The following is a 72,089-nucleotide window of genomic DNA, read 5'->3' as shown; positions in this document are numbered from 1 at the left end:
GTTCCAGCAGCCTGTAAACAAGACAGTTTGCAATATGTCTCTAAAGACTATTCTACCTATTAAGAACCATTACAGCACAGTAAGGAGTGAGTACCAATCCACAAGGGAAAGGTTTTATAACAGTCTCAGTCGAATCTGAGACTTCATAATTTAATGAAGCTGAATTTCCAAATGCCTTTTATAATATATATACTAATTGTTTCAATTAAAAAGATTCTTTTACACGGTCTTTATAGAAGTACATTTTTTTTAAAGTGGTTAGAAAATAGAATTATTGTTTGCAGTCAGCTGATAACTTCAGCAAACACCAGTATTTTCCATGAAAGAATCCTGAATTAGAAGGGAAACAGGCATACTGGTCTAACAGGATTTCATTTCTGTGTATCATAGAACACTGCAGGAATCTCTTAGCTGATCTTTGTAAAACCACTGCTAAACACAAATGCTTCTATTGTAATACTACAGCTATTTTAATTATAGCAACTAACAAAGCTTTGTGTCTTCTGTGCAACCACCCAGTTCATATTTTCAGCAGAAGACATTTTAGTTGTGGAAAAGATAGTTTGATGTCAGGATTTTCAAAAATGTTCTGAAGTTATGAAGATTCCCTGTGATTTCTGTACATTTACATATTTTATTTAGATATTCTGTGGCTTTATAGTTGTTAAAGCTAACAGTATTTGAACATTTGCTCTCAAAATTATAAATACCTCTTAAGACAATCTCAAAAGCTTCTTTTTAATAATTAGTACATAATGTTTTCTTCTGGGTGGGTATGAAGTTGTGTCATCTTTTCTCTTTTGTTAGTTTGTAATGGCCAGTTGACTGATATCATAATCTATATTAAGTGTTCTAATTTAAGAAGACATATATTTGAAATGTCAGAAAACATAGAAACTTTTAAATTCAAAGTGATGAATGAAAGACCAGTGGGATCTATAGAGTGCTTAGAGAAAAGGAGAGAGAAGACATGTAACTAGACGTCTGAAAAGAATTTAGGAGACTAATTTAGAGCACTCCTAGGTTTGTATTGTAGACCCCTCTTTTTTAAAGAAAGTTTGCATCCACAACCATAACAAAATACAGTCATATGTTACCTGAACATTCAGGCTTACATGAAGAATATATTTTAAAAAATTCTATTTTAGAAATGTCTTTTCTTCCTAACCTGCATTCAGTGTTGTCAAGTAATACTTATTACTTTTTTAAGCTTGTTGTTGTTGATTGAGTGACTTCTTTCAAACATTTCCACCAGCCACTGCATTTCTAAGGCCTTAGGAAGGTCTTTAATCTTCTTAAAGAACCATCACAGGGTATTGTGAAGACTTACCTACCTAGAAGACTGAACTAGACCAAGGCACTTGTGCATGTAGTATAATAAACCTCAAGCAAATAGATTCCAGCTCTGTTTTACATAATAAATTTTCTCTTAATGGGTAGGAGTTATTTTAGGTATGTGTTATTCTGAACCTAGGGACTTATAAATCCAAATATCTTAACACCGTAATGATAGAAAAAGCACTGAAATATCTTTCCTCTATAAAGAGTAAACACAAAACACATTTCTAACCCTGCAGCTTCCCAAGAGAGATTTTCATCATTAGCACTGATATTACTTTTCCAGCAGCTGTGGTAGGATAGGTAAAATGCACATTTGTCTCCAAAATCTCATTACTGCAGCTCTAGTAAAGCATTCTCTGATGGCCACAATTTTGAACTTCTACTAAATGATCAGTCATGACAAGAAGCCCTTTAATCAGAAGCAAATTACAACGATACTACTTAGCTCTTGTGTGTCCTTTCTGCCCCTTTCACCTCTTCCCCCAGCCACTAATGTTCCCATGGTTTCTTTGGCACATTCCATAGATATTTCATTATTTCCCGTTCTTCATTCCCCTATAGACTTTGGGAAAAGCTCTCATTTACATTGCATGGGTATAAAACAAACCACCATCAGACAGGCAGTTATTGTCCGCAACCACTTGCATCTATAGATTTAAATTTACACTTCTGTCTGAATTGTGCAATGGTTTAAAGTCAAAAAGGTATTCCTTTGGTCATTGCTACTGCCAAGGAAAAGTTTGTATTCTAACGTCTCAGAGCATTTTTCAGTGAATTACAGAAAAGTTCTTCCATTAGATAAACTTGAAGTTTCTACAGTCTTTTTTTTTTTAATTCAAAAGTTTTGTGCAACAAATAAATAAATGAGCATTTAGAAGGAAAAAAAAAAAAAAAAAGTGAAAATTTTCTGTTTCTCTCAAGCCTACTCATTCAATATAAACTAGGGATTTCACAACAGAGAGAGAGAAAAAATATCCACCAGCCATGGACCATACAGGCAAACAACATATCCATCTAACGTAATTCTGCAATTTCACTTGCCTGTACCAGATTCCTGGGGACAAGGTATAGGAACTAGTTATACCTAAAATAATCTTGGTATAGACTCCCATTTTCCAACTGCCAACAAGTTACAGACTTTTTGAGCAAGAGGCAGCATCCTGACTACAGTGTTAACCAGGCACCAGTGAGCCCACCCTACATGAGTTCATCTTACCCTTCAGCTACTTGATCTACAAGCTGGGCACAGAAGAGAAGACAGAGGATGGCAAAAGGGAAGATGAATGTAGTACAGAACTGCTTCCCAGAGAGACAGATAAAGCTGACAGGAGCTTTGGAGAGACATGGGAGCACTACACTGATGTGAAAATTGGGAGCTACGAAAGGTCTTCTTAGCTTTCAATCTCTGCTCTCTGTCAGCTTGACTTCGAAACTGTTTTATCTCCTGCATGTGCAGGGTGGATGGCAGACAGAGAGGAGGTACCAAAGGCCACTGAATCAAAGATTGTGCTGATACAAACACAAAACCAGCAGGATTTAGGGCTCTCTGCTGAGGTGCACATGAGACAGATGGAAACACACAGGAAATAAAATCCTGAAGGAAGAGGATGCTGGCGCTAGTTAGTCACCAACTCCTCACGTTGTATTTTACCATCATATTCTGACCCATTACTTACCACTTTTAGGACTGTAGCATCTTGTGAGACAGTCTCACTTTCATCCCCCTAAAAGTATAAAAATTTAGACCTTTAGGCTGTCTCAAGCAAGTCCAGTCAGTAGACAGCGGTAGTGCTGTAATCTGAGTCAACTAGTCTAATTATTTCTTATGGCTTAGCAGGGATTTCAGACATTCACAACTGCTTACACAAGACATCACCGTTTTAGCACAAAAAAAACATAGTGCTAAAATTCCACGTGATTATTTCAGCTCAGGCTGGTATGCTGCTGTTTTAAGACTGGTCACATATTTGCAATTCACCTTACCCTTCTGTGTCCCTGTCCTCCTCATCCTAATCAGTGCTTTTATAACTCATGTTGCTATTTTCCCCAAAACTCAAAACACACCCGACTATATGGTCAGTATGTCTGTCAGCTGGAATTCAGATATAAGCACCTCAGAAAAGATTTGCAACTACCTTTTGTAACAGCCACACTGTCCTTCAAATGCAGTTCAGCCTTGCTGTTCTCTCTGGTTTAGGATTTTTTTTTCACATCTTATTAACGTAATTCTTTTCTTACTATCTATGTAGATAAAACCCTTACAAAACTCCTCTTTTCTGCAAATAACTGATGTTTAAAATTCATAATTTTTATAAATATATTGGCCTACTTCTTTTCTACTTGGTAACATTATTTTCTGTTGGTGCTTGTTAGTCTTAGATTTTTGTGCATTTTCCTTTGGCTTCATGGTTGTTTTCATTGCTTCCAATCAGCATTTACATTTTAATTAATTAAAGGTTTTTTGATATTTTAATTTAGATCAACCATTACAAAATCCATTACATTTGAGAATTAACATTAAGTTACTGAATAGGAACATCTGGGAAGAATATAAAGCACATATAAATTATCCCCTCATTTGTCTTTCTGTTTTCCAAAGGGTAAAACTGCAGAAAGGATTCTGAAAACAAGGACTTTTAAGAACAGGATTACACTTTGCTTTCAAAGTATTAGCTCTGGATTTGTTCTTGAGATAATTAGTATTGGAGCAAAAAGTCCCAAAAGATTAAACAATACAATTATCAGTCTTTTCCTCTGCCCTAATAGCAACTAATGAGCAATTTTCTGGGATAATAGCAACTCTTATTCTAAACCCACAGCATAAAGTGGGAGTGAATGTTCCTGGTGAGCAGTTAAAAGGACAATTAGATTCAGAAAATAAATAATATTAAAAAAATATCCTTGGGAGAATTTCTCCATTTAAGTATTGGGAGGAAATATGGAGTAGAGTAGAAGAATGGTATAGATTCGTATTTATTTATAGTTTCCCATGGCTGAAAAGGACACTCAGAGATTGGGAACTGACACTGAGATGGAAGCAAATAGATGGAGGAAACATTACAAAGCTAAAATTTATTACCAACTCAGCATCCAACCATTTGCAATACGAAAATTAATCTCTGCTGAAATAAGCATGTTGTGAATAATTGTCACTGAAAGCACTTATAAGTGTTGACACACTTCTGTTCATTAGAAAACAACACATAACCTGATTACCCCAGCAGAATATGTCATGCCTTTCTGTATGCATAGAGGTGGAAAAGAAAAAGTTAAAACCCAGCATTTGGCCTTACCTGTGTGAGAAAGCTTTCCCAGTATATATTATGATATGACTTTATGTCAATAATTAAGGCAGGAAAACTATGTGGCTTGTGGCATGAACTGCCATATTTTGTTTTGGCTTACCCTGTGTCATTTCAAGAGGAGTTTTAGTATGCACAGCTGTGTACCTTGGCTCCAGTGGTAATTATGCTAGTGTAACTGACAAACTTTTACTTGTGGGCAAAACCTTGGTTTTTCTAGATCTAATTTACTGGGAATATCTATGATTTCATGCTGAAACAGTCATCCCAATAGATCTTGCCTAAACAACATTTTAAACTATCTGCTGGGACACGTTAATGTACAACTTGAATGTACCATTGTGAACATTCCAACCAAATCACAATAAAGTAATTTGGTAAATAGTGTTGGTGTGATGCCCTTCCAGTACTGCAGTCCTACTCTTCCTGTGAGCCTCAGCAGATTTGTGCCTGCTTGGATGAGCAGTGAGATTCCACATGAGGGGGTGATACCTTGGTATTAACAAGTCCCAGTTTCCTCACGAAGAGGAAAAAAAAAAAACTCTCAACATTTCTCTGGCAATTAAATGCCACTGCATATTTTTCTTATGCATTCATTATCCATCCTTCAACTTTTCCAGGCTTTCCAATATATTATACGTGTTTCACTAGATCAGCCTCTGCTCTCTTGCTTTTAACTTTTCACATAAAGAAAACGTCAGTTGCCAGCCTTAACCTTCCTGTATTTTTTTCTTCTCTGTGAGCAAGTCATTACAGTATGTCTGATTATTAGGAACAAGGAACAAACATTTCCCCTCTGTGAAGAACAGGAAACAATGTTTGGAGAACAATCAAGTCAGTTCTCCATGGAAAAAAAAATGTAGCAACAGGGGAGAGGCTTGACCTATTTCCAATTAAAAAAAAAAAATAAGTTTAATATGAAGAAGAGGAAATCAGCTTATATATTCACCCAGCCTGACCTCTTTTTTGAAGATGTATTTAATTATAAAGTATATTTAAATACCAAGTATATCAATGAAAGGAAACTAAAACACTAGGAGTTTTAGACCAAGTATCTTGCTTTCATCTTGTGAAATCCTTGTTTACATCTGTCTGCCATTGTAAATTAAGTTTTCAGCTGAACATGAAAAAATGTACAAGATGCTGAGAGAGGCCATTCCCCTTCACAGAGCACACAGGAGCATGCACTGCCACCTGCTCACAGCTGTAGCTTGCATGGGGGAGTTAGCCTGAGAAATAACATCAGCAAAAGCAAAGTGACTGCTCTGACCGCAGCCCAGCTGTGATCTTGTAAACATCAACAGTTCTCTTCTCTGGTTATTTTTTTTTTTTCTGTTTTTTTTTTTTTTTTTTTTTTTTTAATATTAAAAATCAGAGGAAAAAAAGGGGAGAGAGGAGACAGGGAAGAGAGGAAACGTGCACATTGCACTGGCACATGTTCTGGCATATTCACTGATTTTCTTAATCTGACACAGTTTGTGGTCACACATGTATGTATGCCTCATGTCTCATCCTGTCGCATGTCATACTCCTGATTTTTGTTGTATCACATAGTTCTTCCATTTAGACACATAACTGGTTCTTCAGTGTGGGGCACTATGCAATTTTGTTGTCCCAGCAGCTCGGAAGACAGAAGATTGTTCCCATTTTGGCCCAAAGGGAGGAAGTAATAGATGCCAATTTTTAACTGATGAACAATACTTCCCTGTGTGTCAGCTCAGACATGTGGTTTGTGCATCTGGGAGCTAAGCACAAGGTTTGAATGTTCCCACTCGTACCCCACACACCAGAAATTTGATGGAAATTTTTCTCTGCTCTGTGCTGTACAACAGCTGCACTGACCCGCTCAATACTGCCATTAAAATCCCTGGGTCAGCTCAGCACGCCCTCCCTGGCCCCAGAACAAGTGCCATGAGGACACCATAGTCTCATAACATCACGTTTCAAAAGAAAATGCAAGTTTACCAGTATATGCAGCAATGATTTTGGCAGAGCTAATAGTTTTAGTATCAGTTTTGCCATTTTTTGTTTATTTCCCAACTCATTGAGCAAGAATAGTAACCAGAGGAAGGGATCATTCCCTTCTGTTTTATGTTTTTAAAGCATATTCCTAGGTCTTTTGGCTAGGAAAAGTGGAGATTGAAAAAATGAATCAACCACATTTGTTGGAGCACAGAAACAAGGGCCCATGGGAAAGAAGCTTATGTTTGTCTGTCATGTTTTTGAATTCACCATTTTTCACCTGAACTCATGATTTCCATGGACAAAGCCATGAGTTTTAGAAAATGGCAAGTGCTCCTTGCAGTCCATCTGCACAATTAAAGCTGACACATTTCCAATGTTGAGGTTCCAGACCCCAGGCTTGCTTGACAGAAGCAACATAGCTGTTCTGACCTTGCCATGTCCAAACCCAAGACACTAAGAAAGGGCAGCAGGGATTATGAAAGACGAGAACTGTTCATTCTAAGGAGAGAATTGTACCTGGCAAAGGCATATGCAATGAGTAGTGCCTGTCAGGTACAAATCCCTGCTCAGAACTCACAAAAGACTGAGGAAATGATGTTCTATAAAAGGCTGCACACTTAAAAATTGCCATGAACTGATAACCCATGAAACGCATTGCTACAGAGGTTATAACACCTCAAGAAAAAAATTAGATGCATATGGGTGAATTCAAACATTGGCATGCACAAGGACGCAAAGAAGGTGGGTAGAATTTAACCTGGCAAGCAGTAGGGGATGAAGCAGTACCTGCAGTATGCAACAGTTATAGTTTTTCACACAGAAAATAATGCTTCATTGGTGCTTGCCAAAGGCACTCAGCCACCATCTGACATCTGGCTGAGAGCTCATTGATTAATATGTGTAGAATAACCTTTCTGGCACATTTCTTTAAAATTACTGGTTGCATTGTAGCTGTTTCAGATTTTACTCCCTTTAGAACCAGACAGTCTGTCAAATGAGTTCAGCAAATAATATGTTTACTGAATTTCATGATGTATTAGAAAGACATTATTCAAAGGAATATTCTCAATGGTTCATTCAGCTCTGGTCAAGGCTCTGCCATATGGGCTGTTGTTCACTGAATTTGCAAATCCTCCTACACATGCAGCAAAATACCAAGGCATCACAAGAACAAGTTAACTTTATAAATCTCACCACCTTTTCCCTTTCCTTGAAACACTGCTGCTATTGTCTTATTTGCAAAATTCCTCTTGGCATATAGTGATATTTAGTCCCAGCATACCACTGTGGTACCACAGAGATCTTAACTTTTTCAGTTTGTTTGCAAAATTAACATATATATAGCAATTAAGCTTACGAGTTACTTCTCAAAATGTTTTTGTCTCAGAAATCTGGTGTCTGGGGACTAACTTACACAATGCAAGGATCAAGTTCTGTCAGTAGTTGTCTCACTGTTGAACAAAAGACTGAAAAGACTGAAAACCTTATCTTACGGATTTAGCTATACATTTATCATGAACTGTGGGAATAGTCTAGAAAGCTATAATTAGCATTCATTAATCATGGAAATGGCTTAATTTCTCTTTACACATTCCATCCATCTATGCATATTACAGACTGGATTCCATGTACTTTGTGGGTCTTTTCTGCTTTAACTCATTCCATTTGTACAATTGGAGTTAAAAAATAAAAAAATAAAACAACACACAAGTAGGCAATTGTACATTCCTTCATAACTCTGTAGAAGTACTAAAGAAAGTACATATTACCCAAAAGGCTGACTTTCCACTGGCTGTGGAAAAGTATTTCTAAATTAACCTTGGGGCAAAAAGTCGTCATTCTGTTTTATACTGTGAAGATTCACCGTTGGATGTGCAACCCTTTCAGACCAGTAAATACTGAATCCACTGACCAAAGCTATTTTTACAATAATGAGCCTTGTTTGTTCTGTACCTTCGGCCAAGCATCAAATATATCTTGCCTCTTTGTACGGTACAGCATTAGGGCTATCTATTGACCTGTGTAAGAGGTAACCCGTAGTGAAAACAATATCAAAATAATAGTGACACAAATGCTGTCACTGATTCTAGTCTGGCAGTGTTTCCAGTCAGAGCCTGTTGATTTTGGCACTAACACATGATAGAATTTGTCACAGAAATACTCCTTAAAAGGTCCTGATAGGGAAGACAGTGTTTGCATTTGGTGTGTTAGGGAATTACTAGTGAGATCCAGAGAGCGCTGCTATGGCCATAACTTGTGCTAGCAGTGTTATTAGTGCTTGCAACATTACAATTAGCTGGCACACTCCAGAGAAAAGGGTGTATCAGGACTTAGGACCTGATATGAGACTTGTAGAAAACACTTAGCTGTTGGTGGAGAAGAGAAGGCTGTATCCTAAAGATGCTGAATGGAAGAATTTCAAAGGTAAATTTGACAGTGGAGTGGCAAGCTTGAGTGACAAGCTGCCTATTGATATTTTCCACAGTGACAGACAAGTTGTCTCTGAGGATTCGAAAAAAAAAAAAAAAAGATAAAGATCTTCATTGAACTTTAACTGCTGGCAAGAAATCCATGAGATGGTATCAGAGAGAGGCCAGTCAAAACAAACTACAGGCTTGGTGTTTCAGGACAGTTTAGAAAATGCAGACAATAAAGAACTGTTTGAAACAATGGTGAACTTTCAGATTCTTTTTTATAGTTTGTCTTGATTTTTTTTCCCAGAAGAGCAGCATGAGATCTTGGTGTGAAAAGTGGCACACAGAAGTGAAAAATTCCTACATTTATGCATGTTCAAAGAACACAAAAGGGAAATGAATTCATATGTATTTGGTGCTAACTTCTAAGCAATCTCTCTGAACCATCTCTAGAAGGAGTTATATTAAACACGTTATGATTTCCTTTAGCCTTCTGTTGGATTCCTTCAGACACGTAGTGTATCTAAATCATTATGCTTTTTATCCTTTACTCACTATCATAACTGAAGATCCTTCTATAGCAAGAACATGACTTCACCTTAGAAGCCTTTTGATTACAGCTGTTTCCAATATTTTTCTTGTTTTCCCTGCCTTTCCCCATCTTAGGTTTGACTTCAGTCCCATATCCTCATTTTGCAGTGCCAGGATATGTGAGGAAAAACATTTTATATAGGGCAGCTGGAGCAGAAGAGGAGATAGAGACAATAAAACTCAGCTGAAAGGCTGGGAGGGAAAACAAGGCTTTATCTCCTAAATTCTTTTGCCTTAAAAAATTGCACCTCGAATTTGCCTTAAAGGAACTGCATCTCCAATTCCACTGGCGAGCATGACTGCCAAACTCAAGATACTGTATCCCCTCTTGCCTCACACCCTTGAGCCTCCTGTCCACTCCACCACAATGAACCCTAGTATCCTCCCATTTCACTGCCTTCTCCCAGCAAAAACAGACTTCCATATTCTCCCTACCTAAACACGCTTCCACTGGAGAAGAATTGACTTGCCTGAGCTACACTGTACATATGCTATATTGTGTCCACGCTGTGCTTGGCCTTGCTCTGGCCTGGTGATTATGTGGACTTGCCTGGTGGTCACTGTGCTGCTGGCTGAACCTGCTATTACTGGACCTGCTATCACTGGACCTGCTATCCCTCCTGGCTATGGATGAGGGACAGCACTCTACTCAGTGGCCACCTTCAGCTCATGGCTTGAGCTGAAGGTGGCCACTTTCACAGATCCCTTACAAATAACTAGGATGGTCTAATCTTCCAGTGTTCCTCCTCATTGCTTTCCTTGTTCTTAGCAAATCAATTATTTTTCTCTAGCAGGTATTGGGGACCTGCCCTTCAACACAATGTATTCAACTGAGTTGTGTCAATACCCTTAATCTTGCTCTTTATGTTTTCTACTTGGTTCTATTTTTATGTTAACTCTATGTAAGCAGCCCAGCCTAAATAAACAACCCCATACATAATCCTTATCCTAAAAAAAGATAATTGTTTCCCAGTTCCTGTGTGGCTGTATGGTTACACAGATGGTGTAAATATCCTTCTGTATGTAGATTTTGGCTCTGGCACTGTTTGTCACAACTGAACACTCCTGTCCCACTATGTCTCCTTCATTTACATGAAATTGTTCACTGGAATTACAAGGTCACAAATTCAGTGTCTCCTTCCTTTTCCAGAAGAGCAAGAGACTCAAGAAGCATTACTGATCACTTCTGCTTAAGTGAGGGTGTTTTCAAGGAGTTGCTTTATGGTGTTCATTTTCCAGTTGCTGACTTGACTCACCATGCTCCATTAAGACAGTCTTGTGTCCTAAGCAAGCCTCAGAAATGGAAAATTGTGTCTTACAGTAATTTAGACTCCCCCCAAAAGAGAAGATTAATTCCTATAGGATATATGCTGGCACAGTTCCAAGCAGCTGGGCTTGCACAAAGCAGCCTTTTTTTCTTTGATAGATTCTGGCCAAGTTTTGTCCTTGTCCATAAAAATTGCATGTATTATCCTGAAAATAAAAGCTCGGGAATTGAGCCTTCCCTGACCTGATCTGGAGGAAACATTAAAAAGTTCATTTTGTTAAGAAACCTAATTAATTTATGCTCTCAAAGGTCATCACAAAAACTTTGTTGAAAAGCATTTGAAAAAGGAAAGGAGGCCTCAAAAGTGCTGTTACTCACTGTCCACTGCATGGCTATTGCCTATTATGATTCTTTAGAAGTACTGTGCAAATCTGCTATGTGCAACAGTTGCACAAGAGTACTCAGATACAGGATTTCCTAATATTCTCCAGCTTCATTCTGGAGAACTACTAAAAAAAACTGTTCCTGTGGTTTTCCAGGATACAAAGCTAGGTTTGTAGCATCATCACATTGCCTTTGGAAATGCTGGAACAGAAGCCAGGCTGCCCTGTGTCCTAAACAGAGATGCTCATCCGGCATTAGAAATTTATTCTGCACCATGGCTTATTTTTAAAAACAATCTCCCTTTGTTGAGTAATGAAAAGACTAAGGGTTAAGAGTTTATTTACTGTTCAGTTAAAACTTTCGTCCTCTTTTTTGTTATGTTTTCACTGAGGTCAACTTGAAAATGTTTATAAAGTTAGCCTGGAAAGCTCAAACAGGGATTTCTGCATGGCTGAATTACAGAAAAACAAATGAAACTAACAGAATCTACCATAGTTATCTATCTGTCCTCTTGTTTGTTGTTTGTTTTTAATGGCCTATCTTGAAATTATTGCTCTATTTTGAAGTGCACCTCTCTTTTGAGCAATGGATTTTTAGTGATATCTATCAAACATTTGTTATATAAGATCACAAATTTTAATCTCAAAATTGTATATATTTCAATCCCTCACCAGCTCTATCTTTATTTGATAAAAATATGAACAATTGAGTTTAAGGACTGTAGAAGAAGAGGTTAAGGAAACATTCAATCACAATGTAGAAAGAAGTATAAATATTAGACATATGGTTCCCATTATCATAGTAAGCATCTTGATTTTTGAGCAAAGCAGTTTACAGAAATAGGCAATAGCTTTTAAGAAAATGTTTGATAACATTTAGACAAATTGTAAAAATGGGCAAGAACTCTAATCATAACTGCAGTTGTGCCTCCACTGCAATTTCTAGTGTTATTATTCTTATCATAGCAAGGCAATGAGTAAGCAGGCAAAAGTCACCATTTTACCAGCTGTGAATCAAAGTACATAAGGAAATAAGTAAAGGCATGGTTATCCAAATGATATTCATAAGAATTAGACACTTAACTGATACATATCTCTGCTTTAGAGATCTATTGCATAGGGCATTCAGGGCACCTGAAGTGGAAGAGAGACCCAAATACTTGTACTTGAGATAGACACCCATTGCCACAAACCCATAACATAGTCAGGTCTTTCTGCCAAGATTTTGTATAAACATGCAATTGTCTTGCACCCCGCTTTTGGGCAGTAGGAAAATGCTGTGGAACAATTGTCTAAAAAACAAAGCCAGACCTCAGACAAAATCTACGTGTAAACTGAATCCTAATCTGAGCAAAGGACTGTTTCCAAAGCTCTCATAAAAAAACATCTAATTAAATGTAATTTTTAGAGTGCTCTGTTTTTTCGGTCCATCACATTTCGTAAATGTTCTTTCATGTATGTGAAATGTTTTGGGTGTGTGAGAAATTCTGTATATTTGAAGTTTGAAGCTGTATCAAAACCTCAGGAAACGGGCCCATTTAAGAGGAGATACTGCTGTGTAGGTGTAGATAAACCATCTGACAGACAAAATATTGGCAAATCTGGTGTTGGGCCTAAGCATTGATGTTCCTGATTTTTAAAATACACTTTTGTCTGCTTTCAGAGCTACAATAAAATATATTTGCTACAAGAAAGTTTCTGTCCCTAGATATATATAGGAGAAGAAACCCACAAAAAAGTAGATGAAAGGGAAATTGATGTTGACAGGAGCCAGTGGAAGCACACAGGGCTTCGTTAACAGCCTTCTGGTCTTCTAGGGGCCTTGTTTCACAATCTGACACCATCCCAAGACAATGAGCTGGCAAGCATCACCAGTTCCAGAATCTGGCTCCAAATTAGAGTGGCGTAATTACTGATTAATGCTCTTTGCTGGAAATTAATAACTACTTTGCATCTCTCAGAGAATTGATTGAAATCCTTTCATATTTTACAGGTAAATTAAAGCTGCCTAATTGGATTTCAATTTCAGGAATTGCAGGTATCCACCTGCACACCCTGTAATGATGATTTTAAAGCTGATTTGAGGCCACATTGTCATCATCCCATTGATTCTCTTTCAAAGTTGTTATCAGATCCTGTCAGTCAGGTGTAAATCACGGAAATCTAGGAAATATTTTGCAGTAGTAATATTAGATTTATGAAATATCTTCTGATTAGTGTTTAAAAAACAAAACAAAACAAAACAAAAAACCTATCAACCTCCCAAAGTAAGTTAAAGGGAATCCAACAGTTTCAGTATGTCAAACTTTTACTGAAGTGAATCTAAAATGACAAGGTAAGTAATGCACATTATAAGAACTTGTTTTTTGCATCATTTTCTAACTTACTTTATTTGATGAGATAGCTAAGACTATCTCTTCATTAAAACAGAAATCAAACGAACTATAGGAAAAGAACCCAGAAAGAAGTTTCATGAGGAGGCAGCATCAGATTTGATGCTCAATTCTGCTCTTTGTTTCTTTTTTGCTCTGTTGCACCAGGCAGAAATAATATGCATTTTAGAATTGAAAGAAGTTTTGCTCTCAGGACTCATCACGATGGTCACATACATGTTGTCTGTGTTGATTTCATAATAAGCAGGAAGAAAGCTTTCACTTTCCAGATCCAGTTTGATCACTCTGAAATATTTTAATTGTTCAGTTTCCCAACATCTGTGTGTTGTAAGAAAACTGACCCACAGAAAACTGAGCTTTCTCCAAGAAAAATGACTAATTTCCAAATCTGTTTCATTCATTCATCTTCGTCATAATTACATTTAAATTCAGTTTCCTGCATTATTTTAAACATCTTTTTTTGTTTGTTTCATTTTATGTTTTGCTTTGATTGTCTACCCTGTGAATTTCTTAATGATATTATTCTACATTGGAAATCAGAGGTCTAACACACCATGCTGGGAAGCACAGATTATCCTGACTATGCCTGAGCCTGATTATCCTGATTATGCCTGAGCCAACAGTTACCATATTCCCTAGGATTGCTGCCATGAGGTCTTCAGGGAGTATTCTTCCAGATTTTAAATGAGGAATAACCTTTAGTTAAAACAGAAGCATCCAAACAGATTAGATATCCCGTTTTAGCTGGAAATGTATTCTAGGCCAAAATGATTTGGGGATCTTTGTGTTTTTGTTTTGTTTTGTTTTCTGACAAATATTCTGCTATACTTGTTCCTTATTACTTGGCATCTCAAAACTGCAGCTTTATGTAACAGCTAGCATGTCCAGTTTAGTAGATTTGGAACTGATTATGAAACCTGAATCTCTAGAGAACTTTCCTCCAACAAAAATTCATGATAGTACATATTTGTGTGAAGTCAGAGGTGAATGATTTGTCAGAAATCACTAACGTCCTTCCTCACAAACTATATTAGCAATTTCAAATCTATTATATCCTTCCACACAGGAGGCTGTTAAATTGTTTTTAATGTAAAAACAACTATTAAATTGTATTTGAAAATTTTGTGGAATAATACTTAGATTTCTTTTTAAATGAGAAGTATTGTTGATAGAACATGAACCATGAGTTGAAACTTCATGTGTGGATAAAGGTATGATTTGGTCATTTGTGCTTTTACATTATGCTCTCCTTAGAGAGCATTCACAAAATGTCTTTGATGGGTAGGTTTTCTATCTGGCATTAAAGGAAAGATGTGTCACACCATGTCCAGTCTAGAAGTTCATCACTATCTACTGTGCTTCTGGAAAGTTATTACTTATTTTAGCAAATATAGAATATATTTAGGGATCATTAAACATGCTGAGGAGCTAAAGTAACTGTGAATAATTTGCTTTTAAAAAAACACCAGTATAAATAAAAATCAAAAACCCATTAGGAATACATAAAAAGCTAATGTAGATAATTCAGAGTTTCCATCTTTTGTGAAGTCATCCCCAGGGGTGTATTTAAGCATTGTTAGTATTTAGGGAGGAGCTGGGTAAACTGAGAGAACCTAGATACAACCTCACATTACCTAATCTTCCATTAGCTATCTTCTTTCCAAGTTAGCCCCTTCTTTCCCCATGATTCATGGTGTGAGAGATGTTCCACAAAACACAGCATGCTGACTGGGCAATCTCCTAATTTAGACAGAAAGAAATGTTGAAAGCTGGACATCTTCATGTGGACTGGAGGAAATCACCTATTTCCTTTGGGATTTAACAGCTGCAAGCTTCACCAAAGTGGTCCATTTCCAGAGAATCCTAATTACAACACAACTGTGGGCTGAAAAAGCACCTAGCACCTGGACTGAAGTCCTCCTCTGGTAAATAGTATTTAGCACTAGGTATCCTATATATAGCTGTCCGTGACTCAAATAGGAACCACTACAACTGTGGGTTCCTGGTTTTCTGAAATAAATATTGCTGAATTTCTTTTTCTGAACCTGTTCCAACTGGCACTCAGAAAACTACCATTCACTAGAAAACTTTGTAGGTCAGATCACGTCTTTGAAATGCAGAGAAATCAAGTTCTGGTCTCTATTATGTTCGTCATCCGTATAAATACTTGGTTCCACTGGGCTTTAAACACAACTCAATAGCAGACTAAAGGCTTAGGTTTATGGAAATTTCTGTAAACAGAAGTTTTTTCTCCACTGGAAACTATCAAAGTTTCATAATACATGCTTCATTTCAGTCCAGAAGGCTTGAACAGATCTCGGTGGTAGCTCTGCACCAAGCAAGAAATCAGAAGCAAAGCTTGGGAATACAATGAATAACTATAGAAGTTTCCCTGGAACTGGAAGTCAGGTTTGAGCTTTACAGGACTCAACCTTTGTTCCCATTAATGCCAACGAGGACTTTGTTATGGACTGAAATATACTCAAGAATGGGGCAAAACCTAGAAAAATTAACCATAAAGTGTTCTGCAACATAAACATGCTGTGGCTCCAAGACTTGAGGCTGTTAGAGTGGTCCCAAGAGATGGAGGGCCGGGGAGAGGAGTGGGCCATGTGAGAAATGGTGGCCTCACTGGATCCAGCAGTGAAAGTCATCCAAAGTGCAAGACTTTTCCAGACTTTTGTCATCATGTAGTGACAGAAAGGATGACAGCTCATAAAAACTTTTGTTTGAGGAAATTCTCTCGATTTTCTTAAACACTCATCCAGTCCTTTAACAGGACAATAGCATTGATAGCGAACTCTACAAGTTGTTTTTGCAAATCTGAATGAATGTCAGATCACATTTTCAGATTTACACTTTATGGAGCACACTTTTCTCTGATGATTTGCAGTGCCTTCTAACAAGGCACATTTACATAGCTTTTGGCAGGACTTTCCCCGCTGAAGGGGAAAAGTGATTTATTTTTCCTTGCTAATTACACTTGTAACTATACTTAAAATCAGGGAAAGTGCACGGGCTGAAAAGTTGACCCTAAACTATATGTGGGAGGCAGGGTGCCAAGAAGTATTGAAACACATGTGAGTTGTGTTTTCTTAGCAGGAAAGGCAGCAATTGTGAACACTCGAGGATATCTCCACTGGGTGGTAAAGCTGACAGCAGAAAATCAAAGAAATCTTAGCACTAAGGCAACAGTATAACAAAAAAATATGCGTCAGCTCTCCATGGCCATGCAGATTATTGCTGAGATAAGACTGTGATAGAGGTTAAGAATTCTTTCCCAGTATGGTGTTGATATTGCAAAAGCTTTAATCTGTTCTTTGCCTTTTGGATCTCTTGCTGCAGAATACAAACACTAACAAGTCGACAAAAGCTGTGTTTGCACATGATGGCCACTTGCAAACTAGCATTTTAAGTTCAAGTTTTGAGCACGCAAAGCAAAATGAAGTGGAAAGCTATGATTTTAGTGGAGATTTAATCTCTTTTGTTCTTTGACCTTTTGTGGCTCTCAGAACACATCAACACTTCTGTCGCATGAATTGCCTTGTTGGCTTAGTTCGTGCTGATTCAGCCAAGCAGGCATTCAAGTGCATCTAGAAGTGTACATTTTGATGGCATTTTGCACTCTTCCTAGCAGCAAGTACTATAAGCACTGCCTGACGGGGCATAAATCCTGTGAATCAGCACAGGCCCCAGCTGAGATCCCGAGCACAGTGATACCAGCAGCTGGATGGAAAGAGCCTCATACCCCAGTTAGAAACCAGCTTGAGAAAGCAGCCACTCAAATTGCTGGCAGTGCACTGAGTCTGGGGGAACCACCAAGCCTGAGGAGCATCTTCTCTTCAGAAGGCCAAAAAAAGGCACTTGAGTAGAGCTATAACATCCCATAATAAAGCCTTCCCAAATCTGATTGATAAGAAAATAATATACTGCAGTTGCTCTTTCATAAACTTTTTTCAGTCCTTAACAGACATGCTTTACTTCTTCTTCCCTTTTATGCTACAAAGTCTGCTCAACCAACAGCCCTACAGTGGCTGTCTGCTAGTTAAAAGTGCAACAGAAACTGAGTCACTACAAAAGGACCCCTCCACAGAAAGCATGAGCTGGCTGAGGCCCTCTGCGATGGTGATCAGGCAAGGTGGAGCCAGCAGCAACTTGTGGATTATCTGCGTGATGACAGGTCTCACATTCTCTCACCCCAGACTCTTCAAAACAACCAGGTTTCTGGGATTTCTCATCACAGTCTATCTCCCTTCTGTGACCTCCTCTCAAAAATTCAGCTATGCCTTAATGATACACTAAAATAAATTAGGAAATTCTCTCCAGACATTTGTGTATCCAAGCTGCAATTGCAGGTCTGGATATTAGCAGGGATATGTGGTATAACAAGAATATTATATGGAAGAAAAAGGTCTGGTAAAATAAAAATAAAAATAAAAATAAAAAATATAAAATAAAATATATTTATAAATTTTATTAAAAAAAAAAAAGCTGAAAGATGATTGGTACAAATGTTTCACAACACTGGAGATCCCCCCCCCCCCCCCCCCAAACAAAACAAAACAAAACAAAACAAAAAAAGATGAGTGTTTACCAGTTTTAAAAAAGACAGCTTGTAAGGTTCAGGTGCAAAACAGAAACCATAGGTGTAGTCTTGAGAGTTTATCATTTAAGTGGCTCAGCTCCAGAGGGAGGAAAGGTTAAATGTATTACATGGAAAGAATCAGCATGATTTAGGAATATCCTGGGTACAGAAATTTAGAGAGCTGTCTGAGTTCAGTAGCATTCATGTCACAGGCCAGTGAGAGCTGTGGGGGTAGAATTGTCCGTCTGATGATGAAAAGAGGTAACAGAATGCGTGCATGGTACTGCGGGGGTTGGGGGGGAGCTGTTACCCATGTGGGCCAGAGTATCCTACGTATGATAAAATGCCTTAGATGCTTTCCTCACATGGTGAAATTCTTAAGGCTGGATCTTATATTTAGTAGGACAAATCCTTTTATTCTCCTTCAGCACGATGCTTCTCTAAGGCAGCTCCAGCTTCTGTTTGGGTATCGCCACCTCCCCATGTTTACTGCAACTATGCCACAGCTGCCTTCAGAACTGCTTTGGTCAGTTCTCATTTTAACTTTTTGACTGCCTGTTTCTTTCTGTTTTATATTTTCAGAAGTACTGAGGCAGGAAAAAATTAGGTGACCAGAAAAGAGCCTATCTTAGGTATGTGATATACACACATCTATCTGAAAATTAAGACATATGACCTGCTGTTGTTTCGGAATTCCCAGGGCAGAGCAGCTCACTGGGCTGCCAGCTTTTGCCATCTGTCAGGCATAGTTCTCACACTTCATAAGGCTGACTTTCACACTGGTGCTATTTTCCTTAACAGTTAATAAATTCCGTCCAAATCTCAAAGTGTTTCACATAGTTAGCTGAAGAATACCTCTGATAAGGCATGCTTGTGTAGCTTAACGGACCTCCGAGGAATGAATGTCATGCTGGCTTTTCCATTGAAGGAAATACAGATAATGATCCTGAACGGTGAATGCTGAAACCATGTGATTAAATAAGAGAATGTACTGCAGAAGGCTTAAAAGGAAATAAGTACTGGAACTGAACTAATTTTTAGAGAATGTCAGCCACCTATTTCAAGTTGTATTTCAGTTAAATAATTGGATTCGTATACATAGTGTTAAATACAGATGATACATCACAGTGGAAAAAAAAAAAGTTGATGCATTTTGCGTGCATTTCATCACTTTCAAGAGAACAAAATTCATGGAACTGCTTTTGGAAAACCATCATTAGGCACTAAAAGATTGCCATCTGTTTTCTTTCTTTTCTTCCAATGAAGACGAAACAGACTCACCACACCCAAGCATTTCAATTCTTGCAAATAAAGATAATTTTGTATATTGTTATACATAAGGAAAAGGCCTGAGTAACCTACAAGATTGCAGGTTCCTCTCTGTTTGAATCACCTTCAAATATAAGAATACATGGGATTTCCTTTTGGGTCACACCCGTGGGCCACTTAGCCCAGTAGTACAACTTAGACTGGGGCAAAGTGAGATGAGCACACGAGCCTGGGGCAACACCTGTGGTCCCTTTGCCAGTGTCCGGAATTGTTGTATTAGGAATGTTAGAGGATGCAGGCTTGCCTACTCCCTATAAAGTCCATGTATAGACTTGCTGTCCTTGAATTTGTCCAATCCCCTTTGACTTCCCTGATACTGTTTCCACAGTCTCTTGTGGCAGCAAGCTCCAGAATCTAAGTATCTGCTGTGTAAAGAACTTTCTTTTATCTGTTTAAAAGGGATACTGGTTTCACTGGGTGCTCCACACCTTTGGTATTGCAGGATTTGGTGAACGACTCTTTCTGCACTCACCCCATTGATCATTTTCATGATTTTGTAAACCTGAATTACCAGCTTCTCCAGCCTTCTCTTTCCCAAACTGAAGAAATTCAACCCTCTCCTTACAAGACAGCCATCTCAGCCCTCTGATCATTTCACTTGCTCTTCCCTCAAATGACTTTAGCTCCTGGAGTTGTCAAGACCAGGCTGCACAAACAACCCAAGAGGTGGTCTCTCCAAGATTTTAAATAGCAGCTAAGTGAAGTCTTTACATTAATCTATACTGAAGCTCATCTCCCAAGTTTGACCCACTCAATTTCATGAGGTTGTTGCAGAGTTCTTCACAATTTCTCATTCTTCATATACCATGGAAAATTAATATCTTTAATAGTGTCATTTATAAATATTGTTCATGTATTTCGGAACAATAGAAGATACTGCTGCACTGCTTATTTTATTTTAATTATTGACCTCAAATGTTTGTATTTGGCTAGGGTAGGGCTTCCCACAGAGTTACAGGTGGAATAGGCTGATAGTCTTGAGGAAAATCTTGTTCATCCTGCTTGGAGCTCACAGATGTTTGTTTAGACAATTTCCATGCCAAGTTCTATACCTTTACTATATCTCAGGCAACTCTTCATCTTATTTGTTTGTCACTCTCCTTAGGTCTCCTTTTGACCTTAGGTTTCAGTGTTCCTGCCTCTGAGAATATGGATTGACCTAACTGACCTATACTGTTTTATCTGGAAATGGGACAACTCAGCAAAATTGTAATGAATTTACACAAATGTATCTGAGATTATTTAGCTTGAAGTATGCAGTAATGTGCACAAATAAATAACATTTTCATAAAACAAATCAAATTACTTTGTACAGGAAAGAATGTTTAAAAATATTTCAACATCTTTGTGTTTCTCATTAGTCTCTCTTGGATCATGAAAAAAATGTAAACTTCAGAGACTAGAAGTTCTGAGGCTACTTTAACTCTGTGTGAGTCTCCATGCCACATAGATTTCAGTGCCCTTCTGCTGCTTCTGTACTTGCTCGATGTCTGATATAAAGTTTACTAGTCATTGATGTATACTTCTCTTCTGGCATCATAAATGGTCATGGCCTTTTCTGCTCAACATCTGTGTAAGTTGACATTGCCACCATGGCTAAAGAATACAGTAATACTGCTGATGCAGAGATCAGAAGCTCCACAGCCAAAGAGAAACAGCTTAGAGTTACAAGTCTCAAGAGTAAACACTAAATATTTCCACGGGAAGAGCTTCATAATATAATTTGGATTGTTTCTCTGAAGACGCAGTTTCAAGGCCATAGTTCTTTTTTAAAAGTATCTAATAATCCACATAGGACTTTAATATGTATTGCAATTTTGTTATTTCAGCATAGAGAACTGATCTGAAACTTGATGAAGACACTATTTTATTTTGTATATTCCTGACCATCATATGACAAAAGCAGCAGAGAGTCAAACAATCCATTGCTTGTGATAATGCCTTTACTGTTACTATAAAAGGACAAACAAGTTGATTTTTAAAATGCACGAGTTTCAAATGGAAATTCAGTATGTAATGTAAAAGCCATTAAAACCCCTCAGATTTGCTATCATTCTGTTGTCTGGCAGTTTAATGCAGATACAAACATTGCTCTTTTTTGGTACAATTGTAAGTAGAAAACTTTTTATATTATATAGACGCATTAGCAAGGGAAGAGTTAATGCTTTGAGAACAAACGTTGCATCCATAACAAAGTTTTGTTTAAACTTCAACTTGCATATACCCAAAATTGAATTTATGTTCACAAACAATAAAATTCTACATGTAAACAGCAAATTACATAAACAATTCACTCTGTATGACCCAAACTGAGTGCACTTTGTAGGGAAAAAAAAAAAAAAGCAAAAGTATATTATATACACATATATGTATGCTCATATTTGCATACACACACATGCAGGAAAGCGTTCCCAGAATTGCTACCGGAAGCTTGTCCTTTAATGTACCCTAAATATGTATTTCCATTTTTAAAACCATGGAATTTACTTTTCTTTAATACAGTGCATTATAGAATATAGAATATATATATATATATATAGAATATATAAATATATAGAGAGAGAAAAGAGGGAAGTTGCTCTCACAGTGCTCCACAAAAGTTTTCATGTCCTCAGCTTCTGAAACGTTTAGGATTATTAACTTGCTGGCAAGCTCCTGAGGAATTTCAAGGCATCTGTGCCTGTGCTACTTATTTTAAGCTCTGTCTTCCAATGTTATGAAATCAGCAAACCCTCTTGACTTTCTTAGTAATTACATTTTATGTGGTTCTGGCTTTCAGGCAGATTCAAGAATGACATAATCTTCTTTTCCCACCCACAGATTTTGGACTGTTGCTGTTGGTTACACCCTTCCGAGTAATGTGCAACATGAATCTGTCTGATCCCATATGCCCATAAATGGAAGGCAGCCCAGCAAAGATGACTAAAGCCCAGTTTCTTGGCTTTCTGTTGATCACCACCATAGATAGAGCAAGGCCTCTTCATTTTTTTCCTGTCTGTTAACACACCTCTGAAAAATGTAGATGAAGGACAGGTAACAGAGTCACTTCACCAAGCCTGTTGGAGTTTAAGAAGCATTTGGACTGTGTACTTAGTCACATGGTCTGAGTTTTTGGGTAGACCTGTGTGGTGCCATGAGTTGGGCTTATCCTTATGGGTCCCTTTCAACTTGGGATATTCTATGATTCTATGATTATTTAGGTTTCTGTGCTGGAATGTCAGTCCAACGTCATGCTGTTTTAGAAGGAAATGGACTAATTTTTCAATACACTTTACTCCCGTTACCGAGGGGTGAACAGGTATCTTGAATACAGTAGCAGTGAATAAAGTAGTGAATAAAGTTCTTCTACTGTACTTTTTACTGGAGCATTTATGTAAATGCACTCAAAAAGCAGAGAATTCTCCACTTGAGTAAAAAATAAATAAAATAAAATAAAATAAAATAAAATAAAACAAAATAAAATAAAATAAAATAAAATAAAATAAAATAAAATAAAATAAAATAAAATAAAATAAAATAAAATAAAATAAAATTAGAACTTGGCTAGAATGTACTTATAAGCACTATAGCAATCATACTTTTATTATTAGCAGTACTGGATTCAAGTACCAAGCTATGTCGCAACAGGATAAACATCATAAATAAAAGGCACTTTCTGAAGTTTGTTATCAACATTATTGAATTCAAAACATTTTATAGTCCAGTCCCAATGCCAGTCTCAGCAAGCCTCTCCTGACTTCCTGAAGACAACAAGAGTGTTTGTAGGAGTAGGAAATACAACTTTTTTATACAGCAGACACAGCAAGGCTTCCAGCTATGCATACTGTAATGCTAAGGCATGATCATAAGGTAAGAGCAGGATGCAGCATGCACAGAATGCCTTGTCCTAGACCCAAAGTCAGAGTTTCAGGGAAAGAAGTACTCCCTGGCCCTTGGAAAGGGCAATGTGTGCAGCACTGACACAGTTCAGCTTGCCCTGGCCATTCATCCTGGGCTCATGGGTGCCTGCAGAAGTTCTGAAAAGACATTATATTCCTCTCTGGTCCATATAGGATAGAGGATGAGACAACTGTCCATCCCCTTGTACTTTCCACAAAATCTAGACATCATTCTGCCCTGCAGATTAGCTCTAATTACAAGTTGGTCTCTATGCCTCTGCCACAAAAAAAAAAAAAAAAAAAAAAAAAAAAAACTAGTAAAAAACACCATTCCTTTCCAAAGGCAATTCATCTGCAGCATTCATCTCCACAAGATCTCGTCTTTACAACTATCTTTACAACTATGTTTTTTCATAACTTGGTCATACTGTTAAGGACAGCACCATTGTTACTTGGGCCTCTTAAGCTCAAGACTACCAAAGAACTTTGCTCTAAGCGTAGGTTCAAGGCAATTACTCACTCCATGGCAATTACACTATTGTTTTAAGAACTGGCATTTATTGCCAGTCAAATAAAAAAAGTCCATATCATACTCAAGGAACACTAGTCCATGTCTAGAAGAAACAGAGAAGAATATATAACCTGAAAAGATAAAAAACATTTGACATCTTTCTATTCTTGGGTAATGTTCAACTCTGGAAAAAGAAAAAAAGAAAAAAGGTTATTATGAGTCAATGACTTTGCATCAGGATCACAGAATCATAGAATGGTCTGGGTTGGAAGGGACCTTGAGGATCATATAATTCCAACCCCCCTGACATGGGCAGAGACACCTCCCACCAGACCAGGTTGTTCAAAGCCCCATCTAGCCTGGCCTTGAACATCTCCAGGAATGGAGCATCCACAGCTTCTCTGGGCAGCCTGTGCCTGTGCTTGACCACCCTCACAGTAAATAATTTCTTCTTAATATTTAATCTAGGTCTATTCAGTTTAGTCCATCTAGTTTAAAGCCCATGTCCTATCACTACCTGTCAAAACTACTTGTTAAAACCCCTTGCCCTATCACTACACTCCCTGACCAAAAGTCTCTCCCCAGCTTTCCTGTAGGCCCCTGTTATCTACTGGAAGGCCGCTATAAGCTTTCCCTGAAGCCTTCTCTTCTCGAGGTTGAACAACACCAGTTCTCTCCACCTGTCTTCATGGAAGAAGTGCTCTGAATGTGTAGTCTTAGAGGCAGAAGAAGAGAAGCTAGAAGACAAAGTACTCATGGGACATTTTTCATGATCAGGTACACTGCTATATCTTCCCTTGTTCCTCTTCTAAGTTCAGTGCAGGTGAAAGTCATGATTTTCACTCCCAGCAGAGTGTGATAATCCAATTGAACATGTATATAGCAGGAAGAAAACTGTGAGATAGGCTAGAAAATAGGACAAATTGATTGTAACGGTCACCAAAGACTGAAATTCATGATAAATGCAACAGGAATTCCATGTGAAATGGATTGAGAGATTATTTTTTTTGTCTAGGCTCAGGTCAAAATGCAAGCTACAGTAACATCTTTATTTCTGTGATAGAAATTACCTGGCTAATTTGTTACAACATTTTAAGACAGGGATAATATGAAAGCCCTGTACAATTCTACTTTGGTGCAATCAAAAAGTCCAAGGCACTCTAAAACATGGCCTCTCAAGGTAATTGGTAAGTTCTAGGAAGTTTTTACAAATGTATCTGCCCTTTACTGACAGAAAATAAAAGATTATTTAGATGACCAAGCTCTTAATGAGATCTATTTCTTCTAGTAATGCCAGTCTTGTTAGTAGCTCTTTTGATACTAAGAATGAAAATCTGTTTTAGCTGCAGTGGAATTGTAGTTATTTAAGACATTAAATTCACCCACATTAACATGAATATTAAACATTTTAGTTTCTCATAATGACAAACAATAATATTACACAAGCACTTTCATTTTTTTAAATGTTATACACTCTATGTTTTTTTTACTATACATGAAGACAAGAGCAGCTATGAAACCATTCAACTTCTGCCACCATCTCATGGCAAAAAGATAATAGATATTCCTTTAGAAAGACAGTAAGAACCTTTTTAAACAGGTAGAAAGTATATGTGAGGACAGACTATATCAGTTGATATTTTACTTTTGGAACAGAGTATTTGCTGGAACAGATTGAGGCTAAGAATCTAAAGTGCTTGTCCAAGCCTCTCTAACAACCTTACCTGTATGAAAACTTGGGGCAAGTCATCAGCTGGAATCATCACCCCACACCGGTCAATCTTAACAGAAAACCTGAGCCTGAATTGCTGGCAAGAGCTGAGCAAGCAGCACAAACAACATTTTCTGTTCTGATTTTAACAATGCTCACATCATTATTGCATCCGCCTTTCATTAGTATTCTAAAAAATCATGTAAATAACATTGCAAAAACAAAATGTGTATACTTACTTTAGCAAAATATTTTCAAAAAGCTAAAGCTAAATAGCTAAAAAAGAAATGGTAATACTAAAGGATGATTCTGTGAGTAACGCCCAGTTAATCAATAGAAATTTCAGACAATCCATCCACACTTCAAACCAATTCATACTGAAAATAGTACGTTGTAACAAATGACTCATGACGAAGTGTACTCCATACTGTACAGGGAAAAACTGCATTTGTCAAATTAATTATTGTTAAAGCCATGCTCTCCTCGTTGTGAGTCTAAATGTTATTCACATCCAATAGAAATATACCTGCATTTAAAAGAGTTGAATCTAGGCCTTAGATTTCAAAAGATCAAAATAAAATACATTTGGAAATGTTGGAATTTTAGTGTTCTTAATCAAAAAGATAAATTCCTGTACTAAGTATGTTTCACTATGTAGATATGATGGCAGTTTTCAGTGATGTGTTAAGTGCCTAAAATCTCTGTTCCCATTTAAATTTGCAATAAAACTTTTACTGACTTGAATGATGAGAGTAAGAGTAATCCAGACTAATGTACTGAAAATACTGTTGCTAATTCTGAAGCATATTAACAGAAGGAGTGTTCATGGTGCATGCACATTACTATATCATTTATTGTACTATTTGACTTTTTTTCATTTCGTTTCACTGGTGACATAGAACCGCACTGTGTTGAGCTGCAGCTGACATTTAAATGATGCTTTTAAACCATGCAAGACTTCTTATTTAAAAATAAACTTGAAAGTTTGGAAAAATAAAAATTAAATAAGCCTATGAAGTAAATCAATTTTACTGTCAGTTTTTGCCTCACACAAAATTTTTTAAAGACTGTCCCTCAGAAGCTCATTCATTCATGGGCAATACTTTGGCTCCATGTGCATTTATATAAGTAAGAAGAATTTTGGACCTCCTTTCTATTACATCAATAAGCTTTTCAATTCCTTTCCTGCCTCCTTGGCTCTCCCAGTATACTTTGTCAAGGAACAAAGACTGAAGCAACTTCTCCCGTAAACGCTGGCTCCTCAGCACTGAAACTGCAGATTCAGGGAATCTGGAAAAGCACAAAGAAAATCATCAGTTTTGCCATCACTCTGAATTGCAATAATCATGTTGTGGTTTAGCAATTGAATTTATGAATATAGCCTGCGACTCAGGAGAGGAAGTCCATGCATGACTAATCATATGCATGTTAATTGTATCTCTTACACAAGTAGAGTTACTCATACATTTTTAGACATCCTGTAATTCACAAAATGCTTCATGGGCTGATGATATTTATTACAGTAACTTAGTGTCCCTTGCTTTTTGATTATAGTATGGTAACTCAGAGCAGTGCAAATTGCTTACAGAAGAGGTTTCCACAGAAACAAGTTTACATTAGTGGAGTTGAGACTTTCCTGTGTTACATCAGTCATGCCTTTATAGGTAAGGCATGAATCTGTTCTGTAAGGCCCTGGCAACTTGCAGATGCTACAGGTAATAAACTGAAAGTGTGTTTAGGGTAAACATAACTAAGCTTCACTGACAAATTAGATCTCCCCATGGACCTGGCAGAAGAAACCTGGAGTTAATGTAACACTGACACCGTAATAGTGTCTCTCACGCAGCTTAGGGAGCGGGACAAATCTCTCCTACTCCCAGGAGTACCCAGGCACCCTCTGTGAGCAGTGCTTTATTCCTACTAAATGCTGAGGAGAGATTTTCCTTCCAGCTGCAAACCCAGGAAGAAATTATCCATCTTTTTACAAAATTAATAACTTAAAACTTACTCATTGATTCCTTGCAGTATTTTGAAGTCAAGATTGTCCTCACTTCTGTCAAAGAAACCATTATTGTCTATAAAGGCCAAGTGCCTTCGGTCATGCCTTCTCTGCACTATGTGTGTCAGGTCGACAGCATCCTGATTGCTGCATTTCAGTGTCAGACCTTGCTGCACGCAGGAATCTTCCTTCAGAGGTTTGAATCCGCAGCAGTTTCTGTCTAGCCGGTTATAGATCTAAAACCAAACACAGCAGAGTGCCGACTGAAAACAACTTCAAAGGATTTGAGGCACAGTGCCACTGTCAGACTTTGCTCACTAACCCAGCTGGCAGGAAAGCAAGCTCAGAACAAGCATAGTTAAAGAGAGCAGTGAAATGGCATTAAAGACCTTGTCTCCAAATTTCATATACTGTTTGAAGCAATTTGCCAGGCTACATATTGTATCCATTTGATGGCCATGATTTGTTATGTCAGTAGACATTCCTTGAAAACAATGGAACAATAGAACTTTGTAAGAAGATGGGGAATACAATTCAATAGAAATAGCACAGCCTGACATACACGAAGGGCCTCTATTTTGTAGACTCTATCAGACTTATACATTTAAAAAAAAAAAAAAAAAAAAAAATTGAAAAGATGAGCAAGGGGCACATTAAGTTAGTCACCAGAAGCTACCAAATGCAGGAAGGAGGAGTGCATTTCTAAGCACAGAGAAGCCTCTGTGAGCTGCCCTGTAGTGCATATTTCAATGACGTCATGGCCCAGACTATTGTTTCACACGCAAATGCTCACTTATTCATCATGCAGCACTTAGCTGGGAGGAATACATCTGGTCTAACTTTAGCGGTGTAAATGCTAAACATCTCTCCTGACCTAGTCATTTCTGTTTCTTACGTAAACAATGACAAGTACTAGGCACCCCCAGTGCAAAGGATGCCATTTTAGGATAACTGTCTTGCACAGGAAGGATAAATCACTCTTTACAGGTACTTCTACCCTCTGGTGTGTAGATGAGAATAAATGCCCAGCATTGCCAGGGCCCTGAGTGCACAGATAGGCCTTAATTAGCCTAATCAGCCTCAAATGGGACCTCCATACCCACATCCACCCTCTCTCTGCCCATTAGCCCAGGAGCCCTTTACAAGTTCAGGCTCAGGCCCTCAGTTCTCCTCTGGACCTCGCTGTGGGAGTACCTGCTCCTCATCCTGTTACCTGGTGCTCCTGGATTGCTGCTTGGTGGCCTTGGAGCTGGATTGCCACCTTGTCTCTGCCTGATGCTCACTGAGCTACCAGAGGGACCCACTGACATTCCTTCTGGGCTGCCCCTTGTGCCATGGGACCAGCCATGCTGTGTGGATGACCTGTCCTGGCTTCCCCTGGGGAGCAGCCCTGCTCTTGCTCACAGCTATTTACATAGCAGAAGGCAGATAAGGTTTAATGTGTAGCTAATTAACGTCTTTTTTTTTTTTTCCTCTCCTTGTTTCCTGTGTGCTACTAACTCTTAAAACTGCTCTAAGCATAAAAATAATAACACTCATGTAAACATGAAACCTTCTAAAGTTAGTCTTATTTTTTGACACCCCACTGAAATGAAGTGTTGTGACTTCTCATGATTTAGAGCTGTGTTTAAAGTTAGAAAGGCCTCCTAATTTTTTTTTCATCAGATGAAAGTCCGAGAGTTGTTTGTGTTCTCTTATGTAGCACTATTGCCACTGGTCTTGCTGGCAGTGTTTATTTTCAGCTGAGAAAATCCTGAGGAAAGGAATGGATTTCTCTCTCATCCTTGCTGAGCAGCATTCAGCATCTTCAAGCACAAGAGCCCCTGTTGTTTGCAGTGTTGTAGCTCATTTCTCATTCAATTTATTCGAAGTTTTGCCAAAAAGTGAAGTAGAGATTTACAGACTCCTTTGATGCATAGCCATAATTCGTCTTTACCACACCTCATTACCACACATGCATTAAATAGATGAGGAGATCATGTTCTTGCAGACAGCCTCTTCATAATGCGTTCTGTTAAGGCAGAACACTGGGATACTTTGGAGCTGATGTTGCAACTTTAACAGTTTAACACTGATTTCTGTCATATATTTATGTATGTACATGAGTGCTTCAAAACTCCATAATTAAAAAATAATAATTTTTAATTTTAATGTCCTTATTTTACCTGAGTTCTTGAAGAAGACACTTAAAGGTCAAATACAAGCATTTTTCAGCTTGCTTCTATGTTTTATATTATTTGTTATTTGATTTCAGAAGATAGGAATCTCTTTAAGGGCACCAAAGCCATTCTGATGGAAACATTTTTAACAAGGAATGCTTCTCACCAGCACTCTTTCTGAAAAAATCATGAAGCATTTCTTTTTAAATGTTCTGTAGTTTACCAGACTAGACTTTGCACTGTTATTTTTATTGATATTAAGCCCAGTTTCTGCTATGATTAATTTCAGACTATTATAATCAATGTCCTCTGAATATCTTGAATGCTTTCTTGTTATCTTGATGTTTATGCTCCTCAAAGTCTAAGCTGTTAGGTTATCTTTGCACCACAGTCACGGTAAGCACATTGTAACACGTGTATTTTAATGGTTCTTTAAACTCTCTTTAGCTTTTTCTGCATCATTGATTCTGATTCAATCTTAAATTCACAGAAAATTTACCTGCAGTAGTGTATTCATGTGATTTTTCTGGGGGAACTGCAAATCCAGGTAGGTTTCTTGGAGGCTCTTGTTACCTTGCTGATGCAGGCAGCTTTTTAACAGGATATTGCGATTGAGACCTCCTGGAGCAAACATCTAACTAAGCAAACTTGATTTTTTTTTTTTGTATGTATGTCTGCACAAAACCATACGTAAGAAAGGTGTTAGGAGGTTTTGGCCTTTTCCAGTCTAGAGGTATGCAGATCAGTATGGAAATAACTAGAGACAGGAAAACCTCTTGGTGCATAAAGCCACATATCCTTTACCACAACTGAAGAGTGCAATCATTGAAAAGCTTGAAGTTTTCCACTACAAACCATCTACCTGGTGGTATAAAGCAGCCCAGGTTAGAAGGGGCCTCAAGAGATCATCAGGTCCAACATTAGTATGTATGATAACAGTATAAACATTTGTACCCACAAGCAGCATTTGCAAGATAATTAGTCTATTAAACAAAGCTGCTTATTTAGTCTATTAAACAAAACAACTAGAATCCTGGCCCCTATTAGGGCTACACGCCATAGCTTGGCATTTTAAACTTGGAAACCCTTCTTAGCATTTTCCATGTTAGAATCCTCTAATGTGCTGATAGACTAAAGTCTGACAGCACAGGTAAAATCTTAACCTTAAAACTGTAAGACCTTCTTTCACTCTCTGGTATGTACCATCTTCTTTGGTAGGCAAATGGAAGTATAAACTGATACCAGATACAAATGAGGGCAATTTATTTTGTGTACAATTCTATCCTGTTGTACCTTATTTCTGCTGACCTCTCCTTCTGGATAATAAGAATTCTATTATGAAGTTTAAAAATGTGTCTTAGAGGACATTAAAATAAATAAATAAATAAAACAGAACTTTTGAATTCTCAACCTGTTCAGAAACAAAACAATGGCATGAAAATAATAAAACTGATGCATTATGTACCATTTATATATGGGTATTACTATGTTTAGTACCAAAAACTCCATGTATGACCTTATACCAGTTTCAGAGGGTTATTTGCTCATAGTGGAACTAAAGATGGAGTCATTAGACAAGTTGACAGTATATTTTTAGAGAAGAATTTCATGCTCTATGTTTAACAAGTCTGCAGAAATGCAATTTTCAGAAAAACATTTGAAGCATCATTCATCCTATAACAGAGCTGAGAAAGGCAGGGATAGACTATGCATAAAGCAAGGCATGATTTCTGTATTTCAAGAAATGCAACTCTAAAAAGCTGAACTATATGCAACTGAAATGCAGTGCACAAAACTATTGCTTACTGTAGTTTTAAATACAGATAGCATTATATAAACCTGTAAGTGGTGCAGGAGGCTTAGCCACTCTGACCTGTCTGGCAGGCAGGGGTGATTGGAAACAGTGCTGTATCTCAGGAAGGTATAAAATCAGCTGCCATCCATATGCAGGTACATGTAGTCCAGCGTTAATATTCTATTGTATAATTATTGTAACTGTGGTCATGTGGTGTCATAATACCACAAGGCAAAGCCCTAGCATGGTATTATTTAGAGAGCTAATACTTATGTGCAAAATCTAATTGAAGAACAGCAGCTTTGTTGTTCATCAGATACTACTCTACTCCTTCCTCATTAAGTCTAAACACTAAGGCACTGGTAAATTTTTTAAAAGGCAGAAAATTTACCTCTACAACTATTATCTTGATCCATATTTCAGTTGACTAAAACCAAGCAGCTGAACCCCTTCTCATCATGAGAGCAGTGCTTTGCAGTTGTGAGCAGTCAAGGACCATGTTCAGAGAAAGGAGTCAAGGAGAAACAGTATGCCTGCCTCAAAGTTGAAATAAAAATAAGATGTTTCAAGACAAAAGCCTTTGCTTTCTCATGTGAAAAATGATTCAGTCAAGTTCCTGATCTTTCCATGATTACAAGTTGAACTTTGAATGCCTTAATCATAAACAGAAACAACTTCAAATTGTGCAAATTCATCTCTTCCCCAGTCTTAAAACAAGCGAACCAACTAAAATTATTTTTCTGAGAGTCTATGTGCTCGTGTGACTTTTGAGGCAGATATTTGTGTTCTATAAATGTTTTACCTGCAGAAGAAAATCAAAGAGTGCCATCTTGGACCATTCATGATGGTGGATTTCAGTACATCCCCACTCAGCTTTGGGAACTTTACCATTCTGCCAGCATTTCTGCTTCAATAGTTGCTGATATCTCCCCCAGGTTAATCTCACTGAAGAATGGGTATTGTTATCTGTTGGACTCAGTGAGGAATCCCAGAGAATAACAGGACAGGCTTGACCGGCTGAAAAAGGAAAAACAAAAAATTGCCAGACTGGAGTACTGACAGACTTGCTTGATCTTTCTTTAGACATTGTCTAAGCATCAATAATTATAGCATTTTACAGATGTGGCAGAAAAAATTGCCACAGACAAATAATTTGACATCCTTTGGTTAATGTGGTCTTACTCCACATCTAAAACCAGCCACCGCAGGAATTGACAAAGAACAGACATTGTAAGTGCCTTCAGTGTACAGGAGACTTTTTCTCTTTGAAGCAGGAGATTAACATAAAAAGTCATATATTAAACCAAACTATTACAAAGTTCATAGGTAGATTTAGAGCCTACAATGCTGTTGTGAACCAATGCTGCAGGTTTCCCTCACTGCAGAGAATTGATGATGATTCACAAGAACTGAAAACTTCTCTCAAAGGGTGTTTTCCTGTGTAATGGGCATAAAAAGATTAAAAATCCTATACTCAATGTGGATTTATACTGTTTTCTTTTGGTATTGTATGCCTATAATATATGATTTCACAGCCCTGAAATGATGTATGAGAATACTGTAGAATATCAACTTAGCATGAATAAACACCTTGACAAGTATTTTTTATTATACAACTATAACATGAGATAGTACAACAATGATTATGGCCACTTTCTTTAATTCTTTTTCTGTGTAAAGAATATTCCACTTTTCCCTGAAACTGGTAAGGCAAGTAAGTGTCTTAGCTTTGGTGAATTCAAGTGTTTGCAGTATTTAGTGGGAAGTAGCCTCTGCAAAGAATTTAAAATAAGCTAAAATACATTTCACTAAATATCAAATAACAGGCATATGTATCCTCTTTAAGAAAGTGGAACTTTCTGTTTCACTGCTGATTCAATGCTTCTGTTGCTGCCTTAAGTAGTCAAGGATCCAGGACTGACTGCGGTTTGTATACACTTTAAAACAAAGAAAATATTTATATTTTTGGGTGTAGACAGAAGGCCAGGATACAATGTCTTGGTATGGAAAGGAGGAACCATTTAACTGCAAAGCTGTTAGCTAATAAATAACAGGTGTTGGAACATGTGCAAAATTTCAGAATTTATCTGTATTTGTCTTGAATGTCAATAAACCTAAACACCACACTTCTACAATTCATGGGATAGTTTGTCTCTCTACAGGCTGTGTATAACTGTCTTCTGTGTGCACTTGGACCCAAAGACGCATCTGAAAAGAAGCTCTCAGTCTCACATGAAAGCAATGAACGTCATGGCAACTTCTTTTCCAGAGACAACCTGGACAGATGTCCGTACAGAGAAAATTGGCATCTGTGACAAACAGGAAGGTAAAAAAAAAAAAAAAAAAAAAGAGCCAATGCAAATGTTTCATCTGTAAGCAGCATGAATTGCTGATGGAGCTCCACTGAGCTGAATCAAAAAGCACTTTCTTCAAAGGATGCTGACTGATCTGAAACAGGTAGGAAATTCTTTGCCCATAATTAGCAGTGAATCATGTGAAGATCTACCTGTTGCCATAAAGCATGATAAGACTCCACATGCAGTCAAGCTCAAATGTGTTCAGTTTCATTAGGAAAAGTAGAGAAAAGCAAAATCTTCTCAAACACCAGAATGTACTTGATGATCTTCTCCCTGACTCAACATGTGCATACAAGGTAGTCCTCGAACTAAACCAAGACGCAGCTCTCCAGCTCTTTAACTCCCCTCCTTGTTGCCTGATGTTTCCTTAGGAACCCAGAAGGTGTCCTTTCCTTAGGAAGATCAGTCTCTTACTATTAGTACTTCCTTTATTATCATTGTGCACCAGCATCTTTTCTCTGATGGGGGAAGGGGTAATATGAGTGTTGAGCACTGCTGAAAAATCAGGCTTCTCTACTGAGATGCCTGAATAAGCATTGAGGAATTTAAAGTCAGAAACCCTGGCCATTTCCCAATCTCTCTCGCTTTAGCTCCATCACTGACATTGTAGATGACTAGCCAAGTCAGGTCAACTATTAGCTAAGCTACTCTTCCAAACCAGTTGGAGAAAGCATACACAAGCAGTAGGAACTGCCACCAAAAAGCAAAGGACAGCGTCCTTCGGGACCAAATCTGATCTTTTATTTTTGTATCTCTGACAGCAGCTTATGTAACTACTCAAAAAATTTTTCCAGAAGCCAAACACGTGAACTGTCTTCTAACAAAACAAACATCCCCTGTCTATCTAAAAGGGACATGATAAACAATAGTAATATAAATACTTGAAAAATATGAATAATATCTTGCCAGTTTCCATTAAGACACAAAAACAAATTTAAAAGACCAAGGCTAAATGCAGGAAATGTTTGCATTTCAGAGGAAATGGGAGCAGAAAAGATGAGCCAAAATAAAATCTTTCAACTCTGTAATATAAATTGAATTACAGGAATATGAAACAGCAGCTTCAGTAAAGAGCAGTGACTCAATTTTTTGACACTGGCAGGAAAAACATGAAGAGGCTGAATTAAAGCAGATAAGGGGGTTGATTAATAGCTGCATGAATTGGTGTGACCCCAGCAAGGTAGGGAGAGTTGTTTTGCTTCAGACCTCCCAGGCATGGGGCTGAAGTTAACTGAGCAATGGAAAGCAAGGCCTGACCAGGAGCTCCCAATCAGACATAGCCAGGACTGAAGGGGTCCAGCACACATCAGAATACATCCAATTGTTCTAGGAGGGCCTCTTTCCTCAGCAGTTTTGTATGGTAACATAGAAGGTCATTGCTGTTCTGCTGCTGCAGCTCCGACACCCACAGATGCCACTGCTGCCTGTTACTGAAAGACCTGGGGTCTTAAATAACTTCTGATAAACCCACCATGAGAGAAGGAAATACTGTGAGGAAGCCAGGAAGCCACTGAAGCTTGGCCAAAGCAGATTGACTTTATTTTCTTTTCATCTGCTGTTTTAGACCCATTTAACTACTCAGCTACCTAAAGATGAAAACATCTGCAAAATTGCACGAAAAGTCTTTTGAAACTTGTATTGGAACCAGCTTCCTAGTAATTCAAATGGATTTTTCAGCACCAAAATAGTTCTAAAAATTTCTTTGGCCCTTAGCATCCACTGTATCAGGGAATCCTGAGCTGAGTAAGCTAACACAAGGGAAACTTCAGGTTGCTGAGGCTAGACTGCCCCAGGGTGCTCAAACTGCTTCATTCACAGCAAGGTAATGTACCCCAGCTTGGCTTCTGTATCAGCATCATCTTAAATATCCAGACACCATATCACTTTAAAAACGGTCTACATGCTTTTAAGCATATTTGCATAGATACTCTTGCAAATGTTATCATACCATATTGTGTACTAACTTATACCCACAGCATTTTTTCAAACTTTGAAATAAATACTTTCAAACATTCCCAAGAGAGCTTCAATAAAGAAAGCAGGTCTTTCATGAGGTGGTTAAAGCCCTTTCTCAAGCTCATCACTCTTTGCAGTGATGCAGTACAGTTTACCACTGCCACACTTGAAAGGAACAGTTTAGTTGCCCATATAGTATCAGGAAGGGATAATTTAGTGTAGAAAGCAGATTTTTATTACTCCCTATTTTGCCCTAACATTAATGAATCATATTACCCTTCCCTGCTTTTGCACAACTCATGGTGGAATGGCCAAGGCAGGCTGATAGTGCAGGGTATAACAGGAAAATCTATGGCTCCATTTATCACATGGAAGCCAATAATGCAAAACGACAAGTGCACCCAGTGGAGCTGTCTATCACGTGTCATGTGTCTGTTTGCACTAAACTAACCATGAAGGGTTGTTACTCAAAGGAAGAGCTTCTTGCACTTTTCAGGAACAAAAAGTCCTGGGCAAAAAAAAAAAAAAGTCAGCTCAATCCTCAGCTAAGAAGCCCCACTGGACTGAGTACACCTGAGCTTGCTCCTCTCCACACAGGATCAAACATACTTAGCCACATTTACCGTATCAGAAAACTGGGGGGAAAAGGGGTGGTAGTTGGCATGTGGTAGCTCAGGCCTTAAGCAAGAGATGCAACAAAACTGTGCAGCAGTTGCTGTGTTGTGTACCAAAAGCTGAGCAAAGACTTCAGCCTCATCACTAAGGTCCAAGGAACCCAAGTCCTCTCCCTTTGGTGTTGAGTGGCAGAAGAGGAGCAAACCCCTCCAGCTTGTGTTACTTCATCAGTGACTCCAGCCCTAGTGAACCCCAGCATTGTCCTACCCTGCTACTGAGCCAGAGGCAAGCTGTGCAGTCATTTTACTTTACTTCTGTGCAAGTTGACTGAGGTTGGTCTGTGCCACCAAGCTGTGCCAAGCAAGGTCACTGATGTCTCCTCTATTCCTTAGGTTAGGACCGTCAAATAATAAAAGATTCTCCATCCTGTGTTATTAATGTAACCATACCAAAACTCATAAATGCAAGAGCCATCCTCTGCTTTCTCCACAACAGATGGAGCTTTATGATATTTTTTTTTTGTTGCTTTACAGGCTAATCCTTCTTGGTTTATAGGTGTTTTGGAGCTCACAGCATGTTCATGCCTTGTAGTTAGCAATAGCAATAATGAATATCTGCTTGTGTGCACCCGGAGTCATTCTCTCTGCCTGTAAGACTGAACTTGCAAGGGTTTTGCTCACCTGTACTCCCCAGGCTATTTACATGTACATTAGATCAATTAACTGCAAAAATATGAGGGAAAGAGTTATCATGCCTGATTTTTCCATCCATGATGGAAAAATAATATAGACCATTAAAACATTCAGTTAATACCAAAGAAGGTTTACAATTAACTAGGAAAAATAAGGGCAGTAGCCAGAGAAATTGCATACAGTATTTTGCTAGGCTTTTAAAGAAAACACATCAGTGAGGGAATTGTGAGAATAAAGGAAACAAACTCTCTACAGGGATTTACTAAGTGGTTCTTTGAAACTGCTCTGACAAATGAATGACAGTTTTGAGAAGCTCATTTTTTAAGATTTTAATGCTACATCAAACATGTCCTGTTACATCACATCACAACTGAGGCAAGCTAAAGGGAGGTGTCGTGGGGAGAGAGATGTCAGCCCAGAAGCTGTGTATATTTGTAGACACACACAATCTCTCCTCCTGCACTGCTCTCTTTCCCATACGAATAACCATGATTATCAGAAGCTGCCCTGCAAAAACCTTTGTTGGGCCCACCTAATCTTATCCTAAGCACATGCAAGTAAGCTCACCAGAAATAAGCTCACCAATTGTTCATATTGCTCTTAAGAATATGCTTTTGCTCATTTCCTCAACACAGAGGTGTTTTCAAGATTATGCTAAATACAAGCATGCAGATAGTAATGGGTGCAAGTAGCTACGAGGCATCTGAGCTCCAGCATATTTTGAGGCTAAAGAAATGGAGAGAGACAAGGTACAGTAACTGTTCCAAATCCTCTGATCACCCTTTAGCTGGAAAAAATGAAGTGGGACCAAAATAATGTTATTTCTCTTCTCATCACCTAGCAACACTCTTCTTGCTATAGGAACATAGCCAGTTATGTGGAAAAGAAAATTAAAATGAGCAGAATCACTCTCTCTGTCCCAGACAATCCAAAACATGCTGCAAGGTGACAGACACCGGGCAACACTAAGCACAATTAGCCTAATGGGTGCTCACAGGGGCTTGCGGTCTGTCAGCTCTGCAGCCATGCTGGGCACAATTCCTCCAACCGAACTACCTTAACTCCTTGTGACAGCTCTAGAGCAATAAATCTCCTGCCTAAAAATAACCTAGGCATAATGTATCTTCCATGCTCTGCAAGTATGAATAATATTCAGAAGCCACCAAACTGTTATTCCTAGAGATTCATTCACACAGTTGCACAGGCTGCCAAAGGGAAGACTTACACAGTAGGAACAAATCAGAGATCTCTAGGTCCTCTTCCTGCTGTCAGATTTTAGAAAGTCATTCCTGAATTACTTGTTCGTTGTTGTCCTTTTTTTTTTTTTTTTTTTTGACAGATGGATCGATATAAAAATATTTCCTATAAGCTAATTTCAGCAGCAAGAAATGAACAGCAAAAACAAATAGCTGGCCACTTCAGCAATGATTCATTAAAATGCAACGTAGTCCTTTAGGGTTGTGATTTGCAACTGTACAAAAATAGCAGTTAGGCTGAAGACATTTAACAAGATGGCTATGTTAGAAGTAAACTTGTAAAATACATTACGTCTGAAATCTATCTTTAATTTCACCATAGAATAGAAAGCCAAAATTTGCACTGAAAACTGTTTAAACCAATCATGTAAGAGGCATATTGCGTTATTTCCTGTATATATTTTTGTCTGCATAATATATAATGTAGGTATGTGTAATGAGCCTCAAAATGTCAAGCTGGATTCACTGAGATGTAGCAATATTTTTTGAATTATCAGGGGAGAGGGAAGATTTCTTTTTTTTTTTTGAAAATTGACAGTTTCCAGAGTTAGTAGTAGCATTAAGCTTCTTCAGGAAGTCCCCTACCTCTCCAAGTAGGTTATCTGACAAAATATAAAACACCTTTCCTGTACCATCTGTTCGAGAGATTAATTCTTGTGCTCGCTTTCAATAATATCTTATTGAAGCCAAATCTAAGAGATGAGAAAACAAAACAAGACAAGCAAAAAACCTGAAATATTCACCGAATCACCAGGTAATCTTCTGGAATTTCTTTCACCTCTTTAGTCAGTCTGTACAATGCCATGCGATCTACAGAGGACTCCCTGTCTTTTTTTGCATTCCATAGCATCTCATGGACAGAGAATTGTTAGAGCAACTCAATTATTGCATTTAGTCTAAATTTCAGGGTACAGCATCCTTTAGACCAGACAATTACATGGAAGAAATTGCAGACAGATATCAGCTTTACTGTAATGATTGGATTAGTTCTCAGACTAGCAGGAGTTAAAGCCTGCTGCTGTCCTGTGGTTAATGTGGGAAGGGGAAGGAAACCTCAGCACCCCATTTGGAAGCTGAAAATCATAGGAATATGTTACCTTGGAAGAACTCCGACTTCCTGCTTACAGAAGGTAAGCTCCTGTTTAGCCCCAAGATCCTATCCAAATGAAAGGCAAACACTTCACTCATGTCAAGAGGTCTTTTGATGATGCCACAGTGCCCTCGATTACAAGCAGCTTCTGTGGTGCTGGGACCCCTCTCAAATACTACCAGGACTGCTTTCTGAGAAGGCACTTCTTGGATGCTCTCTATTGGAGAATCTGCCAGCATACGCATGCTTAGGATATCTTCTTTGCTCAGCCAAGAGGGAGAGCTCTCGCTGTAAATCCTGATATTGCTCTCCTCAGCCTGGTGTTGTGCCTTTAGACCTCCAGAAATCCCCCCAGGTCTCTGGTGACCTCGCTCCCCGATTGCCATTTCTTTCTGCCTGTGTTCATCCAGGTGGTGCTTTCCTGCCTCCGGAGCTATTGCTGCTCCCTTTGCACCTGCAGCATGTGTGGCCCTCCCCGGCTGCTGGACAAAGGTCTCTTCCTGGCCAGTGAAAGCAGCTTTTGGAAAGTGCTGCCCATAGGACAAAGGGATTGCATGTTTCTTCCTGCGCTTTGGCTTCACCGTGCCTCTGATGTTGGCAGGCTTGCTGCGCTTGGACCGCAGGGTGATATAAACTACGTTGGGTGGCACCGAGGTCCCATTGCCACCAAGCCGGGGTTCCTGGAAGCTGGGTGGTGACAGGGTGCCATCCAGTGGGATGCCCAGAAAAGGAGTTTGAGCTGCATCTTGGAGACTTCTGGAACTGAGTTTTTGGTGTCCTCCTTTGTGCTGGGGTAAAACGTGACCCACTTGACTGACAAGGAACCCCAGGTAGATCACACAAGCAGTGCCCACCAGCAGATTCCTCCTTGTCCTTGGTCGCCTGCAGGTCCACAGCCTCAGCACCCGTGGGGAGTAGAGGCAGCAAATAAACAAGTTTTTGATTTTACCTGGCTGATCAAAGAAGGTCATTTCTCTAGCGAATCCACATGATGAAAACAGCATAAAGTCTTCCGCACATTCCAGCCAGGATGATGATGCATGATTTCCCTTCCCCGATTTCTATTTCTCCTTTTCCAAATAGCTTCCAGCATGGATGATGGACAGAGGCTACTGATATGCCTGGGAATGTGTTCAGTGCTAAGGATCCAGACACTCCACCTCTACAAGCTGTTAAATTCTTATCAGCCACCACGGGGCAAGTGATTGGCTTCAGAGAATGAATGGAGCCAGCTACGTAAGCAAAGTTTACTGACTTGTAGCCTAAAATATCTGAAGTTCTCCTTTGAAAACTGCAAAAAGAAAAGAGTTGAGCTGACAGTAGCATTTAATTTTATTACTCATGAAATAGTATGTGTGGTTCTCTATTTTAAGAGTCAAGTTATAGGTGAGACAGTATACATAAATCCAGAAACATGCCAGAATACATCTTTCATTTTCTAATTACAATACAAATTAAACACCAAAATCATGAAGTACAGGCTCATTTTGCAGTCTCAGCTAGATGTATTCCAGCATTAAAAGAAAAGCTTTCAAACACAGATCATTATCATCTTTTTCTTACGAGACAAGAGTCTTTACTAAAACTCATGTTATGGACACGCTGTAAATTATACAATATTAACCACCAATAACTATAGCAGTTAGATATGCACATATTCTCTAATACAAAAATAAAGTAGCAGTGCCACATGTCCAGAGTTTAATGGGAATATAGTTCACATAATTCATAAGCCCACATTAAAGAAGAAAGATGGTTAATTCTTTACACTCTCATGAAGCCATAAAATAGGATCCAGATACAACTTTTCAAATAAAATGACAGTGGCTTATATATCCTTTCACAGAAACAAAGATAGATTAAGTGCACACTGTATACTTACTGCTATAAAAATGTAAAACTTAAAATCTCTTACCTATTCAGCTTGACTCATCCTTTGTTCTGGTAAACTCCTTAGGTTAATAAAAATAACTTAGTAAAACTGACGTTCTCCAAGTATGCTAGCACATATTTCATTTGTAAATATGGTCCACATGTAGGTATTTCATACAAGCTAAATACTCTTTGGAGCCTAACTGTACTGAGAGGTTGTTTGCATGTGAACTGCTATAAACTTACATGAACCTCACGTTATAAAAAAAAAAAAAAAAAAAAAAAAAGAACTTCTATTTTAAATTCTGTAATGAAAAGTCCTGTGAAGTATGTGCCTTCCAAAAGTGCATTCCATCCATTTCTAACTCCTGAGGGCCCTCTAGTGCACAGCAGGCAGAGGTACTGAAGAAATTCCTGCTTTCCACAGTTTTCCCTTTCTAAAAAGAGGGCCTTCTGAATTTTACATCATTTGAGAATTGCATGTTCTTGTGAGGAGAAATGAAAAACAGACAGTGGCTTTATTGTTAAATATTGTTAACATGCTATTAAACAGGAGCATGTTTTCTATTTGTGCTTTCCAAAATGAGGCACAGCAGTCACCATGCAGATGGAAAAGTCAAGGCAGTAAGATGTTAACAGCTTGTGAGAAGTTAAGCAGTGAGACAATGGCGCAGCTATGACTTCTGACTCCTTGCCTAGTCCAAGTGCAAAATAATAAAATCTCTGTTTACTGTAATTTAAACTAAAAGAGACATTCCCTGCTCCATTATTAATGCTCTAATGGGAACAGATTGTTTAAGAAAATGGTTTCTGTTTCAGATGGGTCTAATTTGGATTTATAAGTTTGTGAGTGGATTTTTTTCACTGACCTCACTTTTTTTACTTTTTGGCTAAATATGTACTACCAAGTTAAGACCAAGCTATCTAGCTATTACTAGAAAAAAAAGTCTTCATATTCTGTTTTTTCCAAGTCTGAGTTCTTAGAGGAATGGAGATCATAAGAAATCTCTCTGACACTTAAGCTCTTCTCTCAATTTTTAGTTCAAATTCAACTGGAGGGATGTGTCCCCCACACCCCTCATCCCCCTCCCCACACACACACACAAACAAAAGAGGTTAATTTTAAAAGCTCTAGACAAGTGTATCAATAATCTCAATATAGAAATGGCTACTGTTGCTTAATATCTTTCACACTTTAAAGAAGTTCCCCAATGCGGACATTGTTAGATCAGCCTTAGATGCTTGAGGGTCCTGCTGAAAGATGGATGGTCACTAGCTAGAGGTTAGCTAGCTTTGCAGCCCCTTTGACCAACCATGACCATAAATCACTTCCAGTGAGAATAGCCTCCTATATTCCATTTAATATCAGTGCAAATATCAGCAAATTTGGCAGATAAAACCAGAGCATGGAGCATATTTACACATACACACAATCTTTTGAAATGCTTAAGACAGGCTCTCCCCTTTAAACATAAACAATGTAAAATAAACCTTTTACATTGTTTATGTAAACATATGTAAAAGGTTTGTAAAACAATGTAAACAATGTTAAACCTTAAAATTACACCTTTTGGATTTTATTTCCATTTACTGGTGATTTTGAAAGCAGGCAATTCAGCATGATGCTTATAACCACTGCACATCTTTCAATTAACGCAAAATGTTATATATTTTTTTTAACTTGCATTGCTAATGCCACAGAGTTGCTTGAGTTGGTAATGTAACACACTGTAACAGCTAATTTTGAATGTCTAGTTCTTGCATGTAGACTGTACCATGACCTGTCCGTGGCAATCAAGCAGTTTAGAAATACAGTCAATTCCAGTTACTAACAGCTTTCCTTAGGTATGGCATTTCCTTTAACTTTTGTAACCTATACAATCTTCCTACAGCAATTCTATAAAGGTTATCTAGAGGAAAGTATAAAAGGATTTGGAGTGTTTTTTGTTTGTTTGTTTGTTTTCATTCCTGATTCCCTTTGTAGCCTAGAAATTGAAATGCAGTGTACCCACCAATGTACAGTCTTGACTGCTAAAGTTTTTTTTAGGCTTCGAGTGATTATAGCAATATTATTTCCTTTATTTTTTCATGTTCAGGAAAGAGAAGTCTTTTTCTAATGTCTTCCTGTTAAATTCTTTGGAATGCCTTGTTGCAGGAATTCAACTAAATAGGATTTAATATCCTGTTAATTTAATAGATATTTGCCTCTAAAGTTCTGGATCTTTAAAAGATAACATATTAAGACATTATTTTTTTCAGCTCTCGTGTACAGTTCCAGTGCCCTACTAGATTTCACAAAATAATCAAGACTGGAATTGTTATGGACTTGTTTGGAAAACAAATTTTTTGTTGTGTTTCAGGATCAACAAGGAAGTGTTTGCTGTTCAGGTTGGTAGTATTCTTTTTTCTTGATTTGTTACTAACCCAAAGCTGCAGCAGGGCACTAAAAGGGTGGATGGGTGGACCTAGCCAATGGCCACAAGTCACAAGCTCCCACATCCTGACTCTGGTGTTGGTAAACCACAAACAGCACCATCCACTTTTTTTAATGCTCAGCTCCATTTTCAAAATGAGAAGACAAGGGTAACCCATTTTTTACGGAGATAACAAAAATTTACTAATTCACCTTGAAGTTCTCTAAACCTCCTGTTCACATGGTTTTACACATAAGTAATGTGTATCCCATACGCAATATCCTATAGCCTTTCACCTTTCTCATCCTTCCTAACTCTAGCAGTAAAATCTCTTCCTTCTTATCAGATGTATTATTCATCTCTTTTTATATGACATCTTTCCTAGGTTTTCTGTCTTACTTCTTTAATCTACACTAAATAAAGCCTTTCACAGCAGTGAATATCATATCTGAAAAAATAAAATAAAATAAAATAAAATAAAATAAAATAAAATAAAATAAATAAAAATAAGCACAAACTACCGAGGAAAACATTTGTAACAACAAAGCAATGCAATATTAATATTAACACAAAAAGCTTCTAAGTAGCTAGTGTGTTTCCCTCCGAAAGGCCAGATTACATCTTTATTTTTTTCAATTTATCCTTCCTTCTCGCACCATTTGGTCATTTTAGTTTTAAGTGATATGGATTTTAAATATGATTAATTTTTTAGCTTTCTAAGATATCTCAGTTTGGTTCCTTCCACTGTAGTTATGACTGCAAAAGTTGCTGTGAATAGAGAAATAACAAAAGAGTTGGCAAAGAATAAAATATTCCCTATGCTGCTTTGTAGAGCATTTTGCAATGAAAGACAATCTATAAGCGGACACTTTCTATATTCAGAGAAGGCTCTGAAATTTGCCATTTTCGACTTCAGTAAATACTTTGCATTCATGGACTTCCTTCCCCAAACAGTGTTCATCTCCGATAATCTCTGATTTCAATGAAGCCAACCAGTACAAATCAATGAACTGGAGTCTCTGCATAGTTAGTATTAGTTTAATTTGTACCATCAGTGCTCTTTCAACTATTATGTTGATGAGAAAATATTCCAAAACCAGAATGCTTTGAAGAAATAGCACGGAATAGAAACAGCGAGGAACAGGTGACATCAGTTCAAACTGGTCACAGACAGTAATTAGAACTGATTACTGATTATTCTTTTGAGATCTGTTCTTCCAAATGAAACCAGAGGCAGGATTTCTGGTAAATATATTTTGTTCAACACCAAAATATTTTGAGGTCAAAACTCAACACTCTTTCTCCTTGAGCACTTGAAAGGGTGTATGCAGTTCCAGGCTAGTGGATGTGCACTTGCTTTTTATGTGCAGGCAATTAACGGTTATAAAGATTAACATTTTTTCTTAACATTTTCTTTGTTCCTAATAAAATGATGTAATATGTTGTCTTTAGAATAAAAAGCATTTCTTATTTTCTGGGCTATGTTTGCAACTTAGTATGTGATGGCGTTCCTCTTGGATGCACCACAGCTAAACTGCATTAGAGACGTGCTGCTGTTCATCTCTCAGTGTCACGCGGACAGGCGTTTTATGCTAAAGTGGCTGATACATTGTGCAGGCCTGGCTTTGCAGAGCCTATAGGAGTGAGAATTTATGCTGCTGAGGAAAAAAAAAAAATAATAATTGTACATCATTATTATGGATAATGCAGATTTGATTTTCAAAATAGAGGGCACTGCTTTAGAAGACTCGTGCTGTGTTTTTAAGGAGGTCGATCTGAGCTGGCATCTGCAAACTGCAGTCCAGCAGGACAGAGAGAAATGTTTGCTTCATGACTAAACATGCTGACTAATAGTCTGCGCTTTAATTGGTCTGGGTCAAATCCTTACAGGGAAATGGGCAAAAGCCTCTTCTTGACCTTGGTGCAGAAGATTTATCGCATGGGTTTGATTTTTGAACAACCTGGGGGCTTCCAGGAGGACATGGGAGGTGATTTCTGTACTTAGGAACAAACGCACTCCGCGTGCTGCCTGCCCAACCTGGCTGCCCACAATTAGCCGCCCATCCTTTCCAAGCCAAAGTCCGGCTTTTAGGGATTTCAGGCCAGCCCGAGGACAGCGCCTCTCCTTTCCCCTGGCCGGCCGGGGGAGCTCCCCTCGCCGCGCTGGGATCGCCGGCGCCATGGCGGCTGCTGGCGGCCGGCCGGGGGAGCGCCCCATGGGGCGGGCCGGGGCGGGCCGAGGCGAGGGGTGGTGGCCGTGGAGGGCTGGGCGGCAGCGGCCCGTGAGGTATCATGGAGGGCTGGGGGCCAAGGGGGCACAGCCGGCATCGGGAGCTCGGGGGGGAGCCTCGAGTCCCCGGCTGCGGGCAGCGGGCCACCCCGGCTCCGGCTCCCAGCGGGAGGGGAGGGCGGGCATGGCCGGGCATGGCCGCGGAAGTGAGGCGGGGAAATGGCGGCGGGGGAAGGCGCCTCGTTCGCAGGGGTTTTGGAGGTTGTTTTGCTGAGCTGTCCAGCGCCTGGCCTGAGGGAGGGCCGGGGGGCTGCCCGCAGGGTGCATGCACTCCTCTTGGGGCATGCTGGTGTAAACAAGGGAATCCAAATCTGGGTGGGTAGGAGCTGAGCTGCCCTTCTTTCCATGCTATTTCCATGCTTAGTGAAAATACTGCCTGAGGAACGTTTTTCTAAAGCATTTATCTCCAGGAAAAGGAGAAATATTTCTCTAGCGGCTACTCGGTGGGCTCAGTGGCACCAGAGGACATCACTGCACCACCACGGAACTGACTGGAGTCACCTAAAATGAGGATGAAAATACCCACCCTTAGCAGCAGATAGAGTATAGGAGAAGCATGCAAATAGGCAGTGTGACATGCAGCCTCTAAAAATACTAGCTGAATGAGCAATTTCAGATCTTGACAGCAGTGTGGATCTGCCTTGAGATGAAAGCTCTCAAGGGCAGGTTTCTTGGTTTCATAGCTGTCCGTAAAGACTGCAGCAGCATGTTGCTGTTGTGTTAAGTGAACACAATTACACCATAATTTGTCGTCTCTCTTTGAAACAGAACATGGTGGAGCTTTTTTGAGGAAACAGTGAAAATGCAGAACAAACATCTAGTGAGATAAACCTTTGAAGTTAGTGGGATAAGGCCAATGCATACCAGCAATGTTTTATTAACTGTGCAGCTCAGAAACCCTGAAATGCCAGGAAGGGCTACTTACTGAAGAACCCCCATCAGTAACAACAATTCCACTTGTCTCTGCTTGAAGTTTCAGATACTTCTGACATCCTGGCGACTTCAATAAGTGCCTCTGGTTTGGCATTTGTTAGCTGTAAGCCATTGGTGGCACGTATGCTGTTAGTTCATCTGGCAACTCTACAGTGAAAACAAAAGGCGGCTTTTAGTGAACCCTCTGAAAATCCCAGAACAAGACAGAGTTAGTGCCCAAGTATGTGAAAAAGTGTAGTTGATTTAATGCTGTGAACCAGTTCATTATTTGCATTGGATCATATAACCATAGAATAATTTCAGTTTGGAAGGGACCTCTGGAAGTCATCTAGTTCAACTCCCCGCTTAAAGCAGTGCTATCAGTGAAGTGCATCAGGTTGTTCCAGGCCTCGTCCAGCTGAGCTTTCTCTTGAAGTCATTCAAATTGAGTTGAAAGTTGGCCCTGGTATTTAGCCAAATTTGGAGACCAAGTGCCCAAAACCTTGGAGAGTTGCAGAGTTTTCATCAGCCTGAAAAAGCATACAGTCCCTCAGTTAACTGAAAATTGAGTTTCTTTTCCATTTTTGGTGTCATAATTCTAGTTTTCCAACTGTGCTAATCTTAAATGTGCACAATATGGAGATTTTAGAGATAAAAAGCACACAGAAAGTTCTTTTGCCCTCCAGCATTCAGATTTTCTTAGTAGATAGAAAACTGAAATATTTTTAAAGTAAAGTTTATCTGTGCATTAATAAAAACAGGCTAATAAACCACTTTAAATTTGAAAGGATATTAATATTTGATCTGCATAAAAACTCACTTAAGAGCTTAAGAACCAAGACAGGTATTCAAAGAGCTGTAGTGTAATCTGTTTTATTACTGTCTTTGACAGTGTGTGAGGGTTTTTCTTGTGCAAAAGCTACCTTGTGGCTTACTTGGACAAGTACCTTACTTGTCCACAGAAAGAATTTGATTTATTCACTCAGTGAATCAAGTTTGATGGAATGCAGATAGCTAATGTAAGCCTTTATCTATCTTCGTCACTGTTGTGGTATCACAGTATTTCTCAGCCTGTAAAGTTCATCTTTGAAGAAATCCCAGCATTATTATTTGCACTGCACTGTGTTTGTGGGTCTCAGGCAAAACAGGGCTTTCCAGCTTCTGAGGCTGAAAAGTATGGTCTTTTAATTTGCAGGTTTCTGAATTAGATTGGTATTACTTAATACTCTACATGATTAATTCTGCTCTCTGATTTCAGAATCTGTCAAGACTTGCAGCAAAACAACCCTGCAAAAAATGATCATCGGAAAAGTATACAATAACTTCAACATCAGCAATGGAACAGATCTTGCTATTGGATTTACTTCTTCTGCAGTAGCTGTCCTTCTCTTTGGGACAAACTTTGTGCCTGTTAAAAAATATGACACTGGTGATGGTAAACTTGTTTATATTTTTACTTATTTGTTTTTTGTTGGTGTTTCTATTTTGGTGGTGCTTGGGGTTTTTGTTTTGTTTTGTTTTGCTAGTTGGAATCATATTTTACTAGCACATGTAATTGTTTCTATAAATAGGTTTATAATATCATCACAGATTTCATCCATGGAGCATGTTTCAATTTCCTCTGTCCCTGTTAGGGTATAAAGAAATAATGTATTGGTTCTCAATATGACAAATCTACTTTTACTGTATACTTCAACAATAATGATGATTTCATGAGCATTTCACAATAGAAAGCAAAATGTCCTTTCTTTTACTGTCATAGGGATTCTCTAACACATCCACTGTTATTTATACATATAAAAAAAGTAAAAGTTCTTGGACTTTGTAGATTACAGCTCTTCAAACATGGACCTAGGATAATATGAAAACAATCAAAAATGGAAATGTTGATATTTTTATCTAGTTAACCCAGTAAGAGGAAACATCACGTCTGTTTCCTACTTGGAATTTTATCACTTCGTCATTCTAGATTCATGTTGTATTTGCATGTCTATTTGAAGCATAGTCAATTACCAGATCCCTTGAGGAATAAATCTGCCATTATGTTATCGTAATAGTATCTGCATTACAGACTGCAGAGCCTCTCTCTCTTCTTTGTGCCAAATACAGTCCTAACAAGACACGTCTGCTTTAAAGAGAAAGTGTGAGGTCAGCTGGCATAAAGTTCAATGATCTGCTTGGTTGACCCTTAGAGAATCTATGAAGATAGGAGAGATCTGTCCAAACTTTGTCGTTCTCAAATGGGTTGGTGGAAGAGCCTGAGCTCGGAGCTTTGAAGGAGTTTTGTCTTGTTCAGTCATTTATGCCAGCTGCTACTGGGGTAGTGCAAAAAACTTGCAGTAACTTAATATCCTATTTGCCAGAATTTTCAGGCATTTGAGAATCAGGGCCTGTGTAAACTTTGCCCAGCAAAGTGTCTTTTGTACAAAAAGTGCATAGCAGGAAATAGGTTGACCAAATTTTAACAGCCAACCCTAAAATGCATCCTTTGAATATATTGTAACATGATTCCCTGAAGTTCACAGGTGGCCAAGTTTCACTGTTTTGCTACCATTTAAGCTTAAAGATACTATATTAAAGAGATAAGAGACTCACACTTGCAACGTTCTACTAATTCTCTCTTGTGTGCATTTGATTTTTTCAAAGGCATGTTCTTCCAATGGATTCTCTGTGCTTCCATATGGATAGTTTCTTTGGTGGTCAATTTAATCCAGAATTGCCCTCGTTTTTGGCCTCTGGCTATGGTTGGGGGTTTTGTGTGGGCTACAGGTAAGGATTCTAATTCTTGAAACACAAAGTAATCCTAACTCATTGCAAAAACAGTCATAAAAACTTTTCCATATATAAGGTAGTTATTTGGCTTTTCCAGTCTTGGTATTAAAAAAGCTTTACCCATACAGCAAATATTATTGTGAATAATAATGTTCTCTATGCTGGATGGCCCTACTTAACGTATTTTTATTTATAAGCAGCAAATTCACACCAAAATAACTTTTAAAATGGTGTTGAGGAAAAGTCCATATTTAATTTATCTTTAAAAAACTCTATTGCTTACCAACTTGTAGTTGCCTAAATTTTTTTCCGTTCTGAACAGTCTCAGAATCTAAAGCTAAAAAGGCAGGACCACAGTCTGGCTTTTGACTGATTTTTTTATTTTATTTTTTTTTTTTATTTCAGGCAATGTCACAGTTGTCCCTATTGTTAAAACCATTGGCTTAGCTCTTGGTCTTTTGATATGGGCTTCTTTTAATTTGCTGACAGGCTGGGCAAGTTCAAGGTGAGTATGCTTAAGGCATACATTAGTAATCTTTCCATTTCTTTGCTAATAACAAATATTAACCAATAAAAAGGATTAATCATACATAAAAGGTATTTTTTTCCTTCTCATTGGAAAATACTCAGGTTAATTATTTTATCTTTTCATGTTTCCTCTGCCTCAATAGGAACAAAAATGCCCAGTCATGTTCATTAACATATTTGAGTAAATAAATAATGTATTTATTTATGTCAAACTAGTACTAGTATTTTTTCTTCTACAGCATGGGCTGATAAAATAATTTAAATTAACCTTGATTTTTAAACACCCAGATTCAAAAAAAAATCAATCTCAATTAAATTAAAGACTTTTTTGTTTTTATAATAAATGTAGGTTTTTGTAAGACAACTGATGCACCAATCCATGATATAAACTAATATGTTGCTAATATAAACTTAAGCAGAAATATTTCTGTGAGTAAAGATTTTAAAGACTGTGTTTTGATTTAAGTATTTTGTATGCAGTCAGTGCAGCTAAGTGTAACTAGTTAAATATTCCAGATTTGGTTGGTTTGGAATTGACCCAGAAGAGGTATCAAGACCAGTCTTAAATTATATTGGAGCTGGGCTTTCATTATTAAGGTAAAAACTTATAATTAATTTATCTAACATAATTTATATGTAATAATCAGAGGAACAATTTAACCAAAGTGTAAAAGTATTGTAGTATTTTTTTTTGCAAATTGATTTACCCCAAAATTCATGAGTTGTCTATACCTAACTTGTCAGTGCTACATTTCAGAATGGAAGCATGCACATTTTCCAGTACAGTAGATAAATGATTATTCATAAACGCAGAAGTCTGTTTTTATGCCGGTAGGCACGTTCAAGGCAAAGCTGTGATGCACTAATCCTCTCCCTAGCCAGATCGTTCAACTGGTTCACTTCAACCAAAGTTTGAGAGGGTGCTGAAACTAACTAGAAAAACCTTGGTGAGAAAACATCTGTGAAATTTCCATTCTGACTTAACTCGGTTGTCACTACAAACCCTTCCTCTTAACAGAATATTCCCCAGATCCTTTAGGGTTCATAAAAAGCCAGAAACTATGCCTTATTTCTTGTCTCCCTGTCTACATGACCACCATCACCAATTCACAAGTAGTAACCTCATGATCTTCAGAAGGACTTCTACTTTTGTGAGAGGTACTCACAAAATAGTGGGAGTGCTGTTATTCCTGCCTGATGAATTTATGTAGCTCACCAGCTGCTTCCTCCTATTTCTGAGACACCACAAAAAGCGATCAACAAGGAAAACGATCCTGACCAAACATGTTTTCCTGGCAAGCTGCACGGGTTGCTCGGTAGAGATCAGAAGCATGTTTTTTTTATTTTAGCCTCCTATGCGGCACCTGTACATATTTGCCTAGTCCCTCCGGAGGAAGCTGGCACCTTTTTGTATCTACCCTTATTCCTTTAGCAGGAGTTGAATCACTCTTCAGATGGAGGCATTTTGCTTATGGCTATAGAAAGAATTAATAAATCATTAAAATACCTTGCTTAAAAATAAAAAACTGAATCTGTCAGTTCTGATTACACATACTTACCTGATTTCCAGGAGCAGGGTGGAAAAGCTTTCTTCATTTTATTAACTCAGTGCACTGGAGCAATCAATACCCCTTCTCCTACAAATGCATGAGGCCCTGTGGGAGCAGCGTTATCCCACTTGGATACAACAGAAAACTCAATACTATCAGTTTTCCTTGAGCACAAACCCAATTCTGTGCAGCTTTAAGTTGTTCCATATAGAATTTTCATGCAGATGTTCAGCTAATGTGGTTCAGTACAAAGGACACAGTTAACTAACACAGCTGTTGTTAGCACGTGGCTGGAACAACACACCATAAAAAAAGAAGCATTTCAATCCTATTATATAGAAGAGAGAATTATAAAGTGATAACAGGACTAATCTGTTTGTTTACTTTTGCTGAAGTCATTTGTTAAGACTGTTCAGAACAACTGCATTATAAAAATATATTGAAGTAAATCTCTGGACACTAAATGTTATGTCCTCGTGAGCTGACTTATGGTATTCATTGATGTATTCTTTTCTTCTGAGTGCTGTCATATTTCTTTTTATAAAAACTGAAGTCCAGAGTTCTTCAGCTTCATTAGAAAGAACGCCATTACTGAGAGAAACGGTGAGTACTCTGCAGTTGCTGTTCTGCAGCTGTGAGAATACATATACATGTTAAAACAAACAAAAATTGCTTAATGTTAACTGGTTTTCATAGGATATATGGTAAACTACATAAATATGCATTGATTGTATTTAATTTGTGGATCTTGTATATTTAATTAAATGTGAACAACAGAAAAGGCTTTCTTCGTTTATTGTCAGCCTTGTATATGTCTCGTAAGCCCTTATGGCAGAGGCTGTATTAAAGACAATGTGCATTTTCCTTTCTGAAAAGAAGTAGTAGTTTTAGAAGAATTTATTAGAACAGGTTTTAGCTATTAGTAGGAGAATGCTTAGAGGAAATGCAACAGAGTGTACAAGTCTTATCCACCAGATTTTTGCCTTGTTACAGAGCCAAAAGACTGTCAGGAGTCCCTGGTTCTCAGCATTGGCAGTGGCACTGGTGGGAGGCCAAAGACAGGTGCCAGACTGGGCTCCCAAAGAAGTGACAGCCAAAATTTGCAACAATAACTGGAGAAGAGCAGGCTCCCAATACAATTTCCTTTTCCTACCCTTGCTCTGGTAGGTCAGTGATGCATCAAAACTCAATTGCTACCTAAACAGAGCTCCTGAGAGTTTTCTAGCTGTGCTTGGTGATCGTGATCTCTAGAGGTCCTGATCTACCAGAGCACATATCAGAAGATAATCTGCAGGACTAGAAGAAAGGAATGTTGTAGTCTCTTTACACTGCAGACAAGGGTATTATTTTCTCAGTTGGCAAATAGTCCTAGTATTCTGACAGTAACACCAGAGCTATCAACAAAAGGCAAAACTGTATCATAAATAAAACCAATACATTAAATCATTCATCATATTTAAGGAAGGGCAAGTTTTGAAAGGCAGACCTGCATGTAGATTAAAAAAAAAAAAGCTAATGAGTGCTGTATTATGTACTAAACCCCAAATACACAGCCAAACACTTAGAAACTTTGAGGTAGATAGATCCAATTATTACTGCTTGTTTTATTTCCAAACTTATTTTTCCTTTTTATTCAGAGCATCCCTGTCAAATCTCGTTTCTCCTTCCATTATCGTTTGCTTAGAGCAAAACCGCTGTATTAATACATTTGAGATGTTGTTTTTTATTTAAAAAAAAAAAAAGATTGAGTGAAAACTCTTATTTTTCTGCAGTCTGTTAATGCTTCTGAAGAGATCTCTGATGAGTCATGGGTGAGCAGACTTTCTCCAGCAAAAAAACGACTCATGTAAGTCATTAGCAGTTCTTCTACTGATGCAGGTCAAGTAGCCAGAGAAAGTAATATAACAGAGTAAGAACAGAATTTGTCTTCTAGTTTTCCTAGCATAGACATGTGCTAATAAATACGTTTTTAAAATATTAGCGTACTGTGCATATCTTTGCATATCTGATTAGCTGCTCAACTACTTGGATAATTTTCTTCTCACTGTTCACTCTGCTATACCAACATATTTGCAAAGTAAACAACATTTGCAAAGTAAAGAGCAATAGGAATTAAGTACGGAGCTGTTTTGTAGCACCCCACCATAGAAAGAGGCCATGCTTCCAGGTGTGGCTTCCACATGAGTACACATGGAAAAGGCATTGCAGCATGGTTAGGAGACAGGAGAAGTGGTCCAGGGTGGAAGCAGCAGCTAGCAAGGAGGCAGTTTGGGGACTGGAGACAGCAAGGACACAATCATCTGGAGGTGGAGAATGGGAGCAAGGAGGAAAATAATGATCCTGGAAATCATTATAAAGAAAGTACAGACTGAAACAGTGGAGCTGAGAGTGGGAGTGTTTTAACTTTATTTTTGTTAGTTTTCCCCCAGCTTCTCTTTTAGGCAGTATTGGTTACTTGATGTCTCTTGTCATGAATGTAGATTGCAGATTATTGGGACAGGAGTTGTCTGTAGTACTTGGACACAAAGTGCAGGAAAACTGAATTACTGTTATGAAAATTTTTTACACTAAAAAAAAAGTGCTAAAATACGTTATTTTTATAGCATTGCTACCAATTTTTGTAAATTTTCAGGTTTTAACTGCAATACTGTATGTCTTGTGTAGTGTCTACTTCCCTAATTTACAGTAGGATTTTTTCTCTTTTTTTGTTCTTTTCAAAGAGGATGTAGCCTAGCTGTAGTGGCTGGAATACTGTATGGTTCCAGTTTTGTACCAGTACTTTACATCAAGGACCATGGAAGAAGAAATGAAACTATATACGCAGGAGCAAGTCAATTTGGTAAAGGCTAATAGGTCACTTTTACTTTACTTCATTAATATGTTGTGGTTTTCTGCTTTCATAAAGGCACGGAGTGAAATTCTTCATACTGCTGGAAATACACAGTGGCAACTTACTAGTTCTGTACTAGTTCAGTACTATGTTACATGTTACTGAGTTGTTATTATAATACTAGCTCTCCCTTTTTCCAAAAGGTGAATTAAACCATTAAAACAATAGCAGTAAACAGACAAGAAGATGCCATATTTATCTTACTTAACACCTTCTGAAATGTAGCTAACTCTCAAAATACCAAGTTCATATGTCAGGAATATGAAGGGCAAAAGCTTATTGATTGCTAATTTAGTAAAGGAAAAGTAGAAGGTTGAATATAATTGATGAGCAGAAGAGATATACAAAATTTCAAGTAATCATGTCAGTTTTGTATTTGAAGCCTTTTAATATAGTTGTAATAGCTATTTTCAAAACATTTCTCAAGAAACATTTTCCTTAAGATTTAGGACATAATCTATCAAGTAATACCAGTGGCAGCTTAAGGCCCACATTCCACTCAGACAGCACAGTGTTGCCATTAACCAATGCTTATTGTAATGGATACATTTTCTCTTGGATATAGCAATTTACACACTTCCAAGCAAGACAAAACAGCTGTTATCATTACTGTATCTGTCTTTCCTGATGAGGAATTACAGGTCCAAGGAGACAGAGATCACCTTGCTACATGGTTCTTCTCTATCATGTTTAAGATGCTCTATTTAGTGCTTATCAAATCCGTAAGGGATTTGTAATTGTTAATAAGTATATTGGTCAAAATTGTGATGCATTCTTCAAGATAAGGAAAGGACAAAACTGCTATGTTTATCTTGCTTTGTATGTGCAGTTGTCTTGCCTTTAAAAGTACAGCATAACGAAAAGAAGCAAGGCTTTACAGTGAATGTAAATGTAGATAGTTACGAGAGGATGTAATTATGTAATACCCCTCCCCGCAGTTTTGTAGCCTCACACAAGTATTTTCTTATGCTTTTAATAAATGAATTCAGTAGCCTGACTAATAGAATTACAAAAATAACAACTCATAGAAATGCATAAAAGCTTCTGATAAATGCTAGGGTCAATGTAGCATTTAATTCATATTTAATATGATATGTATGATTGACAAAATCCATCCAGAGCCAGACTGTTAGCTAGGCTCATAGCCACAATTGAATTTAAATTGTGGCATCTTACCTGTTTTTGTTTTTGTGAATGCTGTCACTGAAATAAATTTAACTAAAATTATGAACTGGTGTTTTAGACTAATACAGTTTTGCAATTTCTCCTTCAGATTTAGATTATGTTTTTGCACACTTCAGTGGAATATTTCTTACAAGTACCATCTACTTTTTGATCTACTGTGCTGTCAGGAAAAATAAGCCTATAGTTTATCCCCAAGCCATACTGCCAGGTATGTTTGTTAAATTAGGAATTCATTTTGGTTACTTCTTCTGATTCTTTTACAGTGATTAGTTCAAGCTATATAATGGAACTGTAGTTAGCCTCTGAAGTCTCGTCATTTCGATTTTTGTCTGTTCAGAAAGATCAGTCCTACTAGGTTAAGTAAGATCAGGAAGCAATGATATATTTTTGTTCTAATCTGAAATGTGACATTGCAAACAATGCATTTTCAAAAACTCACTCTATCAGAAAGTAGAGTATGTTGCCCAGGAAATTGCAATCTTTAATTATAATTTCCTACTTCAGTTGGAGTAGCTGATTTTATCCCTTGAGACTTGGTTTAGATTCTCTGAGCCAGCTTGTTAAAGTTATTAAATAATAAACTATTAAATTTCTGTATTATGCTATTAATAAAAATATTTCACAGATTGCTGTCTATACTTTGCTGTACGTGCTTTTGATTTGGATTTATTTTTCTAGGGTTTGTTTCTGGTGTGCTTTGGGCAATAGCCAATTGCTGCTGGTTCATTGCCAATAACTATCTCAGTGCTGTGGTCAGCTTTCCAATAATTACCGCAGTAAGTATATAAAAAAATAAAATCTGTGACTAGAAATGCAGATTTCCCTCCCCCCCTCCCTAGTAGTGAAAATTAAGTTGAAATTTTGACGTGTCCAGATAATTTTTTTTCCAAATGTATACATTGCGTGTTCTTTTACTTGTCTGCACTAGCATTTGTTTTTTGGGCGGAAGTTAAGATAATGTGACAAGCACCATCTTGGCCAGTGCCAAGCATAAAAAATAGGAGCTGAAGGTGTCGGTCTTCAGGTTATATAAAAACCAGTACTCTTTAGCCAGAACTATTGTCAATATTAAATACTGAACTGAGGTGATAAAAAGAAGAAAAGTTACTTGCTTTCATCCCAGCAAGTATCTGTAGTTCTGGACTTTTTCATTTGTGATTTTTATATTTTATCAGTCATTTTTCTTAATTAAGTTAGATATTTTTTATTGTCACACTTTTCAAATACACCAAACATTCTGTATGGCTGAAAATAATTTTCTTACAAAAACACAAGGAAAATAGGTTGGCCAATTTTGCCTGTGTTATTCCTGCTTATAATACTGTACCTTTAAAACACTGTTAATGTTCAGAAGCTGCATGAATTCCATCACTATGTAAAAATAAATTTTGCCTTTATTCTCTTGCCAGTCTGCTAGATGGTGCTGCAAAGCTAGATAACTTCTGGCAAATTAGAGTTCATGAGTATCAAAAACAAAGTTCTGCTGAACAGCTGTATTTTGGAAGCAAACTAATGAAACAACATTAATAGGGATTAAGCTTTGCCTCAAGATGCAGTGAATCAGAATAAACTCTGCAGTATGCAATGAAAAAAAAAATACTTGGGATCATTCTAATTAGGAACTGAAGGATTAATAGAAAGAAGCTTTAGTAACTTTGTTTATCAGTATACCTAAAGGGGAGGGGTGTAAAATAACTAAATGAAAAATTGTAAGGACAGCAATGATGAGAAACTGCTTATCTGTGCTGCAGTTTTAGAACTGTTGCTTTACTTCACCCTAGAGAGAACTTCAAACAACATCCCTTTAACAATTTGCTTCATTTAATAAATGCATTCCTCTAGCAATGTAGGTTATCTAGAAAGCGAAGTAACACCTTAGTTTTTATTTAAATAATATTTAGCAATTTAGGCAATGGCATGCACAAACACATTCAACGTAATACTCTGTTTCCTGCTGGCCTAAATTTATGTCCCATCGGGTGTACTGAAGATGGTGGGAGTAAGATCACTGTCCAGACATCTGTCAAGTGTTTCTGAGAGCAGCTGTAATGGGAAGCATTCACAGAGTTTTCGCTTCATATTCAGATAATATTTTCTCATCGGTCATGAGAATTCAGATCATTGCTCCCACAGGAGAAAAACTGTGTTACTGGGGGTGCCTGGAAATTATCACTGTGAACCTCTTGTTTTCTATTAGCTAGGAAATGTGTAAGACACCATCACAGAGAAACAGCAGTTTTCCTGGCCTGTCTTATCTGTCTGGCTTTGTGTTTTGTCCAGATGGCTAAAATACAGGAAATACATTCATGTTCCAGTTTCGTGATACCATACTGAGCAATAAAATCAAACTTTTCAAAAGTGGTTAGTCGTGGTAATAGAGGAAACATTAGCAATATCCTTGGTGGCTGCCAAGAAACCTGAATAGACCTCTGAAACAGGGTAACAAATGAAAGTCTGTAGAGTTTGAACTAAGGTGAGGCATATTATTTAGAGCCTACTAAAAGAACATATAACAGCCAGTGCAGACTCCACAGCTTAATTTAGGAAGAAATTATGCCCTCTCATAAAAAAATAAATTAAAAAAATCTCGTTAGCCCTTCTTGAAGAATTTATTGTGTCTTTGTAGAGACTTCAGTATGTTTATGCTTTTGCCATGAGTACTGTACAGAATGGAGAGGCCTAAATTTGTGATCCAGATGAAATACAACCGCCCTAAAAACAATAATAGGAAGGTGGCACACTTCACATTTGTAATGTACAAGTGAATCTTATTCTTTAGGGTCCTGGCCTTGTTGCTGCAGCATGGGGAGTCCTCGTATTTAAAGAAATCAAGGTAATCTTACTAGGTCTCTTACCTTGTCTCTCTTCTCCTTGTCTCTAGTTCTTAGAACAGCATGATTTGGTATATAGCTGTATCCGTTAGATTTCCTTACAAATACTACATTATGAAGCTGAAAATCATGTCATGCAATGCCACGTTTTCCAAGGTAAACTTTGAACAATTTTTACAGGAATGCCGATTTGAATTCCATGACTATTAGCAGCAGTGGGAGTAAATGAAGACTGCAGCAGGGTCAGGATGCCAAGCATAGCCTGAAAACAGTATTTATTTGAGCTAGCTTTCAATGAGGGCAGGGGAATGAGCAGTTGTCGCAGTAATCACGTAGACCAGTAGTTAAGGAATTTAGGGTCAGATTCTCCAGAGGACCAAAAAATTAGGCTGAGGACAGTACTGATTACAGTACAATGTAGAGATTGTTAAACTGATATAGCAGCGATAACACAGAACGGGGTAATTTACTAGATCTTAACATGGCTGAAATTATTTTTCAAGCGGAATTTGAAGCATAGGAGCGTAGGTCTCAGGTTCCTGTAACTAGTCTGGCCAAGATCCATTCATGTCTAATTTGCCATTACAGATTATATCTGATATTTCTGGTGACTGTAAAATGCGTTAGGCATCCTTGGAGCAGGAACTAGAAGTCCCCTCTCCCTCACTGCAGACAAATGTTGCACCACACTAGAAGACTGTCATGTTTATTATCCAAATCTTTATGACTCACTAAGTCTTTCAACTTTTTCATACATTTTAGAATAGTCTCAGCATAGATGCTTACTATTTAAATATCATCTGAAAACAGACAGAAGTCCCTTAAAAAGACTTAAAAAGAATTGATGAATTAATTTTATGAATGTTTCACTAAGTGCAAGGCATCATAGATTGCTTGTATTGAATCGCTTTGAACAACAAATCTTTCAAATGTTGTATGAAATAAAACGCTATAAAATACATTGTATGAAGTAAAATGCTAACATTTCATATAATAGGTGCATTCATTTTTGTCATAAATTAAATGAAACTTTATTTTACTTTTTTTTTGTGAAGTGGTACCTATTATGACATAATATTTTTCTTTTTCTCTCCACTTGGCTGTCCAGGGACTGAAAAACTACATGTTACTCTCAGTAGCATTTTGCATCATTTTGGCCGGATCACTCTCCACAGCTTTTTCTAAAGTTTGAAAGGATCTTCTTACCAGCAGATGGTGCTACTGTCTAGGACATTGATGGTGGTTATTTCCAAATATACAATAGGTTATTTCCAAAATGTATGTCCAACATTTACCCTAACTTTCTTTGGGCAGGTAAAAATCATTCCCACATAGTATGAAAGAAAATCTGGAAATGTTTGTTTCTGCATCTTTTGGAAGAGCATATATCAAAGCAATATCAAAGGTGTTCTTTTAAATAAAGCTCAATGATTTTATATTTACTGATTTTTCTGGTTTAGGTATGAAGCTCGCATCACTGTAAGTTCCAGTTCCTTTCTATGATAATGTGTTAAAGTGATATTGATTTTTAGTCTGTTAGTACTCTGTATAGCTAATTCATTTTATTCCAAAATTCTGTCTTGCTGACTTGATTATAACATGTCTTGAAATATTCTTTGATGTGAAACAGGTTTTGTTGTTGTTTGTTTGTTTTTTGTTTGTTTGTTTTGTTTTGTTTTGTTTTTAATTTAGAGGCATTGATCTTTAAAGCCACCAGTTTACATAAAAGCTTTATCTTCCAATCACATCAAAATTTTAAAGGAAATACAGGGGAAAAAATATAAAAAAAAAAAAAAAAAAAAAGTAACATAAATTGCTAGTGTTTGCTGCAGGTGCAAGAACATTATGTTGAAATCGTGACCATAATACAAATAGTTGGGGATTTTGTTGTTGTTGTTGTTTTTGTTTGTTTTTTAATTGAGTTGTATTGAATTTTGCAAATAAACACATTTTCTGAAACCAGTGATATTGCAATGTGAGCTAAGCATGTAGTTCACAGTTTGTTTCCAGATTATTTGGGGCATTTTCTGAATACTTATTACTTACTTTTCTTTTCCATGTATTACAATCAAAGCTTAAAAATTACATATGTTGAAGTATCATGCTAAAATTACTAAGACTTTTTTCTACCCTAAGCAATGCCATCTATATCTAAATCACTTCTGACAGTTGTTATCAAACTTGTTTATTTAAAAATAGTAAAGTGGTTTTACCATGTTTTTAGGCAAACTACCCAGTTCTAAGTATCCTTCCAGCTAGAAAAGCTCTAATGTCCAAAGGAAATTCAATGTGAGCAATGTTATATCTGCTATTCAATGACCACTGCTGACATGGAGAACCGTTTGTTTTCTTACTCATCACAGCTTTCACACATGCAAAGCATGTTGTCTGAATCCACCCTTAGTCTTCTCTTCCATGTATTAGAAAAGTCCAGTTTCTGCACTTCTCACTTGTTTGGAATAGGTGCCTCATTCTTTTTACTTCTTCCTGAACTCACTAAGTAGACTCAGTCTGCCTAGAAAAAAACAGACACAACACTCAGACTATAGTCTTACAGAAAACCAGAACAGCAGCAATAGGATTATTTTTTTCATCTAATTTACAAGCTGTCCATGGCCATACATGATAGTATGATGCTTTTTGCCAACACAGCTTGGTATTGTAAGCATGTCTAGATAACATTCATGATTTCACCTTCCTTCTTTTCCACACCTCCTTGTCTACTACTTGGCAGATTTTATCTTAGAAGTGTTGCTTCACCCCCTTTTCTCCAAACCATTCCTATCTGAGTGTCAGAATGTGGTGTCTGACAGGCTTTTTTCTCCATCAGGCATTTCTCCACTTTTGCTCCGTATGTTAAGTCTGGCCTTCAACAAATTTGCAGCATTTTCCAGCCTGTTGTTATTTACAAATTTAATAAACATGATCTCTTAATTATTCTAAATCATTTATGAAAATGTTGTATGGTATTAGCCTGTACTCTCTGTTTTTTTTGGAATCTAAAGCAATACGTATTTTGACTCTGACAGGAACTGATTGCTCTCATGAGTACAATTTCTCTTACGGTGATTTTATTTAGATTGCATTCTCCCAGCTTATATGTAACATCTGATATAGCTGCTGCAGTCAAGATGTATGATGTGTACCACCCACAAGCCCTGCTATTGCAGAGAAAGCAGGTCAGTTTGACTCAATTTCTTCTTGACAAGTCATTCTTGGCTGTTACTTACGTAACCGTTACTGTATTGACTCTGACAAGGAAGAGTACTTTGTTCAAATGTTTTTGAAAGAACTTGAATTAAATTGGACATTTATGATTTCCCTGGATGTGCTTCCCTTCAACTCCTGTATTCCTGGAATGACCCCCTATGCCAGAAAATTGCTAATAAACAAAGGATTGGCAGAAACAAAAGACTGTTTTCAGGCTCCTCTGCTTTACAGGCATACTTTAATATGTCAGTTCTTTGCCAGTCAGTATTGAGTTCTTATGTCAACATTTGGAATTGTGTTAGCACTGACTGTGATCTGTTCAAGCAGGACTGAAGGAACAACAAGGGTGCTGGGCACTTCAGTTTATAATGTCATTTTTGTATAGAGACAAATTCTCATTTATTTCCCAACATACTTATGAACACTTAGAATGCACGAAGCTCACTATTTTGCTAGAACAATTACAATGCATTACAATGTTTATAAAAAGAGTGTGATTTTAGCACCAGTCCACCTTGACATGCCAATGGAATTGCTCAGAAAGGCTCATCTGTTTATTTTACTGCCTCTAGGCCACCTTCCACATTCAATTGAAGTCTGCAGGTACAGTCTACACTATTCAATGAAGGATGTTTTTCACTAGTTTGTGTTAAATGAATTAGTAAGGCTGTAGTATGAAAAAATGGTGGAACAATGTTCAACCAAACCTCTCAGGAAGGGGAACTGTGTCTGGGCTTGGAGAGTGAACTAGCATGCTCACACTACTACTTTCTGGGTAGAACTAGCTTCTAAGTGTAAGACCCATATTGTACAATGCGTCTTTCAGACCCCAGAGATCCCTCCAGCAACTTCAAGGAAGAAACAGGAGCAAGCAGGGTAAGGACTAAGGTTAAAAAGCAACATGCAAGATATACATTGTGTGAATAAAAACTAAGCATCAGAAAAACAAAGATAGATTTTTGTAACAGAGCAAAGCTCTGGTGGTAAGGGAAAAGAACAGGGGCATATGAAGCTGTGTGAAGTTGCATCGAGTTCAGGTGCATCACATTGCAGAAGCAGTATGGTGCCTCCCAGTCACCTTCTGCAGCTGGGCAAGTCACAGTACCTGCTGGAGAGCCAGTGCAGAGGGACCATCATGCAACTGCTGGTCAGCCTGCACTAGCTCTGCTCTGCTGCACCAGCTGTGCTCTGCAATCTGTCCTCAGCTGTGCAAGGAATAAGCAAGCAGTGGTGCTTAAGCTGAATCACTGTGGGACCTAGTTTACCCTTAACCATAACCAAACGCATTAGGCTTTGGCTACCTCTGCACTATCCTGTTTTCTTTGGTGCTGTGAATATCCTGAAAGTATGTGTCTTGGGTTCTTCAGATTTTTACTGACTTTCTTGATGGATGCTCAATGTTCAGGTCTGGTATGGGCCCAGGATTTGATTACTGAATATGATTTGATTATGGGAAACAATAGGGAACAGTTAAATCTACCAGGGCAGGAACACCTTTAAATTTTCCCATTTCTACAGAGGGCCAGTTGGCTTTCTGAAACAACTCCCCAAAAAGTTCACTCCTGTCCACAGAAATCACCATGTATGCAATTTGATGCAGTCCACAGTCTGTATTGTAAAGCTATCAGATGTGAAAACTTAATTGCTTATTGCTAACACATTAATTACAATTATTGTTTTTGAAGGCTCAAGTACTAGCTTTATTAAATGCTTTCTTAACAGATATTCTATTGGATTTGTCTTGCCAATAGAAAAAAAAAAAAAAAAAAAGAGGAAAAAAAAAAGAAAAACACCTCTTTGCAGCTCTTTTCTGTGAAAAATCCCTTATGGTAATGCATCAGGATTTATGGTTTAAATATGTATTTATTCCAAAATATTTTCTCCTGATGTTCACTTGGAATATATTGGATAAATATTCCACTCATTTCTGAGATTTTCTTGTTATTGAAGTTTTGAGTTTGAAGTCACATTGGTAGTGCTTTCATGTTAAAATGCTGGATTAACAGAGATCTGTTTATAGAGCTGTTTATACACGGCAGTCTGACAGCAAGTGTTTAATGAGAGAAAATTCTACAGTTGATACAAATGATCATGGCTCTGTTTATAACAGCAAAGCTGTGTGTTTTCATATCGGTAAAACAACTGGCCCAGAATGTTCCCTTGTTGTTGTTGTTTAATTTTTTGTATTTGTAGCTGAAGGAAAAAAAAAAAAAAGTAGGACCAAGATGGAAGAATCATATTTTATCTTTAAGAAAATTACAGTTTCACATACTTGTTTGGGTCTGTTTAATAATTTCTAATCATATACTTCAACTTGCTCTAATAATTTTTCTCTGATCATCCTTAAAAGTGAGCTAATCTTTAAAATACAGGTAGACTGGGAGCTTCCAAGTAAGATTTACTTGTTTATTTTGTGCATAGTGTTGGGAACCAGAAAATTCAGCATTAACTTTTTAGATTTCCCACATCTGTTTATTACCTTCTCTATATTCATCATCAATTCATTTTCCTGAGCTCAATGCCCTTCTTCCACTTTTTTTTTTTTTTTTTAATCCCTTCACATTCTTAGTAAAAATTATTATTATCTGGAAAAACTATAATTTAAATACGTGGACTCCTATGTCTTTAAATGCAGCCAGTGAAAACCAGCATTTTGTTACCTCTATAGATATTTATATTTTTTATCTACATCAAAATTTTATTTTTCAACCAGAATTCAAAGTTGATTTAATACCAGTTCAACGTTCTGACCTGATCCCTGAGTGGTTTTGTATCTGCCATGAAAGTAAAATGACAGCCAGATGATGCATGCTAATAATTATTTTTTTTATTTATTTTTCTTTTTTTTATTTTGACCCCCTGCTTTCAAATAGAAGGCTGAAGTTGAATGCAGTATTCTGTAAATACAGTTTGACAGATGGATTCCACTTTCCTCTAGCTAAATATGTAATGCTGGGAGCAAGTGACTGTGAAGTGTTGTATTTCAGCTGAAAAGATGGCTCTTAAACATTTGAAGTTTACCACAGAATATTTGTTTAGAAACCTAGAAGATAATTTCTCTTTCAGCACTGAAGACCGGTGCTTCTTACTGCACCAAAGGGCCTGTCTCAGAGTGTAACCTGACAGGCAAAATAGGAGAAAAGGAGATGGGACCCACGGCAGCCCTGCCAGTATCAGTGATTCGGGCAATCTGACGCCACCCTGCAGCATTTTCAGATTGTTAAGCAACTCCTCGTGATCTTTGTTTTTGTTATTTGTGTAGCAGCCAATGCACTTATAATGAAATAAATTATACATAGAGATGCATTAGTGCAAGTTATTTGCCTTGTCCTGGTATTTTTCATGCTGTGGGTCTTCTAAAAACATTTTGGGTAGAACTGGGAGACAAACTGTGCTGTTCCCAGGGCCAAAGCAGAAAAGGGGAGCGAGAGGGTGTTCACTAGTTAACAAAACAGGAGAACTGTTTGCAAAGCGATAGCTGGTGCCCAGCTGTACTTACACACCTGAGCTTTGATCTGAGCCAAGGGGGAGCCTCAGGAATGCGAACGCCACAAGCTCCAGGACGACGCCTGGGAGGAAGACCTGTCTGATACATCACTGGATAGTAATGTTTCACATTAAGTGGTGCCTTGGCTCTGTGGTTTCCTATCGACTTTGTGCTCAGTTGAAAGGTTAGAATTTGTTGTATAAAACCATGTCATGGCATGTATTCCTTGAAGCATGCTGTGCCCATCAAGCTCAAAGGAAACAGTTTAGGCTGTTAGCTTGCTGTGAATTCCCCAGGGATATACTTGCAGAGAGCATGCATAACCCTGTCTTCAACTTCTGTTTCAGATGTTTGTGTCTAGCATTTTTAAGTGAAGTAGTTGAAATTTAGTTCATAAACCCATACAAAGGCTACTATTTTTAGATAAGTAAAGCTGTATGTAAAAAAAGATACGTCTGAGTATTTTTAGAAGTTAGCAGTATTTCATATTATTTGGTGTTTATAACATGAACAATAACGTATTTTAAAATACTAAATTAAGCACTTGAAACTTGTGGTTCTATTCAACATACACTGCATTTTCTTGCCTTTTGAGAGGCTAGTCACTGCAAACATTTACTGCACTTTTCTGACTTTGTAGACACAGAAGTGATGTGCTTACCTTCTGTTTTTTCTTCTCCACAGGTTACATTTATTGTAGTTTAGTGCCTGATGCATTCATTTTAACCTAGTAAGCAACAGTCCATTTGATGAAGTAGTAGTGAATTTCACAAAGAGGAGGATATGTACATGTATCTATTTATGCATGTAAAATCTTGTGGTTTTTCTGGTATCAATCCATGCTATTCTTTAGCATGTCTTGCCTTTTGTTTTAAATTACTTTCATTGAGCAACTGCCAGTTTTTCCACATCCACTGCATCTACTTGAAGAAAGTAAGTTTTGGCATCTAGACAGACCTGATCCATTTCATTAATAAATTTCGCCATTTAACTGAGATTTCACTCATGTTTCTCATAATGTGGGTCATGTCAATTTAAGATGCTGCCACAACTCAGCTGTTTGCTACTAACAGACACCTCATACCAACACCAGTGGATAACATTGTGAGGTTTTTGTGTTCTTATGGGCAAAAAATCAGCTATGTTAACTTAATTCTCTGTGAAAAAGTCATGTGAGGAAATGCTGAAAACAGTTTACGGTGCCTCAGTGTAGCAAATCAAGAAGACTGTGTCCTTGCTACTTTGCATCTGATTGTTGTGACAGAACTGCTGTTTCTTAAAAATTGTTTGTTTTTCTTTTTGCTTTCCTTTGGTGGGAAGATTTAGCTTTAATTTTTACCTGAAGATAAACATTTTGTAAACATCTATAAATATATAGTGCCCTACTAAGCTTGCAAATTTATTTGCTGTTTTTCATATTTAGTCTAATTTCCTTGTCTTTATAGGTAAAAATTAGAGTTTACTAGAAATTCAAACTCTTGGCAGCTTTAAGCACAGTTTTGCATATTATTTTCTCTTTATAAGCTATGCCTTAAATACTGCATGTTAGACATTGTCTGCTGCACAGACTTTGTGTTCCTTCATGGTTAGGACTGTTTAAGTAAGGGATGCGTAAAGTTTAATGGTCTCTTTCAGTTCTGAGTCTTCATAAAATGTCTGTGTGATAATTGGAGCTGAAAACACAAGAAAATATCTGTTTCCTGAGCTTCCGTGAGATATGCCCAGATGAGGATTTGGAGACCTCTTACATCTTTTTCATGAGGAAGAACAGAAACAGCATGGTTGGACACAAGCAGGTGAGCTTCTCTGTAGTTAGAATGCATGAAGAGCTGCTGCACCATGAAATCACTTCTGAAAACTTTAAAGGAAGAAAGCATTTCAGCAAAACTATTCCCCTCTGTCATATATTCATATCTTGTGTCTTTGTATCTGTTGCCAGAAGTATTAGTTTATAGTTTACTGACAACTTGCTCATGGAAGATTATTCAGAATATCAAATCTTAGGGCTGCTGTCAAAGCACTGCAACAAATATCAGCAATCCAAGTGACTCAATAGTGTGTGTTTGTGACATGTAGTGACCCTAGCTTTCTAAATATTGATATGTATGTGTATAGACACATAGGGATACACTTTAAATTAGATACTTACAGTTAAGAAAGGTCTGGGAGTCATTGCAAGTAGCTGTCTGAAAATGACAACTCTGTGATTAGCAGCAATTGAAAAAATACGAGCATGTTAGAAATTATTAAACAGGAAGTGGAGCAACACCGCTATGCCAGTGTACAATTTCAGCTCACTGATCTCAAAAATAAACGTACAATAACATTTTCAAAAGTCATAAAGAAACACTATAATTTTCCCTTGTACTGTATAATTCGTTATTTAAGTAGGAGTCTTCATTCTGAATTAGAAAACCAAAATGGAAAAATAATATGCCAATAAATTAATTATTGATATGAAGCACATGAATAAGGAATGACTAATTGTTGTGTTATAATTCAGGAACAATTGAGCACGCAAGAAAGTTAGAAAAGGTTTAAATATGAAATAACTTGACTTTTCAAAGAAAGCATAGTTATAATTTGAGACTTCTTAGATGTTGAATAGCTTAATGTTACAAATAGATTGTGAAGCAATTCATGAAAGGCAAGAACACTTCTGACTATCAGTCACTACAAGTGGTATGAAAGGAGCCTCTGACTCAAGCCTTTAGAGCCACCTGACTTCTAGAAGGAGGTATTTTGTGACAGATTTTTTTTAGTCCCAGCCATAACCACTCAAAGACTAATAATTTGCAGACTTCAACTATACTCGTGCATGTACAATACATTTCATGTTCATTTCATTAAGATGATCGTGTAAATTTCTTGTATGGATTAAGTACATAAGCACCTTTTCAGTGGATGTTTTTAACAACCTGGAGTGTTCCCAAACACTGCAAATGTCAGCTAGAACTGACTTGCAGTGCTTAAACTAGGTTGCTACACTATCATTTAAAATCTGTTCACATTGTTAAAGACTGTTAAAATAAAAGTTGATCATAATTTTACTAGACACTCAGAAACAGCTTCTGGTTATAGCAGGTTCTGTGTTAGAATAAGTATTTCAAACAGGTGTGTGCAATTCAAATTCAAATCTGTTGTGGCCTCTCCTTTTGGTTAGTGAACACTGGAAACTTCATGCAAGGAAGATCTCACATGGACATTTCTCAATGCAGGTGGGGAGCACTTTTTAGGAGGGATAGTGGATTTTTTCTGTAACTCTGGACTGCACGTAACTTTGGACTGCATGTAACCTTGCATGTAAGCTTGTGTTGACTAGTGATGGTAAGCACAAATAAGAGCTTAAGTCACAGGACAAAACTCCAGAAAGCATGAAAAAAGATAATTGAGAAAAGCAGAAGGAACAAGCTTTTAATTAAGATATGGGATACAGGCAGGAATTCAATAAGTACGGATGGCAAATCAAGCCAAGAGGAAGCGGTAATAAAATTAAAAAGCAATGAAGCTAGAGTGAGAGTTTCTCATTACCTGGGTTGAGGGGACTTTCAGCAAATTAGCCTGAATCTGGCATATTGAACTGATTAGGCTTCTAATGTAGGGACTGTGTCACGTTGTAGCATAACTGGACTTGGATAAGCTGAGGACCTGTCTCTTCCAGCCTTACACAGCCAGGTGCGGCACACTGAAGGAAGCGTGGTCTGTTCACTGCTGCTGTCTGAGGAGGCCTGTGGTATTCACCCCCACCGCTGCCATTAAGTCATCACCAGAATTTATCTTCTGAGTTACACAAATAATAATACCATTATTTCTCCTGGCGTCTGTTCTCAAAAACAGAACTTGGCATGAATTCCCATTGCCTTTTAGATCCTTCCTTTAGAAATCTGTAAGCACTAAGGCTGACTAATAATGTTTGAACCTATTAGAGGAAGGACGCAGCATAAAAGCAAAAGTGTTTTGGTCCTCTTATGACTACTTGAATGACAATCTGAAGCAAATCTAATTTGTTTAGAATTTATTTATTTTTTCTATGCAACTGAAAACTATTCATATTTTAGTAATATTTCTGTCAGCTTTGTAACAGAATTAAATGCTTTGCTTACTTTACCAGGAAAAGAATCTTTCAATTTAAATTGACATGCCTTAACAAAGATTACTAAACTATTCCATATACCATTAGTTCATTCATTAAGCGGTATTTCACATAATGTCCCTAACGTTATCAGAAAAAAATGGTGAGGAGGGAGAAAATAATTCTACTATCAATGCTATGATCTGCTGCTTTTTAAAAATACACAAGGCTGTGCATGATGAACACTAACCATTCATTTGCCAATCTGCCATTTCTTTTAATTCAGACTCTACATCTTCTGTACTTCTGAAGTTGTTTGGCAGATTTTTAAATACGTAAGTCCAGCCCACTGTCAGTTCCTGTAAACAGCAAATATGTGTCTCTATACATACTGATGCCAGTATGGAGGGATTATTGTGTTTTCCAGAATCTTTTCTTCCATTTTAAAATAGGATTAGAAGCATGTCCCTTAGCTGGAGGAATTCCACAAGAGGAGCACTGATCTGGATGAGCCATGTGAGAAGCCTGAACAGCTCCTAGGGTCACCGTCTGTTTCTAAGAAAAATCTTAAAGAGGCTCTTTTATCATTCTGGTTTAACCTGATACCTGCTCCAGTATCTTCATCTGAAACATGGAGAGGGAACAAATGAAGTGGTGCCCTGGGAACAATCGTTGTTTTTCGCAACATATAGGAACCTGTAAAACTCAATGAGGAAGTTACTATGGTAGAAGTTGTACCTTAAAAACAAACTCTCAATGTTTGTCAATAATCAGGCTAGAGAGGAATAAAAGCTTCTGAGTGGTGCGGTATATGTTTAAGTAATGTATGCTTGTAAAGCACCTTAATGCCGTCTCTGTATTCTTTATAATGCCCCTATTACTTGCAGCGCACTACAAACTCCTGCATGCTGTGCTGATCTCACTGCTCTTCTCTCATTCTGTTACCTCCAGAATAGTTCAGCAGTAAGGATCTTCAGCAAGGGAAAGGTACCCCTTGGGCTGTGTGAGAAGAGCAACCCTATTCCCTTCCCAGGACAGCTTGCCTTCCTGTGCTTTAATCAAGTAAAATCTCAGTGAAATTAGGTTAAGAAGCAAACAATTACTAGTGACTCTGATGTGTTAACAGATATATCCGGAGGTTAAATTCTGTTGAACAAAATTGCTGAATAACATTAGTTACAAAAACAACCTGGCTGTACCCTAAGTATTTATTTATTACAGCCAGAGGCGTGGTCATCCAGATTAAGCAGCTTCACAAATTTCAGTCTTTGTTATTTTTAGGGCACTAATAAGAATAAATCTGTCTGCAGTAAGAAGACGAGACAGTCTATTAAAATCACAATTTAAGTGAACTGTTAATGGTACAGTTTACAGTCAAGATTACTTCTCAATTAGACGTTTATACACCCTTTAATTTTTCTATTCCACTGCATTAAGCAAAAGGGAATAAATGATATCTGCTGCAAGACTTATTCTATATTTCAGTGTAAAGATTCTTCTGTCGATTGCAAATAATTATGATTGAGAGTTTATCTCATCATACCTTAATCCATGCTGAGTATGCAAATGGCTAATAATACAAATGATGCAAGCCAGAAACATGAGTTTTCACATTTTTTAATATTTTGTATGTTTCCCAGTTGTATTTATCTTCCTTTTGAAATCGATGGAGGAAGAACTGAGAAAAAGTACAAACCTGCTTCATGGGTGACTTTCCTGAAGGGAATATGGCCAACCATTTGTGTTTACATGCAGAGTAATTGTATAAAGTGACAACTTGGACCTAGAAGTCACATTCAACCCAAGAGCTGATACAGCACCATTGCCAAAAAGGAAACACTGTGTAAAGATCTGAAATATTCTCATTTCACTGGGATTCCCAGGTGCTGTTAGTTGGGTGAGTGCCTGAAGGGCAATGCACATAGACCCTTGCTGTTATGTGATACTATGTTTTCCTTCAAAGTTTTTTTTTTTTTTTTTTTCCTCTGGATAATGGTACTTTGCGCAGTGGAAGTGCAATGTTCACTAGCTGATTCACTAGCATTGTCTCTAATGGAGAAAAATGCTGAATGTGAAAACATTGATTTAGACCTATTAAGATAATTGCCATGAATATTAAAAATAATAGTAACAATAATAATAAATAATAATATGTTAACCTAGAGAGAAGGGGGAATGTAGATTTTCATCCTGAGATAAAAGTTAGCTAGGCTCAAGGAGGCCAGAAAATGATCTCTCATTTCCTTAAATTGCCACAAAAATAGGGTTAGATTTTTCTCAGCAGTGCCAAATAGCAGAAAAACACTCAGGAATAGCTCTGCTGACTAGTAGACCATATAACATGATCTACTTTAGGTAAATCTTGAAAAGGCAGAGGAAGGGGAAGGAGCAGCTTGTTGCCATCTAGAAAAGTTTATTTCCTTAGAGTCTAAAGCATTCAATTCACACTGTGAACTCAATAAGATGCTTATCCATACTGCTTGAACA

General features: G+C 37.6%; 2 protein-coding genes across 4 annotated transcripts; one reads left to right on the top strand and one right to left on the bottom strand.

Moving 5' to 3' along the window:
* Positions 1-24,987: 24,987 nt before the first annotated feature.
* On the bottom strand, positions 24,988-41,701 carry GASK1B (golgi associated kinase 1B). The gene is made up of 5 exons (XM_032186177.1): positions 41,505-41,701; positions 39,597-40,880; positions 32,426-32,640; positions 27,679-27,905; positions 24,988-26,960 (listed from the first exon to the last, which is right to left on the bottom strand). Exons 2-5 carry the CDS (start codon positions 40,591-40,593, stop codon positions 26,753-26,755), a joined length of 1,647 nt encoding a protein of 548 aa, XP_032042068.1. The 5' UTR covers positions 40,594-40,880; positions 41,505-41,701; the 3' UTR covers positions 24,988-26,752.
* Positions 40,819-60,217, top strand: TMEM144 (transmembrane protein 144). Of its 3 annotated transcripts, XM_032186179.1 has the most exons (13): positions 40,819-40,825; positions 43,822-43,849; positions 48,336-48,512; positions 49,724-49,846; positions 50,255-50,354; positions 50,894-50,974; positions 52,449-52,530; positions 53,700-53,773; positions 54,648-54,766; positions 56,091-56,210; positions 56,681-56,778; positions 58,782-58,835; positions 59,942-60,217. In XM_032186179.1, the coding sequence occupies exons 3-13, from the start codon at positions 48,374-48,376 to the stop codon at positions 60,023-60,025; spliced, it is 1,074 nt and encodes a 357-aa protein (XP_032042070.1). In that variant the 5' UTR covers positions 40,819-40,825; positions 43,822-43,849; positions 48,336-48,373; the 3' UTR covers positions 60,026-60,217. The 3 variants fall into 3 exon arrangements, 2 of the variants coding, with proteins under 2 accessions (XP_032042070.1, XP_032042069.1); XR_004253196.1 differs by lacking the exons at positions 40,819-40,825; positions 43,822-43,849; positions 58,782-58,835 and adding exons at positions 46,106-46,162; positions 58,884-58,989 and having other exon boundaries at positions 59,942-59,997; XM_032186178.1 differs by lacking the exons at positions 40,819-40,825; positions 43,822-43,849 and adding an exon at positions 46,106-46,162.
* Positions 60,218-72,089: the final 11,872 nt, after the last annotated feature.

The sequence above is a fragment of the Aythya fuligula genome, chromosome 4 (assembly GCF_009819795.1).
Source record: "Aythya fuligula isolate bAytFul2 chromosome 4, bAytFul2.pri, whole genome shotgun sequence".
NCBI classification, from domain to species: domain Eukaryota; kingdom Metazoa; phylum Chordata; class Aves; order Anseriformes; family Anatidae; genus Aythya; species Aythya fuligula.
The sequence above is the reverse complement of the archived record's forward strand: the minus strand, read 5'-3'. Positions and strand labels throughout refer to the sequence as shown.

Excerpts from the sequence above, each read along its gene's own strand:
- GASK1B (XM_032186177.1), bottom strand. The coding sequence starts at position 40,593 with ATGCTGTTTTCATCATGTGGATTCGCTAGAGAAATGACCTTCTTTGAT. Across the intron at positions 32,641-39,596 it reads GAAGTCGGAGTTCTTCCAAG|CCGGTCAAGCCTGTCCTGTT; the intron begins GTAACATATTCC and ends TTCCTTTTTCAG. Across the intron at positions 26,961-27,678 it reads ATACTGCAAGGAATCAATGA|ATTCCCTGAATCTGCAGTTT; the intron begins GTAAGTTTTAAG and ends GTGCTTTTCCAG.
- TMEM144 (XM_032186179.1), top strand. The coding sequence starts at position 48,374 with ATGATCATCGGAAAAGTATACAATAACTTCAACATCAGCAATGGAACA. Across the intron at positions 52,531-53,699 it reads CGCCATTACTGAGAGAAACG|TCTGTTAATGCTTCTGAAGA; the intron begins GTGAGTACTCTG and ends ATTTTTCTGCAG. Across the intron at positions 56,779-58,781 it reads GCTTTCCAATAATTACCGCA|GGTCCTGGCCTTGTTGCTGC; the intron begins GTAAGTATATAA and ends CTTATTCTTTAG.